General features: G+C 45.9%; 4 protein-coding genes and 1 pseudogene across 4 annotated transcripts; 4 read left to right on the top strand and 1 right to left on the bottom strand.

The window, feature by feature from the left end:
- Nucleotides 1–1914: 1914 nt before the first annotated feature.
- Nucleotides 1915–4344, top strand: LOC117850683 (bidirectional sugar transporter SWEET13). The gene is made up of 5 exons (XM_034732543.2): nucleotides 1915–2174; nucleotides 2839–2875; nucleotides 3001–3373; nucleotides 3479–3598; nucleotides 3711–4344. Exons 1-5 carry the CDS (start codon nucleotides 2123–2125, stop codon nucleotides 4029–4031), a joined length of 903 nt encoding a protein of 300 aa, XP_034588434.1. The 5' UTR covers nucleotides 1915–2122; the 3' UTR covers nucleotides 4032–4344.
- An 8549-nt stretch (nucleotides 4345–12893) lies between these two features.
- On the top strand, nucleotides 12894–15683 carry LOC117847578 (uncharacterized). The gene is made up of 2 exons (XM_034728800.2): nucleotides 12894–13848; nucleotides 14601–15683. The coding sequence occupies exons 1-2, from the start codon at nucleotides 13653–13655 to the stop codon at nucleotides 15494–15496; spliced, it is 1092 nt and encodes a 363-aa protein (XP_034584691.1). The 5' UTR covers nucleotides 12894–13652; the 3' UTR covers nucleotides 15497–15683.
- Nucleotides 15684–37182: 21499 nt separating this feature from the next.
- Nucleotides 37183–40119, bottom strand: LOC117848042 (TPD1 protein homolog 1A). Its single transcript, XM_034729348.2, has 5 exons — nucleotides 39868–40119; nucleotides 39216–39357; nucleotides 38556–38672; nucleotides 38451–38454; nucleotides 37183–38016 (listed from the first exon to the last, which is right to left on the bottom strand). Exons 2-5 carry the CDS (start codon nucleotides 39343–39345, stop codon nucleotides 37590–37592), a joined length of 678 nt encoding a protein of 225 aa, XP_034585239.1. The 5' UTR covers nucleotides 39346–39357; nucleotides 39868–40119; the 3' UTR covers nucleotides 37183–37589.
- A 9491-nt stretch (nucleotides 40120–49610) lies between these two features.
- Nucleotides 49611–50329, top strand: LOC117849276 (protein ALP1-like; annotated as a pseudogene).
- A 10818-nt stretch (nucleotides 50330–61147) lies between these two features.
- On the top strand, nucleotides 61148–67183 carry LOC117847663 (uncharacterized). The gene is made up of 6 exons (XM_034728907.2): nucleotides 61148–61379; nucleotides 62544–62706; nucleotides 64630–64723; nucleotides 65107–65306; nucleotides 66748–66860; nucleotides 66944–67183. The coding sequence occupies exons 1-5, from the start codon at nucleotides 61317–61319 to the stop codon at nucleotides 66843–66845; spliced, it is 618 nt and encodes a 205-aa protein (XP_034584798.1). The 5' UTR covers nucleotides 61148–61316; the 3' UTR covers nucleotides 66846–66860; nucleotides 66944–67183.
- The last annotated feature ends 4129 nt before the right edge of the window (nucleotides 67184–71312 follow it).

Here is a 71312-nt window from a genome sequence, read left to right as displayed (position 1 = left end):
AATCTTCAAAGTTTAAAAGAGGTGCTACCATATCAATTGCTACTAACTAAATTCAGTTATTAATAACAAAAATGGATACCTTAAGCATGGAAAAAACCTCATCCATACTGTGAAATAAAAGCCTGCCACTTCCTCCTTCATTTCACTATATATGGTTATTAGTATCTAACCTAGGGTGTAATATCTTTGCTGTACTACTTTTCATGTTTAGTATAGTTTTCTTGGACGTCTTGTCTGCAGTATTTTGTTACCTATATGTTTTTACCCTAAAAAACTCCCACTAGAATTTATATTCACTTTTGACCCACACAAAATGAATAATTAAGACATGTGCAACTTAAAAAGAACTAATAGCCAAATTAAAGGGTACAGTGTGGAGAGATTACGTGCAAGGTCAATCATTCAAGCTCTTGGTCCCCATTCGTGTCATATGAGAAGCACACGTATGCAAACAACACACATTACCATGATGTATATGTGTGCCAACTGCCAAATAAAGGAGATCAAATTTCAGTGGTTCAGATCACATGAAGTGCTTTGAGAGAGAACCATTTGTTGACGCCATTCTTTGCTACCTCAAGGCCCATTTTTAATCAACCACTTTGGTTTGCCTCCAATATTCGTGATTAGGAGTCAAACACATTGTCTCCCGATGTTCATCAGAGATTACCGTGAAACTACTTGGCAAAACATACTATCTTCAACACTGCTAGGACTTTAAGCTACCACTTTGGCCATACTATCACAATATGTGTGGCTACAATCCACAAAAATTGTATGCATTCTATAAAGTTGTTTTCTTGGATAAACTTGCTTTTTTCTGGTACTTTCTTGTGAGCAATGGACAATTTTATTTGAGATCAATTTTAAGAAAAAAAATGGTGAAGCCAAGAAAACACTTAAGTAGACGCATTTCTATTTACCTAGATTTACAATAGGAGAAAGATGGTGATTTCCTTTGCAAGTAACTGTAAGTAATAATTAGTACGTTGTGTTCTGATCTGATGTTAATTAGGTGCGCACGGAACTCTTAATTTGTTAAGAATGCGTACAAAAGCTGTGCTTAGTGTCCTAATCATTGAGTTGATTGGAAACCAAGCAATATTATAAAAAGAAAAGCTGGTGCAAAGCTATATATGTCCACTAACCGTATAGATGTGAGGAAAGGAGGATTAAAGAAGCGAAGACGACATTCCAAAATTGATGCGTGCCGACACAGGGATCTACGTACTCAAGTTTTGTGTACAATACATATATTACTACAAGATACTTTTACTAACTGAATCAAAACAAACAAGAGTATTTTTTGAAGCTGTACATAATTTCATGGTGGAAAAGTTTGTAGTCACTGAACTTGTTTTGTAGAGTTAATTCATAAACAAAATCTTAATTCGTCAAAATGTTGACCCAGTGGTTAGAATCACTTATTTTTCTTCTTTATATAATTTCCCTAATGAAATAGTATATTAATCATATTTATTAAATTATAGGATATTACTCAGGAGTAGAATCGTAACTGAATTGTGTAGATCTGTGTCCCGAGTCCCGTAGTTGGGAAGACCTCATACGATTTGCCTGTTTTGTGGCGGCTCTTACCACTACAAAGTGAGTCCAAAGCAGGTTGGAGAGATCCCCTGGCAGTGCACAACAATTTGGAGTGTACAACTCTGGCACTGACCCATGTATTATTGAAGAAAGCATGCAAAAAGCTCCTGCTTTTTGGAATGGACAGAATTATCTCCATTGCATATGAAAATTTATATATTCTAGTTATACATGGCTAGAAACATATCCTGTAAAGCTATGGAAAAAAGATCTGACTAGTTTGTTACATATGTGATTGGAGAGCCTGCAAACATACTGAACACCAAGGCATGCATACCACCTTGTGCCTATATAAAGCCCTCCCCAGGCTGCCTCTCATTGCAAGAGTTTCAGCCAACACAGAGAACTCCTCCTCAGAACTCTCCCTTCCCTCCTGCAGGGGCCAAAGGGTTAGAGAGGAAGAGAAGTAGTTCCAAAGCCAAGCTCATCACCTTAATTCCAGCAACTGTTCAATTAGCTGTGTAGCTTGTGTTGGAGCTCTTGCAGACATACTATTTTTAGATCCTCTTGTATCACAATGGCTGGCTTTTCCCTTCAGCATCCCTGGGCATTCACCTTCGGCCTCCTAGGTAAATAATACCCCTTTCACAAAACAAGAGTTGCAAGCCCACGAATCACTCATCCTTTCAATTCTGTTCTACTCGGTTGCACTTTACAAATTGCTATGCCTAGTTGCTAGAGCAGCACATGCAGGCTACTTATTACTAGTGGGAGTTGCACTCCGATCCAGTGATCACTGAACCAATTATACGTAGTCGAGCTTGCGCAGCTTCCAAATATTTTCCAAAAATGAGAAGCTTCATGTGGTCATAAAGTGATTATAGTCACAAGTGCCAGTGGCACCACACATTAAGCATAGATCAATAGATTTTTATCATCTTTGTCATGATTGATCGATGCTTTTGTTAGCCTATACATTTCTTATCATGGACTACCTGTCGAGCTAGCAATCGATCCTTTTGCAGCATCTATCTTGCCGCTTGGGTGACGTACGTAGTCAGGCCACTGCTGCTACTGTGTAGCACAGATGACGTCATAGTGCACCGCAACACAAAAGAGCTCGTTTATCAAAACTAAACTAAAATAAAATAAAGCCTCGGCAACCTTTGCTCGCAAAAGAAGGAAAATTAGACCGCAGATGTAACGTGTCACCTCATCACATCTTATCCCCAGCTTTGGGGTCTTTGCCAACTTTTGCAAACATCTGATCCTTGGCGCCCTTTTGTGCTGCAGGCAACGTCATCTCCTTCATGACCTTCCTGGCCCCAATGTAAGTACCTCATTAAATTCTAATTTCGTGTGTATATATATATATATTAGCTTAACATTGCTACGCGTTTGAAATTGATGTTTTGAAATTAACCATATTTGCATTCTTTGTATTTGTATGTGCAGCCCGACGTTCTACCGCATCTACAAGAGCAAGTCGACGGAGGGTTTCCAGTCGGTTCCCTACGTGGTGGCTCTGTTCAGCGCGATGCTGTGGATCTTCTACGCGCTGATCAAATCCAACGAGGTCCTGCTCATCACCATCAACGTCGCCGGCTTCGTCATCGAGAGCATCTACGTCATCTTGTACTTCGTCTACGCGGACAAGAAAGCCAGGTGGTTCACTGCCAAGATCATGCTTGGCCTCAACGTCGGCTTCTTCGGGGCCATCCTCCTCTTCACCCTCCTCGTCTTCCATGGTGACAAGCGCATCGTCACCCTCGGATGGATCTGCGTCGCCTTCTCCGTCGGCGTCTTCGTCGCGCCGCTCAGCATTATCGTGAGTACTGAGCACTCCGATCGTCGATCCTTTACTTGGTATCCTGTTGTGCCATGGTGAGCTCGTGCTAATGGCCATCGATCGCATGCGTTTGTGTTCGTGCAGAAGCGCGTGATCCAGACGAGGAGCGTGGAGTACATGCCCTTCTCCCTCTCCCTCACGCTCACCCTCAGCGCCGTCGTCTGGTTCCTCTACGGCCTCCTCATCAAGGACAAATACGTCGCGGTAACTAATTGCTTCTCACATCACATACCTTTTTTAGTCGCTTAATTTGGTGAGTTAACGTACGATGCGTCTTACTGATACTGATCGATAAAAAATTATGTGATCTCTGCAGCTTCCGAACATCCTTGGATTCACCTTCGGCGTGGTGCAGATGGTCCTGTACGTGTTCTACATGAACAAGACACCGGTGGTCGCCGACGGCAAGGAAGCGGGCAAGCTACCGACAGCCGCCGACGAGCACGTCCTCGTCAACATCGCCAAGCTCAGCCCGGCCCTCCCCGAGCGGAGCTCCGGCGTGCACCCGGTGCGCGAGATGGGGCTTCCCACCAGGACCTGCGCTGCTGAAGTGGCGGCGGCGACGAGGGCGGCGCCGAACAGGGACGTGGTCGACGTCCTCGTGAGCCGCCAAAGCCCCGCCGTCGGGGTGGCCTAGACGACTCAAGCGTGCATGGCCCATGCATAATACGCTTATATATTCGCACGCGACTTGCAGCTGGTCATGAGCAACGATGGCGAGTAATTATAAGTACTAATTACCAGTAATTAACTGCTCATGGAAGCTGCTAATGAAGGAGAGATGAGAGCCATGGAGATGGGAAGAGATATATATATATATATATACATGTATATGAAGTGTGTGTAGTAGTCTTCGTCTATTCTGCTATTGTTATGTCTATTTCCGTCGATCTATTATTCCTTTGTACGTGTAACGTGCTCTAATAATAAACTGTATAATCGATATCCCACTGCTCGCTCCATTTCAAATTGTAGATTGTTTTATCTTTTTTAGATTCATCTAGATATATATTGTATCTAGGTGCATAGTAAAAATTATTTCTTTGATAAGAATGGCTCTCATGTGTATTTCATGAGAATGGTTTATGTTGTCTGAACTCGCGTGAAAACGTGTACATTCATATACCACAACCAGCAAAGAAAATTGCATGGCGCACATATGCTGCGTCATCCTTGGACACGTGTTCCTCGTGTGGTCAAATCATGTCCACGCGTGTTCAAATGTAATATGTTGTCATTATTGCATAGATTGCGTCCCTTTATGCAAAGTGATGTGGTACCGGTCGTGTGTGTAGGTTCATTTGCTTTTCCTTTATTTAATTTTTTTTATGAACCAACGGGGGCAAGGAGCCCACCTGAAATTTGTGTTCCAACTTCCAGCGGCCATTTTCGAGCTTGGCGCGGCGCCCATGAGAAGAATACAGGGGAGAGAAGAAGAAGAAGAAACGTCGTAGGCTAATATACATCCAAAAGAGACTGACACCAGGATAGCAGGGGCTCGACGTCAAGCCGACGGGGGGCGCGACATGCCCAGAGAGCAACATGGGTGAGTAGATGGCGCACCATTTCATCGGTCGGTTGGCAGACGTTGTCGAAGATCTTCTTGTTCCGTGCCTTCCACAACATCCAGGCCACCGCTAGCGCCCCAGTGTGAGCGACCGTCGGCGGCAGTCCGGAGAGGAGCCCGCTGACTGACTCAGCGGCCTCTCTAGCCGATGATGGGGGACTCGACCGGGGAGGAGCCGCGCCCAGAAGGGGACCAGGCGCGTACAGGTGGCGAAGAGATAATCTTCCGTTTCAGCAGAAAGGGCAGTCAGGGGCATCAAGCGCGCCATGGCGATGGAGCAGCGCCCGCGTACGAGTGCATGCGGCCGTGACGAAGGACCCAGAAGAAAATCTCAACTTTCTTGGGGGCGTAGCAATCCCAATTGATGTCAGACATTGGCGGGCCACCTACCGGCGTGTGGAGCAGCGCAAAGTTCCCGGCGCGAGCGGAATTGGAGCTTGCTCCCCGGAGCCAGCGCCCATCCAGCCGCTGTGTGAGGGAGACGGCGGCGATGGCACCGTCGAGCAGCTCGATGTCCGCCCGTGCAGCAGATGAGAGGTGGGCTTGCAGGTTGGAAGGGACAATGCCCCCGCGGCCACCACTTCCGCCACTGCACCATGACCTCGACGTCGACGCAGTGGGAGAAGAGCGCCGGCCGGTGGGCCGGCAGCGCCTCTGGAGCTCCTTCCTCGGCCGGAGGCCTCCCCGGCACTGCGGGCCACTTAGGGGACGCGCAAGGGTGCACTCGCGCCGTGGCCGTCGAGGATGGCGACGTCGTCCTCCACGGCGACGAGACGGGGGCCTCTCACCCTGAGCGTGGGTTGGCCGCCCTCGCATGGTCCTCCTGCGTCAACTTCCCCCGCCCAGAGGACGTCCAAGTCTTTATTTAAAATTAGAGCGTTTCGTTGTAGTCAGAGGCGTAGCTCCCCATATAGCAGGGTGAGGCGGCTGCCCCAGCTATCTGGCGATGTACGTTAAACCCCTCATCCCCTTCTTCCCATGGAGTCCAGAACCCTAGCGGCTGCAGCAATCGACATCGCAGCGCCAGTCTGGAGCAACGGGAGGAAGAAGAGAGCTAGCTGAAGAGATATGGGCCTTTGGGCCGCGTGGCTCACTCATTAGTCGGCCGAATGGCCCCTAATGCTAACAGCCTAACATGTCACAACTCAATGCGTGTTAATCAGTATTGTGATCTCGCACATGCTGACGGGATACGTCGCAGCAGCCGTAAAATCCTAGCGGGAGACAGAAGGAGCGGAGGCGGCAAACTTAATTCTAGTTCCAAAGTTAGCGTTCCAAATTTCCAACTTTATGGATAGAACGAGTGGAAGAAAGGAACGGTGCTGTAGCAGGTCTGCACCGCCGTCGCTGCTGCGGCAGGGTGCACACGGCCACGGCCGCAGCCGTCAGCCGTGGTTGCAGTGGCCGATTAGCCGTAGTAGGCGTCGCCGCGTCGGGCGAGGTGAGGAGCCATCGATGTAACTATACTTGTGGCCACTTCTGCTTATTCTGAAATTCGACTGTTTCTCTACCTGCCATGAACAAAGCAGGGAGGAAAGCAAGATGACACGCTTGATGGATCACTGATCATGAGTTGGTTTCAGCGGCCAGCACGCAAGTAAATTGTGCCCAGCTAAAAAGTTGGGCGAGCTCCGCCACTAACTTATACTCACTCCATCCCAAATTACTATTCGTTTTGGCTTTTCTACATACATAGCATTTGACATGTACCTAGATATATATTATGTATAGATACGTAGCAAAAATTATGTATCTAGGAAAGCCAAAACGAATAGTAATTTGAGATGGAGGGAGTAGTATTCTAATTAATAGTAAATGGGGTTTGTTCATAAGGTTATACAAATCTCTGTTACACGCAAGAAGAATTTTTTGAAAAAAAAAACAATTCAGGAACAAAGTTCCACAACTGTGACAATTGTATATATAGCTTTCCAACTTCTCACATGAGCCGTCTAACTTGATGTCTTGATCTAGGGGTTTGGTTTTATATATAGCATTTTTTGCAGGGAAAATATATGGCATGTTATGCAACTCTGAACTAGCTGTTAAGTTTTGTAGTTTGCTAATTGCCACATGAATACATACTGTTAGAATCTTAGGGTGTGTTTGGTTTGGGGTCACTTGTAGAGAATTGGCCTTTAGTCGTGGTTGGTAAGATGCAAATCTTCCGAAAATCCATCCAGGACAAAAGGGGGGGTCTTTGATCCCGGGTCACTCAACCGGGACTAAAATAGGTCACCATGCCAGGCGCTGCAAAAAAAAAAGAATCCCGGGAGGGCAACTTAACTTCTAACTAGACCTCCCAATGAAGAATGTGAGGGTTGCAACCATATTGTTATATCTCAATTATGCGTTGTTGTATTGGTACTTACCACGCCAATCTGGCAATGTTATGATTTATCTCTGCACAATAGAGTATGAAGGATGCATCTGAGCACTGAATCATCTTAATCATGATTTTTGTTGCCTTTTGTTGGCCTTCCTGTGAAAAACATGCGCATAAGTTGACTCCACTGACGCATGGGGCCAACGGCTGAGAACAACATTCTCTTTTTTACGAGAGATTGAAATAGTATTTGATAAGGCACTAGTAGAGAATTGGCCTTTAATCCCGGTTGGTAAGATGCAAATCTCCCGAAAATCCATCCGGGATAAAATGGGTCACCACGGCAGGCGCTGCAAAAAAAAAAAAGAAATCCCAGGTTCCCAAGAGGCCCCCCACACGCCCACGTCACAAGTTACGCGATTTTTCACGCGAAATATGCGCGTCCGCGTTGCGTGGGATTCAAACCCACAACCTCCAGCCTCACGCGTAGCTTCCTTGCCATCCCACCTACACAGCACATCTGACTATATAGGGGATGCAATCCTTTTGTATTAACTCGTGGGGGACCGTTTTATCCCGGTTGGTGACCGGTTGGAAACACCAACCGGGATAAAAGACCCCCTTTTATCCCGGTCGGTATTACAAACCGGGATAAAAGGGTTCGAGGGATTTAGTCCTCTTTCAGCCACCCCGTTGGGGATAAAAGGTCCCGGTTGGTGAGCCCCCCACCAGTGACCGAGCTTTAGTCCCGGTTGGTGAACCTTTTGTCCCGGGTCAACTTTAAACCGGGACAAAATGGGACGCATGGAAGGTGAATTCTCTACTAGTGGGTCAATGTGGGTTGGAATGGGTTCGACCCCCATCGACCTCCGTTTGGTTGGAAATGTAGTGGGTTGGATTCGTCCCCCATAGGAAATATTCCCTGTAGATGTGGGTCGAATGCATCCGCCCAAAACGAGCGGACGCACTCGACCCGCACGGACACCGTGTGCTCCGTCCACTCCCTGCCCCCGCGTCCGCCTCGCCTGATGCCGCCTCCTCCCACCACCCGCCCGCCGCCCCTCCCCCCCTCCCCTCCGCCCGCCGCCCCTCCCCCCTCCCCTCCGCCCGCCCCCTCCCGTAGGCCCTGCCGCCGCCCTTCGCTCGGCCCCTCCCGCCGCCACCCCCATCGGGGAGAAGGGAGGGGTGGGCTAGCGCCGGGGAGAAGGGAGAAGGGAGCAGCCGGGCGGCGCCGTGGAGGCCGGCGCCCAAGGGAGCTCCGTCGCCAGCTGGGCGAGCTCGAGCTCCGCCCAGGGAGCTTCGGCGGCCGGCGCGGGAGGTATTGGAGGAGGCTGACAGGTGGGATTCAATGTAACGGTGTTAAAATGACATCCATCCCAACCTTCTCAACTCCTCCAATCAAACAAAAACTGGATCCAACCCATCCCTACAATCAAACAAGAGATGGATCGAACCCAACTTAGAAAAAGTGAGTCTGCTCCGACCCAACCCACATCCCCAACCCACGTCGTTCCTAAACCAAACAATCACATGCTTAGTGGCATACGAAATAGTGCGGCTTGTAATAACGAGGATTACAGTCTTTGGCACTAACCCAATTTGCTGGGCAGCGCTTCATTAAGGCCAGATGTCGCACGCTGCCTGAATTCAGGTTTTGGGCCTCCAGCAGTCCATCCTATAGGCCCACGATCTCATGACAGACATTGCCAGTTGGGCCTCCCTTGGCTAGCGAGCTTGTTAACGAAACAAGATAATATAAATAGTTTAGCTTGGCTTGTTAAAAGCTAAATAGAGCCAAGCCAAATACTATCTTAGCTCCTTGTGCTATGAGTTTTCATCAAACTTGTCTCTTAGCTATAATCTTAGAATCCAACCACCTCAAAGATGACAGCAACTCAATGAGTGTTGGATGAAAGAGACCAAAAAAATGTCCGAACTAATACATTATTAGAGCCAACATGTTAGTTGGAGTGGTTTTATTCTTAAAGTGACTGAGGTTTTTTTTAGGTGGCATGGCAAATACTAGAAGCAAGAGCTCATAGAGTTCTAGCAGATGCATACCATATCAGTAGGATTTGATGGGAGAAATAGCGTAAACAAAATGTAGGGACTCTTTAGTTTATATCCCTAACTTGTCAAGCTATGTCAAGGGTTCTTTCATTTTTTTTTTAGAAAATGGTATTGTTTCCGACCTCTGCGATTGCACAAAGTAACGCTCCTACAGCAAGTATCAGCCTTAATATACTACAATACAACTTTCACATGTAGAGACACTACTTTTATCATCTAGAGATATTTTTTGTTATCTCTACACAGTCATAGAATCATTTTCCAATATGTCATAATTGGATAAATGTTCCACTAAAGTAAATGTTTCCTTTGGATGAAGAGACACTTTTCTAAATATCCTTATGTTCTCTAAGACAACTTATAATGGCACCATATTAGTCTCTATCCTCTACGCGCACTAAAAATATATTGAAAAGATATGTTAAGTTTTTTTAGTGATGGATCTTCGAACTCAAGACCTTGTACTATATTACATAATACTCAACCTACTAGCCAACTCAACCATACCTCACACCAATTGTTGCATATTTACTTAGTATAATTCTTATAACTAGTTCATTATAGTGCCTCAATAGTCTAAATAGTGTCTCAAGATATTAAATTAAATGACTCAAACTATGTCCTATAAGGTCAAAATTTAAGGTGTATCAAAAATATCCCTAGTAATATATATTGGCATTTTACAAAATGTCTTAACAAAATATCTCTATGGTTGAAAATGCCTCAAGTAGTGTCTCAATACGATGTGACGCTTTCTAAATTGCTACAAAAGTATCTTTATAATACATTGTGACATATTTATAAAGATAAATCATAAAATGTCTATACAAAAGTGTATCTACATGAGGTTTTTGTTGTAGTGATGGTGATCACAAGGGAAAAAAAGATCACCAATATAAAGGAATAATCATAAACAAATTCTATTATTGCTATTACATCTGTTCTTGATAAAGATATCGGAAGCGACAACTTCCAACGCTTCGCTTACCACACGCATCGATTCCCTTGTGTCTTTAGGCTGCAACGCGGACCAGAACATTGACCAATAAGCTCCCCTGCATAAATGAGGTGAACTTTCTTTCTCAAAAGTTACATCGTTATATTACGAGTATACCAAATAGCCCATGTAAGAGCAACAACCCCCACAAAGATCGTGTTTTGTGTCTTGTTTCCTATGCCGGTTAGCCAATTCCGTATAGCATATGATTAATTGACTTAGGTGGGGTTAACCAAGAGTGATATAAAAAATTCTCCTAATAGCTTTTTCACTATGACAATCAAAAAGATGTCCTTCATTGTCTCATTCTATCAAAAAACAACTTTTTAACTACCAGTTCAGTTTCTTTTTGCCGAATTATTCTTTGTTAATATAACACCCTTCTGGAGGAACCAAAGGAAAACTTTTCAAAGGTATTTTGAGCTTCCAAATAATTTTTTTGGCCAAAAGGATATCCTAGTTTATCAAATATTAATACATAGATCGGACCGAAAATATGCCATGTTTACGTAGCTCCCAAGTGAATTTGTTCTCTCAATGCACAACTGGTAGTTAGCTGCAATTGCCGTTATTTCAAGCAATCAGTTTATCCCAACTAGCACTCTTCTCGAAAGGAAATATTTGATGACATTTGGTTCAAAACATGAGCCACCGTCTTATGAGGATAATAGATAATATTATACGAGCTCGGGAATTGCTCCTTAGAGCTTTTTGCCCTACCTAAGTGTTGTTTCAGAACTCCGCTAACTTATGGTGAAACAAAAACGGCACCACAAACTGATATGGAAGTATTTAAGTACTAGCGATGTATTTGAATAATATATTTTAGAGTTCTTTACTTGTTTCTTTGTGTATATGACTGTTAACTGATTATATCATTCGACAAATGGCGATCGACTACATCATGCTGTATTCGTATGTAGAGAGTATGTAAGAATTGAAATACTCTAACCAGACCCTAGGGTTCAAAATTTCTACAAAAGTTCACCTAATTTTTACGAATTTTGCACTTTTCAAAGGTTAATGAAAGAATAAGAATTTCGGTCAAAAATATTGAATTCAAATGCTAGTATATTTACTCTGAATAAGGTTGAATTACCACCTAGCACCATGTTGCGTATAGATTTTGCACTCCTGTGAGCTAGAAATATGACCTCTCATCCCGAGACTTTGAACCGGTTCAATTTGGATCCAGTACTACATATAGCATTAGTACCGGATCCAAATTTGAGGTCCCCCAAAGACCCTCTAGTACCGATTGGGGGCTCCAACCGGTACTAAAGGTCGGCTCTTCCCCTCCACCTCTCCCTCCTTATCTTCTCTGCCCACCAGTGCCTTCCTCCTTATTCTGAGCTCCCTCTCCCCTCCACCGGCTCCCTCCGCCTCCACCAATTGGCCTCCTCCCTCTCCCTCCCCCTTTCTCCCTCGAGCTCTCCCTCCCTCCCTCCCTCCCTCCCCGACCTCCCCTCTCCTCCCCACTCCACCCGCCCATCACCTCGTTCCTGAGGCGAGGAGCGGCGATGGGGCGAGGCGCGGCGGTGGCGGCTCGGTGTGCTGTTAACATTGTGTGGTTTGTGTTGTGTGTTGTGCGGTTTGTAGGGCTGTGGTGGTGGCGGGGGGGGGCCAGGTGGGAGCGGCGGGGGCCAGGTGGGAGCGGCAGGAGCCTGGCAGGAGCAGCGGCGGTGGCGGAAGGGCGGGATCCGGTACCGGGTGGGGGTGGAGGGGGTGGAAAAGGGGAAGGTGGTGGGGGTGGATGGGGCCGGCGGGGAGGGGCGGAGGAGGAGGGGCGGCGGGGGTGGAGGGGACGGAAGAGGAGGAGGCGGTGGGGGTGGAGGGAGCCGACGGGGAGTGGCGGAGGAGGAGGGGGGCGGGGGCAAGGGTGGAGGGGCGGCGGTGGCGGAGGGGCTGGCAGGTGCCGATGGCAGCAGAGGGGCCGGTGGGGGCCGGTGGCGGCGGAGGGGCTGACCAGGAGGGGCGGCGAGGGTGGGAGGATTTTCTTTTATTTAATTTTTTAACACCCTCTAGTACCGGTTATTTCAACCGGTACTAGAGGACCCCCTAGTACCAGATGGCTAGTACCGGTTGTACAACCAGTACTAGAGGAGGGTTGGGAACCAGTACCAGAGACAATTTTTCTAGTAGTGGCCGAGGGGGTCGATACTCACTTTCAAACCCAAACTATTTCAATGGGCAAAAGTGGCGTAACAATTGCGCTCCTTCTAAAATAACTTTGTGAATACTATGTGCGTATAACTTTTAATAACCGTTAAATATATATAAAATTTCCAAATTTCAGCAATTTTTTGGGGGGAAATCAGAAATTAATGATTTTGAAGAGGACCGGAAAAATTGAAAACCAAAATTGGAAATGACTGTCTGTGTCTGGTATTCTGGTATGCTACCCAGGTTAGCTGAAACTGTGGGCGACCTTTACTGAATGCAAGTACAGCCCCACCGTTTCCCTACATCTGACGCCATGGATCCTGCAGGCTACGGACGATCCAGCCTCTCCTGGTTTTACAGCCACAAGCGGCAATGTCACGGATGACCAGTGTGGTTCACAGCAGGAGGAGACCGCATGCGCTCGCTGCCATCCCCACAATCTTCTCGCCCAGCATCTTCCTCCCGCTGCCCAATCGCAACTCCACAGCTCTCCATCTGCAAGGTCCGCAAGAACTGAAGCCGTCCTTGGACGACTTCCTTTCCAACTCTTCTTGCTACCAAGCGTAGGTACGCTCCAAAACCGTGATGCTTCCAGAACACCAGAATCGAGCCCGTGACCCCGAGATGCCTGCGAAAATCAAAGTTTGCGCCCATTGTTAAATGCTTCGAGGTCACAGGAGGGTCCAAATGCCACTCACATGCCCTTGTTTCATGTGAGTTAGAGGGATGTGTCCTGGCATCCCTTTCAGGCCACAGCAATTCAGCATGCCCTACTCAGCTGCACACTTTGTTCCTTGTTCATCTCCCAACCACTAGATGAGTGCTTTGATTTTCATAAAATACAGATAGAGCCGAGTTATACTGGATGACATGTGGGGCTCGACGGCGTTAGTGAAGTTCAAAGGACCCACCTGTCAGTGGGTGTTTTAATTTTTTATTTGAGATGTGTCATGACATTTGGCATATGCCACCAGACACCTCAGCTAAAGAGGCTGAAATGGACGTGCTGCTGCACTTGACAGAATGGGGTATAAAGGATTTGAAGCCTATCACCCTCTTCTCAGCTCTCACAGAAGCTCACACATGAGCTCTGCTCCGTGTGAAGAGCGAATACTAGGGAGGTCCTGCCTACGCCATGAAGAAGCCAAGAGCATCTCTTGCGTTGGAGATACTGGTGGTGTTTGCCGCTCTTCTTTGCGGAGCGCAATGCCAGAGCTTTCAGGGCGGCTCCGGAGGGGGCGGCACCGCCGCGAACCTCACGGTGGTCGGCGCCGTGTTCTGTGACGCCTGCTCCTCCAGCTCCTTCTCCAAAAACAGCTACTTCTTGCCAGGTACCATTCGCATATGTCAATTGCATTGTAAATTATGCACGAGTTATTTACCTCCTATGGCCTCCTTAATCTTGGGAGAATGAAGCATCTTTGACCTGTCATTTACCTCCTTTCTTGTTTGGAATTGCTTATGGTGTTATTTCAGATGAAGCACTATTATAATTGTTTCTGCACATACTCTGTTTTAATTGCTGCCACCACTTAATGGTTTGTTTCTCTTTGCCTTCAGAAGGGTTTCACTGCCGGTTTGAGCATTGGAACTCTGTTTTTGGAATTTAATTTGTATCTTTCCAATAATTGTGTAAGAACCATGCGCAAAATAACTTGCAAGCCCTGGCCTGTCCTCCTCTGCATTATCATGCCACTACAACTACCCAACAAGAGAATACAGTTAGCATGCAGGATTTGCTTAATTCATTGATGCTGTCATGTTTCTTTGACTAGTAGAAACTAAAAAAGCACTCATTTCCTAACATCAACATATTGGTAACATTTCTTGAAAGGATAAAAAGTCCATAGCACAAGGAAATTTAGTCCAAAGCCAAACGGTGAGTAAACACAAGTCACATGAGACAGCAATGCCAAACTGGCCCTTCATTCGATGACCTGACTATATCAGAGATGATCAGATGAAGTACAAGCCTTGGATACTTAGCAAATTCTCTTGGCTTTAAAAGTGAATTTTTTATGAGAATTGATCATTTCATCCGGTTAAACTTCAATTTCATTTTCTTTTACTTTCTCCTCTTCAGGCGTGAAAGTCAGGCTGGACTGCATGATCAAAGTGAACTCTAATTCAAAGGAGGAGATCAAGATCACGGCGGAGAAGGTCACCAACAGCTACGGCACCTACCAACTTGACATCCCGGCGATCGACGGCTTCGAGTGCGCCGCCCCCGGCGCCACCGCCGCCGAGTCCTTCTGCCGGGCGGCCGTGCTGGACAACCCCTCCGCGCTCTGCAACGTGCCGGCCGTCACCACCACCGTCGGCCACATCTCCTTCCCGAGCCAGGAGCCCAACGCCTGCTTCTACAGCCTCAACTCCCTCTACTACCGCCCCGGCAAGCCGGGCCCCGCCCAGTGCGGCGGCGGCGGCGGCGGCGTGTCCCCCGCCGCGCCGCTGAACACGTCCCTGTTCTACTGCCCACCGTGGCCGTGGCCGCCCATCCCGTTCTGCACGCCGCGGCCGTGGTTCCCGCCCATACCGTTCTTCACGCCGCCGCCGCCGGCGTTCCCGTTCCCGCTGCCGCCGATACCGTTCCTCACCCCGCCATCGCCTCCGCCACCGGCGTTCCCTTTCCCTCTGCCGCCATGGCCATGGACGCCGCCATCGCCCCCGCCACCGCCGTCGTTCCCGTTTCCTCATTTGCCGCCGATCTTCACGACACCGTCTCCCCCACCGCCGCCGCCGCCATCGTTATCTTTTCCGCCGCTTCCACACCTGCCTCCATTGCCACACTTGCCACCATTGCCATCGCTGTATCCACCGCCTCCTCCGCCGCCGCCGCCACCTCCACCGCCATCGTTTCCTTGGCCTTTCCCCCCATTGCCTTTCCTCCCTCCACGTTCTTCGGGACCATCTCCTCCGCCGGCGAAGTATTCTCGGAAAGATCCAAGCACTTGGTCTCTTTCCGCTAGTCAACCATAAATAAATAAAGTAAATATAATAGTTTTGGCTCATGCTGGGAAGGATAATATGCAAACTGAAAAAGGACTGCTTGGCATATGAATTTTTTTTTCTTTTTTATATCCACTGAGCTGTATGAACACGAATGTACATTTGTGCTTGCGCCCTATGCATATAAAAGCAGAATTTCTAGGTTCTAAACTCTAAACACAGGACTTATGTGGCCTTTATGCAATGCAAAGTTATCATATCTGTTGGCGCGTTTTCTAACCAACATACGAGCGCGCTAGTTAGCGCGTAGACCAGAAGATCACCTCGACGGGACTTCTGCACCTAGCCGGTCAGACTGGTCAGCCCGGTCCTCGCAGAGGCACCGCGAAAGCCTACGTTCACCACCTCGGGAGGGACTCCGTCGGAGATGGCGAGCCTAGGGTTGCTCTGAGATCGGTCAGGCCACTGAGAACGTCCTAAAACGCCGACGAGACACACAGGAGGAAAACGAGAGGGTTGGAAAAGCTAGGGTTTGGAGATAAAAAGATAGATAAAAGTGTTTGTCGATTGGGTGATGATCCTCAATCGGCCAGGGCCCTTTATATTTATAGGGTGGGAGGTATTTTTCCGTAAGGAAGTCCTGTTTCAACTCCAATTCAGCCAGGACTCTAAGACGCGTGGGGGTCGTAGTGCGCGCGGATGCGTTCCCACCCGGGACTTCGACGACGTACGCGCTTGCGCTAGGGATTGCACCGGGCCCGCCTGGAACTCCTCCAATCGAGCCAACCGCGCCAGTGACCGCCCGACCGCACTAGCGATCACCCGGACCGCACCAGCGACCCCGCCGACCGCATCAACGACCGCTCCGACTGCACCAGCGACCGCACCAGTGATCGCCCGATTGCGCCGGCATCCACGACGACCGATCGCGACCGCCCGACTACTCCAGCGACCACGCCGACCGCACCAGCGACCGCTCCGACTCCTCAGACCACCCATTAAGACCGATCTGACCAGCTGGTCCAGCCTGATCGGCATTGCTGCCACTTTTGGGTTCCAGCACATGCCCCCATGTCTTTGGTAAAGTTTGTGTACCAAGAAATAAAATAAGACTAAGGCAATGATTTTCCAACGGTCATTTGTTCTAAGGGTGATATTTCAAAATATCGGCCATATTGCTTCAAGCACCTTGCCAAATACTTGGATGATACTTTTTCAAGTACCTCCCATTCAGAGCTCTAGGTAGCTGAAATCCATGCAATGTCTCCACCATATAGGAATTCCCACGAAGCACACTTGTAATTTTATATTGCCCTTCCCAACTCGGAGACCACTTTCCAAACTTATTGCTCTTGGTTCCTATAGGTAGAATTGTCTTCCAAACCATATCTCCCACCTGAAATGTCTTGGCCTTGACCTTTTTATTGTATGCTCTAGCTACTTGAATTTTATGCTTTTCAATTTCAACTAATGCCTCCATTCGCTTGTCGATCACCTCATTAATATTATCCATCATTAAACCATAATAGGTGTCAAAATTAAGATCATTTTGCCTAGCCAACCTATATGCACCCAGATTTACCTTAACGGGTAAAATAGCTTCTTGACCATAGACAAGCTCAAAAGGAGTAACTTTAGTGGCGCCATGTCTAAAAACACGATGAGCTCATAAAGTTTCAGATAATACCTAATGCCATCTTTTAGGATTGTCCTCTATCTTTTTCTTGATGAGCTTAATTAAAATCTTGTTGCTAGACTCGGCTTGACCATTAGCTTGAGCATAATAAGGAGATGAATTGAGCAATTTAATACCATAACACTCAACAAACCCACGTACTTCCTTGGATATGAATGAAGTTTTTTAATCCGTCATTAAGTTGTGAGATACCAAATCTATATATAATATGCTCCTTAATGAACTCAATCACCTCTCGATGTGTCATATCCTTAAGGGGAATTGCTTCAGTCCACTTGGTGAAATAATCAGTAGCCACAATCACAAAACAATATCTCTTCGATGAAGAAGAATGAATCTTGCCAACAAAATCCGATCCCTATCCTCTAAACAGCAATGGTTTGATAATCGGGTGCATCAATGAAGTAGGCACTAACTGAATATTCCCAAATTTTTGACACTCCTCACAACCTTTGTAGTAACGGAAGCAATCGGCTATCATCTTAGACCAATAAAAGCAAGCCCGACTAAGAAGCCATTTCATCACGCAAGCCGATTGATGTGTACGACAAATTCCTCCATGCACCTCCACCATGGCCACTTTAGCGTAATCAGAATCCAAGCATTTTAAAAGTAACCCATCGATCGTCTGACGATACAACTCACCATCAACCAAAGTGAACTTGAGTGCCCACTGTCGGACTTTTCTGTCACCTGAACACTTAGGATTCTGTAAATAATCAATCAGATGTTTTCTCCAATCATCCACTTCGTCCTTAACAAATTTAGAACATTCCATGGCCGAAGTGGGAATTTCATCAGACAGATCGATCAGACCGGCAGTCTGGGCTATCAGACCGGTTGGACCGGTTGGACCGGTCAGACCGGCTTTGAAGGCCGGTTGTACCAGTTTATCCAAGACATAACCCTCGGCCTCGTAAAGCGTCGGCTTTCTTTCATGAAAATTTCTTTTCTAAATATTATAGCCAAACGCTTGTTGTGCTAGAGCATTAGCCCTTGGATTTTCTTTCCTTGGTACATGGTAAATAGTAAATTCATCCATGCAAGATATGATGTCTAAACATTTATCAAGATAGGTATTCAAAAACCTGTCCAAACATTGGCATACCTTGGATACTTGCTGTACCACCAGTAAAAAATCTCCATAAGCTTCAACATGTTTCACCCCCATCTCTTGTAAAATCTCCAAAGCGAATAATAAACCCTCGTACTCGGTTTGATTATTAGTACACTTGTGATTCAATCGGCAAAGAAACTCAAAAGTAGCTCTGTTTAGTGAAATAAGGACCACACCAATACCGCAGCCACTCTTGCAAATCGATCCATCAAAGTGCATTTTCCAAGGGGTAATAGGGATATAACCGACATTTAAATTAAGTTGCTCATCAATTCTACGCTCGACGATAACATCGGCTACAATTTGACCTTTCATTGATTTCAACGGTTCACAAACCAAATCACATTCAATGAGAGCATAAGCCCATTTGCCGATTCTATTACTCAAAATAGGTTTTTGCAATATGTATTTAATTATGTTAGTTTGACAAGCCACTATGCAAGTATTTGATAATAAATAATGCCTCAACTTGGTGCAAGCATGATATAACGATAAGCACAACTTCTCAATAAAAGTGCACCTTGTCTCGGCATCCAATAATCTTCTACTCACATAGGTGACAATATGCTCCTTCCCTTCGGTTTCTTGAACCCAAACAGCCCCAATAACACTTTCCTCAGCTCCACATACAATTTGAAGGGGATAGCATGTCTTGGCGCCTGAAGCACGGGCGAAGAAGACAAATAATTTTTGATTTCCTCAAATGCTTCTTGCTATTTTGCCCCTCAAGTAAAATCAACTTCGTTCTTCAACCGAAGTAAAGGAGTAAAAGCGTTCACCTTCCCGGACAAATTGCAAATAAATCTCCTTAAATAATTCACCTTGCCCAAGAACTTTTGCAACTCTCTTTTGCAAATAGGAGCTTGTAGTTTTCTAATAGATTCAATCTTTTTAGGGTCAATCTCAACACCTTTCTTGTGCACTACAAAGCCCAAGAACTTCCCAGCCGATACACCAAAAGCTATTTGAGTGGATTCATGTTTAAACCATATCAACGCATTTTTTCAAACGCAAGCCTTAAATCAGCCAAATGGGATTCTAGCCCAGCTGATTTAACCACAATATCATCGATATAAACTTCTAGCACTACCCTAAGCAAGTCATGACAAATCAAATTCATAGCTCTTTGATATGTAGCACCAGCATTTTTCAAACCGAAAGTCATGACAACCCACTCAAATAAACCAACAAACTTTGGACAAATAAAAGTTGTTTTGGATATATCCTCTTCGGCCATAAAGATTTGATTGTACCTAGCATTGTCATCAAGAAAGCTTATCATTCTATGTCCAGATGCAGCATTAATAAGCACATCAGCTATAGGCATAGGATATTCATCTTTTGGGGAAGCTCTATTAAGATCTCTAAAATTAATGCAGACTCAGAGCTTACCCGTGCCTTTCTTCTCAACAGGCACAATATTAGAAACCCAATCAGCATATTGACAAGGCCTAATAAACTTAGCATTAAGGAACCGATTGATTTCTTCTTTCACTCGATCATAAATAATGGGATTAAAGAATCTAACAGGTTGTTTATGAGGCTTAAAACCGAGCTTAATGGGCAGCCAATGCTCAACTAGCTCACAGCTTAAACCAGGCATTTCAGTATAATTCCATGCAAAACAATCGGGATACTCTTTTAATAACTTTATTAAATCGGCCTTAAAGACAGGCTCAAGATTTTTATTTACAAACGTCGGTCTTGGTACAATACCATCACCAATATCTACCTCCTCTAAAGGATCGGCCAACGTAAACCCTTGTCCTAATTTACTTATATCATCAAGGTCCTCATGGCCTCACACATATCGTTCCTCTGCGACCGATAGTGTTCTAGCCTCTGCTACAACCACTCTAGATTTACATTCATAACATCATATGTGATAAGTTAGCCGATCCTCAACCGGCTTTACTACAGCAGCGACAAAACCATCCTTTGTACAACTAATGAACTCATAATTAGAAAGATCTAAACTAGATAAGCCCTTGACATTATCATGCACACTTATGATGGAACTATTGGCTACAGCAACACAAGCCGATGTATCACCATGCACAACCTCTACTTCATCGCCGACCCATTGGATTAAGAATTGATGCAAAGTAGAAGGGACACATTGATTCGCATGTATCCAATCATGACCCAAACTTAAACTGAAATTACCTTGGGTTTCGGCGACAAAGAAAGCGGTAGCCAACGTCTTGCTCCCAACGGTGAGGTCCATAGAGATAACGCCTTTAGCACCCATAGGCTCGCCTCCTCCCACACCGCTGATAGTTATGCTGGTATTGATCAGCTCCTCATCTGAACCTCCCAATTTCTTGAACAAAGAATATGGCATTAAGTTGACAATCGCTCCTCCATCAACTAGCATTCGAGAAATTGGTTTCCCATTGATATGGCCTTTCATGTACAGCGTCTTCAAATGACTTTCAGTAGCTTTAGGCTTCTGGAACACAGCTTCCCTAGGCCCAAAGTCAAGGTGAGCCAGTTCCTCCTCCGACATGACATAACCATCCATCGACATGCGAATCACATTTATGTCCAGGTTCATGCACTCAGGTGAAAAATTGTAATCAACAAGCTGCTCATCATCCTCTGATCCATGGACTAATGCCAACTCATTGTCACAAGTCATAGGGACAGAAGAGGCAAAACCGGGCAGCGACTCTAGCTCAACCGGTCCGACCGATTCAGGCGCTAGTGCTGACGCCTCAACCGGTCTGATCGGTTCCTCAGCCGGTCTAACTGGTGGAGCTGGGACATCTGCCTTGACTCTCCACTCCTTTTTCTGAGGGACCATGGGCCTATACTTGCTGAATGCTTCGTCCCTTTGTTTCTCTAGCTCCTATTCCCTCTTTTCTTGTAACCTTATATAACATTTGTAACTTCCTCCTTTGGCGCGAGTCAATTCGGGAGGACACCACCTTGGTAAGAACTACTTGGAGCTGGAACCACTGCTACTAACCTCATGATCATTAGCAGCAGGAGCCTTTTGAACAGATGACATGACTAGATTGCCTACACCAACCGGTCCTTTAGCACTATTCTCAACGGGGACATCCATAGACCCAATCTATAAAACAGCTTTCTCTGTACCTTTTCCTGAGTCTATTTTCATCTTCTGAACATCCCCCTCCTTCTTATTAGGACGATACACTTGCTTTGGAGGAGGCGTTCTGGGCATCGGGATAGGTCGGTCCGACCGGTTGGGGTAGATCGGTCAGACCAGTCGGGTCTGTGCACCCTAACCAGATGAACGGGGTGCCTAACAACCTTGCACGGGGCGTGAAATTCTATCCAAAGCCGACTTCCTTGGTTCTCCCCATCCAGGATGGAAAGACGGCTGCTGCACGGACTGGTAAGACACCCACATTACCCCATTGTCATCCGACATCGGGCATAGGGGATTTAATGCCGGAGGAGCCCAAGATGTGGAGGGGCACTATTTCGGTTGGTATTGGTCACTTCTCTATCTTGCAACCACTGTTGGCGGTGAATCTTGCCTCCCTTGATGAGTAGGTGACCTTATTCTCTATTTCAATAGCCGATCACTTGTAATGGCCTTTTGCTTGGAATACTTATCTAGAAGCATACCAAAGGTGACTTTTTCCCTGGGACTACTCCCCTAATCTTTTGCAGCACTAAGCTTCCAAGTGCCAATCTCTGGATGCTTCGGTTTCAGCATCCGGGGGCGACCCTGGGGCTGACCGGTCTGACCGGTCCCCTACATCGGTATGACTGGCTCGGTCTGCCCAGCAGACTTGAACAGCTTTTGAGCAGATGCTGTGGACACTGCTTGCCCCCATGTCCAGAAACTTTTACAGTAATTTTAAATGACTCTCTGCCATATGGAGTCTTTTCATACACCACCTCCCTTGTCAACTCTTTTCCCCTCAAATCGGACTTCTCTTCCCCGATCACGACATTCTTGCCTTTAGCAGCTTCGGCTTGATGCGGCCGAACTAGTACCTTAGGTTGTTGTATGTCCATAGTGTTGACAGGAAACGGTATCTTGTCCCCTTGCATTTCATAGAATGTCAAACGGCCTTCATTTATAGCTGATTGAACCTGTCGATAAAACACATTGCAATCATTAGTTGCATGAGAAAAAGTATTATGAAACTTGCAACATGCTCTGCTCTTCAGCTCTCAAGTGGAGGAATAGTATGAGATATTTTCTAATGTCCAAGTTTAAGCAACTCATCAAAAATGCGATTGCACTTGGAAACATCAAAAGTAAATTTCACTTCTTGCCGACTCTAATGAGCCGACTTAAGGGACACACAAGAATATGATTTAGCTTTAGAGGGCCAAACAAATTTAGTAACATAAACCTCATTGTCATCATCGTTCGAGCTATCGAAATCATATTCAATAGCATGCATGCTACACCGACGAGACTTGAAGCTATATTTTTCCTTAGCAATCCTAAGTTCCATTATCGAAGCCCTCATAAGTACGTGTGCAATGGTATAAAGCACAAAATCTTCTAGCCGATCCCTAATAGACGATTTTAAACCTTTAAGAGCAAGATCGGCCAAATCATCGTCAAAAAGTGATAGATTAAAGCATCGGTTTTTAGTTTCTTTGAATCATCTTATATAATTAGAAATAGATTCCTATTTGCCTTGCCTAACCGATGTTAAATCCATCAACTTTAATTGGAAATTTCTGTTGTAAAAGTGATCATGAAATTTCTGCTCTAACTGATCCCATGAATCAATAGAGCCAAGAGCCAAGGAAGAATACCAAGCGAAAGCGATCCTAGTCAATGACAAAGAAAACAAATGAACTCTTAAAGTATTATAATAACCGGCTTCGCCTAGTTGAGCAAGATACTAACTAATGTGTTCCCAAGTAGTTCGGTTATCTTCGCCACTGAATTTAACAAAATCGGGCATGCTCCAACCGACAAGATAGGGAACATAGTCAAAGTCAGCATGGTAGGGTTTTTGATACAACTTTGAACTGCCTACGTCCATGCCAAACTTGTTCTGAATCATAGCCAAAATTTCCACTTTAACTTTTCTGACTTCACTATACGGATTTGGCTCTTGTAGTGCTAGGGCTGATGTATTCGCAACATTCACGTAGGGTGGATTGCCATTCTGAATACGATGCAAATTAGAAAATACGTCATTTGAAATACCCCTAGAAGCAATAATGGTGTTAGGGATCGGGGGCGACGTGTATGCTGTTGTGCTAACCGAGGGTGTATTCACTCCAAGCTCGCTAGTACGGTTAGGAACAACCGAACCATGTACAGCAGCAAGTGGCACAGGCGCTTCAGGGACAATCACTAACTGGCCGCCCTGAGAGGCCTGACTGGTTAGACCGCCTGCCTGAACCGATCTAACTGCTTCAGCCGTGTTCAGCTTTGGCGATTGGGCCTGGAGCGGTGTCGGTCCTGTGTAAAAGTTTAACAGCATGCCATACTTAGGGTTCTCGGGAGTGACCCCTATATCTGCCGATGGATTTGCATGTACAACCCCATGCAAATCAACTTGAGAGGAATCGTTTTTATTACATCCAATAGATTTACCTCCTACAAGTTGGTCTAAGTGATCTATCAAAGAAGTAGCAATCTGATTTTGAACTTTAAAAGCCCTTTTGAACTCATCGTTGATAGCGGATTGATCTGGGGGGAAGCTACTTACATTGTGTACTTCCTCGATCATGTTATCCTTCATCTTGATCGCAGGCATCTCGAAGTCTTGCGCTCTCATCGCCTTGCCCATGCGATCTTTCTTGACGCCCAATAGATATTGCATCTTGACGTATTTTTGGAGCGCCGCGATGTTCCGCTGCTCCTCCTCGCTGAGATCTTCCACGGAAGCCATGATGATGTTATCCTTGTCAATCTCCATGTTAGATCCCATCTTGCTAGGGTTTTTCGGAACGGTTGTAAAAACCAGATCTTTTCCCCTAGCGGAGTCACCAAAAATGTTGGCGCTTTTTCTAGCCAACACACGAGCATGCTAGTTCACGCGTAGATCAGAAGCTCACCTCGTTGGGACTTCTGCACTTGGCCGGTCAGACAGGTCAGGGGGTCCGGTCAGGCCGGTCCTCGCAAAGGCACCGCGAAAGCCTACGTTCACCACCTTGGGAGGGACCTCATCGGAGATGGCAAGCCAAGGGTTGCTCTGAGATCGGTCAGGCCACTCAGAACATCCTCAAACGCCGCTGGGATGCAGGAGGAAAACAAGGGGGTTGGAAAAGCTAGGGTTTGGAGATAAAAAGATAGATAAAAGTGTTTGTCGATTGGGTGATGATTCTCAATCGGCCAGGGCCATTTATATTTATAGGGTGGGAGGTTTTTTCACGTAAGGAAGTCCCATTTCAACTCCAATTCGTCTCGGACTCTAAGATTCGTCTCGGACTCCTAGTTTGACGCGTGGGGGCCGTAGCACGCGCGGATGCGTTCCTACCCGGGACTTCGATGACGTACGCGCCTGCGCGAGGTATTGCACCGGGCCCGCCTGGGACTCCTCCGATCGAGCCGACCGCGCCAGCGACCGCCCGACCATGCTAGCAACCGTTCCGACTCCTCAGACTGCCTATAGAGACCAGTCTGACTGGCTGATCCTGCCTGATCGGCATTGCTACTAGTTTGGGCTCGAACACTATCTTTTTGAGTTACTTTGGCAGTGTGCAATCAGGGCTCCAACCTCAAGTCAGACTGTCAGGCCTCAACTAGCGAAACGTCATTCAGAAAGAAAAACAGTTTTAAACTTGCTATTTGGATTCTTTGCGAAAAGAAATACATGTAGATCCTGTGTTTTCAATGCAAATATGAACCAGAGTTTAACATGCCATTTTATAAAAGTTTTTGGGCTTGGCCGGTTCATTGGGCTCTGGTTGATCCTACGAGGCCCAAGGCTTTAGACTATTTTCACAATCTTTTTATCTGAGCTTTTTCTGACAACCATAGGAAAGAAGCTAGAATTCCTTTGCATCTTTTACTAGGTTTGAGCTTACACGCACCTTGCGGAGATGAGTAAAGCAGAACCCTCATATATGGACAATTTGGTTCGAGAGGATGGGGGGTTGTTAATTGTTTGAATCTCAAACTTGAAATACGTTTTCTCTCTCAATTATGAGTTCATTTTTTAAAACCATTTCAACTAATATATTGTCTCGAATAACAGCAAAACAAATTATCAAATATATATTTCTTATTTTGTTTTTATATAAAAACCCAACATGTCCAATGTGCTATTCAAAATTTAAAGCTATATGTTCAACATTTACAAAAGAATTGTTGAAAAATTATTCTAAATATATTTTTGCAACAATTATTTTGTAAATGTTGAACATATATCCATTATTTTTTTAATATTAAATTATTTACTACAAAGTTTGAATCAAGTGTTAGAAAATATTTATTTGAAAATACCCAAAGGATTAGAAAATTGAAAGCCATATGGTCGGCTGCGTGCTGGATACCTGAACCGCTTGCTGCCTTGCTGGGCTATCCTATTGGGCCATGTTAGACTGTGCGAGAGTTGCTAGACAGACCCTCCCATTATGGCCTATGGGCTAGTCTTACTGATCCGGTTAAAGGCTGAAAAAGTTTTTAAAAAATGCTATTTTATCCCAAAAAAGTAATTACGATTAATTTTAAATATTTCTTAAATTCCAAACCATCATGGGCAATACAAATTCCTTGCCGTACCCCCTGGTAATTAAGGATGGCAATCTCCAGAATTCACCCTTTTTTTCCATCAATACGTCAATGAACCAACATGCTCTAGAGCCATATCCGCATATGCAACTATATTCCTTTCCGAAGCAAAAGACACAAGTTTCATCTCTAGTACGTTTCTCATAGGAAGTTGTACTGCCTAGCATCTTCTCCTTGAAACAAAATTTGCACACACGTAGCTTCTCCTTCTCCACAATTTAACCCGATCCTCTTTATTTTTAACTTAAAATTATATATTATTATAGTTCGATCCTTGTTAAGTCCGATTTATACTAGACTAAATTAGAGGATCCTCTGTCACTCCTGCATGCCTAGTCGCGTGCGTTTGGCCAGCTGAGTTTGCCGTAGGGCCAAGTGGCCAACCGACATGCAGTGATGCTGGTGCACAAGCACAACTATACAAGTTCGCAAAGTTGGATTGCACAGGCCCAACAATTCGCATATTTTGGACTTTGCGAATGTCCGTCCCACGCACACGTTCGCGTGCGTGCCACACACCCGCATGGCTCGTTGCACCTTTAGTCCATGTCGATCCCCTGCCCTTTTCTGCCTCGTGTGGAAAGGAGAGTCGAGTCCATGTCAAACCCTCACCTCTAACATTTGTCAATCCTAGCGGCTGTTGACACTGAACAGGCCCCAGCTTGTTTCTGTTCATCGATCAGAGGGGGACACGTTGTGTACTAGTACTGCTACTGCGTAAGCTCCAAAATGTGTACATTGTACTTTTAACAATGAACAGAAATAGCATATTTGCAACTCTTTGGAAGCCCTAGCTCGACAGCAAATTTGCTATAGAGAAATAAAATCAAGCAACAAATTTTCCATTCAACTGTCGAGAGAGATCAATAACCATTGACTGGCGACGATACAGAGGAGAGGACGAGTCCAAGCATCAGAAACAGCTCTTCTCCATGTCATCCTTTACCCCTGTGGCTCGTGCATGCTGCTGTTTGTGCGGACAAATTCAGCTTTTCCTAGCTGGCCAGGCTGACACGCGTGCTGACTAGATTCGCCCGCCGCTTTACGGCATCGTTTTTGCACTGGCACTGCAGTGAGAAAGATCGATCGATGGTAAGTGATTGATTAGGCTGCCTGTATCAGATGATCAGATCACACTATCAGCTTAACGTCATCGGGTGATAAAGACAGGGTTACTTTAGTGCCCTAGGTAGGATAATAAAAAGATAAGACAGCCCGGGTTTTCTTAAAAAAAAAACCTGTGCCCTACTTTAGACAGAGTCCGTAACCTTATGGGACTACCACTAAGTTGACGACCACTGCAATCACCTAGGATGGTCCAAACCAACCACAGCTACAATCTGGATCGGGTCTTAACCTATACTTGATTATGGCGATAAATGAGGGGATTTTTTAATCCAGCTTAAAATTCAATTCCACGGGGAGTTGAACACAGGACCCGATGAGTGCTAGAAACCCTTTCTGACCCGACCAGATACGTGCTAGAAACTCTTTCGCCCTAGGTAGGATAATAGCCGTACCGTATCGTATTTTTTAATTTTTAGGACCATCATCGTGCATCTCCTTTGCTAATTTAATTTAATACGACTCCATCCGGTCGTAAAATAGTGTTTGCGTGCATGTCGTTGACTGATCAAACTTGGCCGCTGTTGCCTCTTTGACTATCGTGATCGGACGTTTGGAAATGGCCATATCACATTCCTCGTTTGATCCGGCCAAAACATCTATGCATGCATTTCACAAATTTGCATGACCAGATTTACTTTTCCTGGAACAACGCCCCTCAAAATTACCACTAGCAATTTTGGGCGGACACCTTTTGGGTTTTGGGCTCACACTACTCGAGGACGTCTTGCCACGCGTCAGTTTGGACAAGGCAGGTGCCGGCGAGCGTAGTGGAACATTTTGTTCCACCAAGGGAAAATAAAAATCAGTTGGTGCGTGCCTACACTGGGACGACTCTTCATTCCTGGAAACCAATTTTTCTGACGAAAACTAGTGGTGGTCTCGTCAGATTTCGTGTTTTCCCGTTACTGAGAAACCGATTCGAAAGTACACGGGGACTGCACCTGGAAGACCAGCTACAGATACTCCTGCGACACGCATCTGCCCCCCGGCTCTCAGATCCCCTGCATCTGCCTGCGCAAGATCTCGAGCAGATCCCTTGAGCAGATACTCCGCTCATGCTACTCCAGACTCCGGTGGCATGGCACTGCAGGAGAGACTACCGCAACTCGCAAAGCGATGCAAGAACGATGAGCTAGCCGATGCGATGGACTGAAGTGATTGAGTGCAATCCTGCTCATCTTTTGCTCTCGTGCTGGTCTCGCTGCACGAGCACGAAGCCCAACTGCTTCCTGCTGTGGTAGGAGTATTGGAGCATTTATGTTTTTCACACACGGCAGCAGGAAAGCGGTGCCTCTTTTTCTGTACTTGGACCAAAGCTTGCAACGCAACAGTAGAGCCTGTCTCGCACCTTTTCGTGCCGTGCGTACGTCCCCGGCTTGTCAACAGTGGTGTCGGGTGTCTCCCTGTCCAAGCTTGCTTGAATTTCTGCTTGACGCTCGGTTTCGGGGATGCTTGAAATTTCGCTCGATTTCGGTGACAAAGCAGTTGTTAGTCCATGCCAATTCCTCTCGTATTTTGGTGACATTTTTACGTGCCAGTCCTTTCGGAAGATGTTTTTGGGTGTTTGGGTAACGTCTACTAAAGTTTAAGTACCCGTCATATCGGATGTTTGATACTAATTAGGAGATTATTTACAAAACTAATTGCACAGATGGAGTCTAATTCGCGAGACGAATCTATTAAGCCTAATTACTCCATGATTTGACAATATGCTACTGCAGTAAACATGTGCTAATCATGGATTAATTAGGCTCAATAGATTCGTCTCGCGAATTAGTATAGGAGTTCTGCAATTAGTTTTATAATTAGCTCATGTTTAGTCCTTCTAATTATTAGCAATCGAATATTCGATGTGACACTCCTAAAATTTAGTACCTCGTATCAAACACCTCATTTGAACCTTTGTCCAAATGGATCGCCGTGGAACACATGTTTGGAAAATGGAATGTTTTCCATGGTGGGGTACAGTGGTTCAATTGCAGACCGCCGCATACTTGCGGCCACGTAGTAAGACTACGCGATCCAGCACACATCCTTCGGCATGTACCATCGTGTGTTAGAACTACGAAAGGATCAAACTGTAAAAAGGTGTTTTCGAACTGTACCCTCAAAGATCAAACTGAAAAAAGGTGTTTTGGAAAGGGATTACATTGTAAAAGTTGCACTATACAATGCGAAATAAATATAGTTCCAGATGGATTCTGATCACCGAATCTTTCTCTAGGATATACTCACTCACTCCCTTTTTATCTGGACAGGCGACTCCCTAGTTGCGCATTTCTTATCCGAATTCCTCTCAAATCAGCCCAACTTACGGAGTACTCCCTCTATCCTGCAAAGAATATCCCTATCGTTCTGTTCTAAGTCTAAGTCATCCTATCTTTAACTAAGTTTATATAAAATATAGCAATATTTTTTTTTATGTCTAGCAAGTTCCATTAGATTCGTTATGAAAATATATATCTATTTAGTGTTATAAATATTGATACTCTTTATTTTAAATTTGGTCAAACTTAAAACAGTTTGACTTAGAACAAATTTAAAAGGACACTCTTTGCAGAATGAGGGACTAGTGTGTACTTATGTTTTCAACGGGGAAAAAAAATCTGAGTACGATGGAGATGCCCAACATATGTACGATTGTTGGTTCTCTTTATACAAAACTCGGTTAAATTTGTGAATCTTTTTCCTATCATTAAATTTCAAAATATCAAGCTTAAAACGTGAAAACAAATGTCTTAGAAAGTAATGATATAGATTAAAATTTAATGGATTTTATATAAAAAATTTTGTACAGGATAGTGGGTAAAGATTTCTAACATACTAATGATACTATCATCACATCCCTCAATATTATCAATAAATTAAATTTCATCTCTCGCCTATAAGGCTCAATTAGGAACTTAAGGGAACAAAATGGGTAGGCCGAATACAATATCATTGTAGTGAACCAACCAGCTCAAAAGTGAAATCATCGAGCCTGTTCGCTTCAGCTTATTCAGCCGGTTTATCAGCCACCAAATAGTGTTTTCCTCTCACAACAAATCAGCCGTTTCAGCTTTTCGGCCGGCTTATAAGCTGAAACGAACAGGCCCGAAGATCTTTCCGGCGGCGAGTCAGACATTGCAGTTGATCAATTCCTCCACATGGACAAGCCTTATCCGGAATTATGGGTTTGTTTGGCTTCCGGCGAAGTCTGCCACGCCGAAGATTGGGCTTTGGCGAGAAAGCGCAAAGAGGTGCACTGAAGGGGCGCCGCACTTTCTTCGCCGCGTCACAACTCAGGCCGAATCAAACAACAGCGAATGTTAGGCGTGGCGTGCTGCGGCAAGCTTTGTCGTGAACCAAACAGAGCCTATGGCCGTGCCGTGCTTGACTTGCAGCCACAGCTTGCCATGCCACATCTTGACGGCGCCACAAAAACGCATGTGCTTGGTTGGCTTGTAGGTAGCGGCGGCCATAGCTTTTCTACTTTTCTGTACAACTGTACAACTTGCAGTATATTTTCTCGCCACATCTGTGCCGTCGATTTTCAGCGCCAAAGGTTCGGCTGCGGCGTAGGGATCGATGGCGGGCGACCAAACAGACCCTACGTACACAAGTTCCCCACCATTTCCTTTGTTCTCTTTTTTTTCCATGTATTTAGAGTATATGCAATCTGACTAGGTCCATGGCAGTGGGAGCCTCGCGTGATTGAATTATCACCCTTTTTGTTGTAGTATTGAATTTTGACCACCCTTTGCTAAAAGAAAAAAATGTGTCTTTTTTCTCAAGTTTGATGACTTGCACATAAACAGGGCAACAAACAAAAGTAATGTCGAACGCAGTCGCGTGTTCATTCCGTTTGCGGGTGCACCCGACGACAAGGACACAAGGGTTAAAACACCAGCACGACTAGTTGTCAGGTCTCATGCGCACGAACGCTAAGCTAAACCCCACCTGTGGCGCGCATCTATTACGGTCTAGTACCCCGACCCATTTTCAGCTCAGATCAAGGTCACCATGGGCATGGCAGGCAGAGCCACATAGCGGGGATCGGAGGTGCCATTCCGGGAACGCAGCAGCACAGGGTGACACGACGAAGCAGCCGAGCAGGAGGCACATGATGACACCGTTCGCTCCTCCATGCATCCATCCGCATGTGGCAAGGCAAACGTCGCTGCACGGCCAAAGATGGCAAGTGAAGGTAGGGATGGAAAGTGGTAGATGGTTATCTGAATTATTCGAATTCGTATCCGCTAAAAACGTGCATATGGATATTCGTATTTGTATCCGTTTCTAAATGGAAGCTAAAATGGATGTATCCGAATTTGATTCAAAAATTCGAATTCGGATCCGGATATCCGAAATTCGGACGGATACGGATGTGAAACTGGATGCTATCTGCATCCGCAAGCACGCGCAGACGCGCGTCTCGACGCCCTGCTGCACCCCTGCCCGGCGCGAAAATTTCACCTCGCGCGGTCGCGCTAGCGCCGCTAGGGATGGAAAGTTGAGGGTAGGCACGAGCTAATCTGAGTACGGCATATATGCAAAACATGGGCTCATGGAATCTTGATCACAAGTTATTTGCATTGACCTTAGATAATGCAGCTGCAAATGATGTTTGTGTGGACACGGTCATTTCGGCTCTTAAGAATCAGGGTTCTTTGCACTGTGGAGGCAAGTTCTTTCATGTACGCTGTGCTGCACATATCATTAACCTAGCTGCTAAGGATGGTGTGAACACAGTTGCAGCTGTTATTGCAAACATTCATGCATTAGTCCTTATTGTCAAGAGCTCACCTTTGCAATAAGAGTATTTTCTGAAGCATGCTGCTGATCTGGAAATAGCAGAAAGAGGTCTTTCTTTAGATGTGTCTACTAGGTGGAATTCAACCTACTTAATGCTAGTTGATGCTCTTCGCTTTAAAAGGGTTTTTCAAAGGCTTATTCTACTACATCCTGAGAAATATAGTAAACATGCTCTTTCACCAGAGGACTGGGAGAATGCTGCTGTCCTGTGCAAGTGCTTAGAGATCTTTTATGATGCTACAAAAGTTTTGTCTGGATCTCTCTATCTGACAACGAATCTGATTTTTTCAGAATTCTGTGAAATTAACAAGCTCATTGAGTGGACCAAAAGCAAGGATAGTTTTGTTGTTTCTATGGAAAAATCTATGAAGGAAAAAATTTGATAAGTATTGGGAGACGAGCAATGTTGCTCTAGCAGTTGCATGTTTCCTAGATCCTAGGTACAAGATGAAGGTGGTTGAATTTTATTACAGTGAGATGTCAGATGCCAATGGATTTGGTGACATGTATGAATTTAAAAAAATTGTCCAGAAGCTTTATGATTCTTATGCCTCGATGTATGCTGCTCCTGAAACAAGGCAAGTACAAAGAACTCAAGCAAGAACTGTCAGAACTTCTCAGTGTTACGTGGACTGAAATGAGGAGCCCAAGAGAAAAAGGTTGAGCTCGTTTCTAAGGGACAACATTGTTGAGTTGGAAAGAAAGTGATCACTTTGACATTTTGAGTTGGTGGAAGACCCATGGAGTGAAGTATCCTGTCCTTGCTCGAATGGCAAGAGATGTTTTGGCTATTCCTGCATCCACGGTAGCTTCTGAGTCTGCTTTTAGTTCTGGAGGAAGAATAGTTCACAAATACCATAGCCGATTGAACCCTCAAGCTGTTGAGGCACTTGTTTGCACAAAGGATTGGATAAAAGCGTCAAGGCAAGGTAATGGTGACAGCTATACTTGTAGTACTGCATTTCATCTATTTATTCCAGATTAGTCACTACTAATTTCGTCATGTTTTTCTGTCTATTTATTTCAGATTAAAGTGGTGTATCTTCAATTCTTGACAATTTAGCTTATGGTAGTACAAATGACAGAGTCGAAGATGATGAAGGTATATGAATTATTTGGCTAGACTGCTTGCTGTTTTAGTTTTGGATGCCCAAATTTACTTGTTTATACATATCGTTGGTTGTGTTGCAGGTGCTCTTGCTGATGCTGAGGACAACAATATGGATATGGAAGAGGAAGAGGAAGACAATTAGGATTACTCTTAGCTTTGCTTCAGGTGACTCCTCCCTTTGCCTTTTGTAATTTTCGATAATGAACCTGTGTGTTTTCAAATGCTGCCAACTTATTCTTTATGTGCGATTTCAATTGTGGCTCTTCTGCTAGTTAAAAATGAAATGTTAGAATGAAAAAAAAGAATTTTGTCAAAACTTATCTGTAGTGTCTAATCTGTGTGACCTACAAAGAATTTCATACATTTCCTTATAATTTATTTTACTTTGAGAAAAAAAATGAGAATTGTAATATGTGTACATTGTAATCTCTATGTTATCATGTCATTTTGTACGATAATGTCGCTGCTAATAAATCTCACCATTTTGTTGTAGGCTAGCAGAGGTGGCTTACTGCTTGTTGTTCGCCTGTTCTCCTGCCTGCTGTTGGGATTGCTACTGCCTGTGCCTACTGCAGAAAATGTTTTGCTTAATTTATGAGTGCACTTCTATGAGCTCAGTGTCATGTATTCTGATTTGCAAGCTCAATGTCATGTGCTTAATCAGGAACTTAGTGTCACTTACTGTTTGGGATTTGTGAGTATTGTAATGTTGATAACTATCCTTACTGTTTGCATTTACCTCATTTATCTAGAACTGTATCAAACGTTATCCCTTATGATTTTAGATCACTTCAATGATCTTGGTCATTATTAGTACTGTACTTCTATTTTAGTTCGCTTTGTTATCGATGAAGGTGGCATTAAAATTTTATTTGTCTTGTTTGAATTTAACGATGTTCATTTCGAGTTGAATTGAGAAAATATCTGAATACGCATACGAATCCGAGGCATTAGTTTTGTATTTGTATTCGAGTGTATTCAGATTCGTATTCGTATTCGAGTTAAAATGTGGTAAAAAGTGCTATCCGGATTCAATTCCATACGGATCCGATCCCAATTCCATCCCTAAGTGAAGGAGAGTGGAGAGGCGCACGGGCAGCTGCCCCTACATGCCACAGCGGTATAGATGTCCATTCGGGCCGCCCAGCCCGGTCCGGCACAAGCCCGGCATGGCCCTTTAATTTTCATGCCGGCCTGGCCCGTCACGACGACTCCGCCGTGCCGTGCAGTGCCGACCCATGGGTCTCACCGGTGGCCCAAGCACGGACCCGCAAGGCCTTTTCCGTGCCGAGCCAGCCCGTCAAGCAGGGCCGACTTCGGGCCACGCGAGGCACGATGGCTCGCCGCTGCTACTGTTCCATCGCGCCGCCGCCGCTGCTGACCTCCTGCGCCGTCGTCGCTCCCGGCCCCGCGCGCTGATGCCACCGCTCCCAGCCCCGCGCGCCGCCTCCGCTCCCGGCCTCTCGCACCGTCGCCGCTCCGGCTCCTCCCGACCCTCACGCCGCCGCCGCCGCTCCCGGCCTCCCGCAGTCGCCACTACTGCCGCTCCCTGGTGCCGACCCCCCGCGCGGAGCTGGGGAAGATGCCGATGCGAGAGACATAGGAAGGCGGCGGTGGGCAGCAGATAGGGAGAGGAAGGGTAACAGGTGAGAGTTAGCAGGCCGGAGTTATGTTGCTGTTGAGCCGAAGAAGGTTAACGGACCATTTCAAGCTGGTGTACTAAAATCGTGCCGGACCGGGCCACCCATCGTGCCAAGATGGCGGCCCACGCCCAGCACGAGCTACCTGGTCGGGTCAGCATGGGTCTGAAGAATTTCGTGCCAAGTCGGGCTAGATTGAGGCGAAAAAAAGGACGGGGGCTGCATGGACATCAATACACAGCGGTATGCAAAGCATGACAGGGGCGTAGCCAGTGGGTATGAATTGGCAGGCGCATGTACCAGCAGTAAAAAGAAAAAATCCCTTGCAGCGGCGAGTCGTGTGCGAGCGCACGCCAGCACGGCAGGAGGAAGCGACGCGAAGAGGTGGCCACTGGCCAGGACGCCAGGGCATAGGGGCGCAGACTCTGCAGCGACACAGCCAGCAGGTCTCCAAGCTAAGGATTATTTTGTTTGATTACTTTGAATTTGGGATATCGCTCTGTAGTTGAGGCTATTGGTCTATTGGAGCAGCTCCTGCTGCTTACTCACAATTCTACGAGCAGCTCTCCACAGATACGTAATCGTTGGTTTGACCATATGAGTGACTTCTGACATTTCTTAAATCTTAAGTTTGCTAATACTATTAGTGTTTCTCTATTTTGCAATTGCAATATTCCTTGATATTGTTTACTTTAACCTGATAAAACCGTTGATTCACAATATATCATTTAGATATCAGGTCACCATTGATGGACAGCCATGAATTCATAATTGACTAGGCTTGATTTTTGGCATTTGCTATTATATTGTTAGCTATGCAAATTTTTAACTTATTTGTTGAACTAAAGATATTATAAGATCCTTTTACTTGCATACCGAAATAAATGAAAATTTTCATTATCGTATACCAAATTGCTCGGTGGATTTTATAGTTGTATACCGAATTGTATATTCGAGTATTGATTCGGCGTACCTATGTTGAAATCCTGGCTCCGCCACTGAAGCACGGGCAGTGGCCAGCGGCAGCCGCGGGTGGGTCCGTCCCGTCATGCTCCGGCCTAGGCGGGGTAGGGGCAGCGTAGCATGATCCCTTGGGCAGCGCGGCGTGCAGAGGGAATTAAACCGGGGGGCCGGCTGGGGGCGCCGTCCCGAGGCCAAGTACAGCAGCAGCGCCGGTGCTGCGGCCGAAGCTGCCTGCGGCAGCGCTAGGCGCCCGGCGGATTGATGGATCGGCATCCGTCAACCCCTGGCTGTCCCTTCCCGGCCTCCCCTCGCTGCCAAGTTCAACCATCGTGCCGCGTGCACGACGCAGATGCTGCCAGGGACATGAGGGAGAGAGGTCAGCTTCCTGGAGCACGGAGCACGGCCGATCGATGCGAGCTGCCGATGCATTGGCGCCGGGCTCGTGTTTGCCGCAGAGAGAGAGGATATGCGGCAGCCAGAGGCCAGAGCCAGCCGATTCGATCGGCAGACCTGTGTGCACTCCTGTGTAGAGAGATACGGCCGGGGGTGGCGCCGTCCCCCGCGGACATCGGTTCGTGCGTCCGAGCGTGGATACTCGCGCCGTGTCGCGCGACCCGCGCGGTGGACCGTGGACGTGACCGGGCCTACTGTTCACCACTCATTGCCGATGGACTGCCCGCCGGCACCGGCCAGCACGTCCGTTCCATTCCGAGCCACGGCCCCGTTGCACACACATTGGTGGTACTGGTACGCCATGCACACTAGCACGATTGAAGCAGCGCCTGCAGTTTCCCGCTACACTCAAATGTTTGCTACTCCCAAATTTTTTTTTGTGACCATGCATGTTTTGTGTTCATTCAAATCTGACGTGCCAGCTTCCACAGCAGCGTCTCGTTATTCATTCCTTCCCCCTCTCAGTTACGTATACAGAAAATACAGAATTCCTTCCTGCTGCTTCTGCTTTCCCTGCTACTGCAACTCCGCACCAAGGTCCTGCAGGCCTTGCAGCCGAAGCCGGAAGCGGCAGCTCCCATGGCGGCAACAGTGAAGGCACAACACGTGTAACCCGGCAAGCAGGCCCCTACACTACGCCAAAAAACCCCCAACCGAGCACAGTCCCCTACACCTGTTTTACCCTTTCCCCTGCCTTCACAGCCATCACACTCCAATTAATGCCAGGCGCAAAGCGAAGCCTAGCCCCACATCAATCGCTCCGGCAGCATGTCTGTCACTCGCACGGTCACTCACCCCCATCCCTCCATCTCTCCCCCCCTCTCCCCAGTCACAGGCAGAAGCAGAGGGGCACAGCCTTGCCCAGAAAAAGCAAGTCGCACAGACAGGACACAGCTGCGCTACCGCACGGACACACGGTGAAGGTGAAGCACATCAATGGAGGGCATGGAGCTCGTAGCATCCACCACACACACCACCCTTGGCAGAATGGCATGGCATGGCAACAACCGGCAGGGGCTCGCACATGAGCTCAGCCAAAAGGAGAAAGCCGCAGGCAATGCCAAACAAGCACGGAAAGCGCTCGCCTTCTTTATCGCAACCGCCGCTGCCCGGCTACTTCCAGCTTGGAAAAGAAGCTTTACCATTTACATTACACCATGCCTGGTCACCCCCAAGAAACAAAGGTCACATTCCATACAAGTGCTCGCATTTCCTCCGGGACACTCTTTCACCGCTCCACGCGAGCACGTGATCTTGGATCTTGGCTAGAACAACTTGGATCTTGGCAAGAACAAGAAACGTCCCCCTCGCTCGCACGCGCGATCCAACACGCTAACAAAATCACAACTACTAGGAGTAGCTACTTACACTTGAACCGTGACTAACTCACTATTACCAAGAACCAAGAACTGCCTGCAAATGTGCTGCTGCTACTGACTGATCGACTGATCGATGCTGCTAACTGTATGATGACTAGTGTGGGTAGTATAGAGTTTATACGTATCGTGGGACGGAGCGGCGGCGGCGGTGGCTACGGGTAGGCGGTGGGGTCGACGCAGGTGGCGACGCGGACGGAGAGGTCGTACTTGAAGGAGTTGGCGTACTCGAAGGAAATGGTCTCGCCGCCGAGCAGCGGCCGGCCGTCGTTGAGGAGGCAGTCGTCGTGGCCCAAGCGACGGAACTTGCTCGGGTCCACCAGGCTCACCGAGCTGAACCATCCGCACCGCACGTGGATGCCGGCGATCGCGCACTCGACGGAGCCGGAGTCGCCGTCCAGGCCGCCCAGGCACCGGTTCACCACGTCCACCTTGTACGCCGGCACCCCGCTCGGCAGCGGCGACGCCTGCCCCTGGTAGATCTCGATGTCCTCCGCGCCCGCGCACCCCTCGTCCATCCGGTTCGGCCGCAACGCCCCGCCTGCTGCTGCTGCTGCTCCCCCTCCGCCGCCGGTGCCCGTGCTGCCGGTGACGTTGCCGGCCGCCGCGGCGTCGACGCCTGCATCATTAATTCATTATTGCCAGGGCCACAGCACAAGCAAACAAAAACGTGAGACGCGGCAGAGTGCTAGTCGTGCAAGATGCAGCAGCAATGCTAAAGAGAGGCTATGGGCCCCGCGTGCACTGTCGAGGCTCACGACAGAACGAATCAATGGAAGCTTGGGGCGAGCAGTTCGCCACCGGCAATGGACGATGGGGTGGGTACTTGGGTACTTTCCTCCGGTCCTCCCCTTCCCCTCTCCTCGAAGAGAATCAGAGGTCGTTTCCGAACGAGCCCCACGACAAAACAGTGCCAGGCATGGGGCCGCACGACCGCCGGGGCGGCGGGGCCCGCGGGGGCAGGGCCCGGTCGGAGAAAGCGTGAGGCTGTGGGGCCCCAGGGGGCGCGGCGCCACAGCCCTGGCCGTCGGACCAGCGGATCGGGCGGCGAGGGATGGGTGGGGAGTGGGAAGGGGGCGCGTCGGTGGGAGGCGGAGGACGGGACGGGGCTTGCGGTTTACCTGGCGGGCGGAGGATCTTCCGGGGCAGGGGCACGGGCGCGGGCAGGGCGGCGGCGACGGCGCGGGGTGCCGGGTGCGGCGGACCCGCAGGTACGGAAGTCGGCGGCGGCGAGAATCCTGCAGCGACACACGGGAGTCGGTTGGAGGGGAAGCATTAGTACAGCGTATAGTCAAGGGCCGGCGCACACCGAAAAAAAAGCCAAAACGAAAAGGCGAAATAATTCCAACCAAAGAGCGAAACAATTCCAACGAAAATTGTCTCGCGTTTGCGGAAATTCAACGAACAGTGCAAGGCACCTTTGGAATCAAAATCAAGCCATGCATTCGGCGAGGACACGAATTTCATCTGAGTTTGGGATTAAAAAATTCCCCCAAAAAATGCAAGCTTAGATTCTTCCAAGATTTCATCGAGTAGAGTTCACGGTAGTAGTTAAAGCTGGAAATGAAAAAAATAATTGGGTTCGCTGGAGCAGATTAATTGGTCAAAATCCCCCAACCGCGAACAGCAAAATTGCTGAAAACCCCCAACAAAACAAGCACCAGAGGCGGCAGATTACGAGCGTTTCAAACTAGTTTCCAGCAACGGAATCAGAGAAAACCAAGGCCACATTGCCGCGGCGGAGAAGTAGCACACGGGGAAGGGCGTAGACGGCAAGGCACCTGCGTCGGAGGGGGAGGCGGTGGCGAGGGCGGCGGAGCCGAGCAACACGATCAACCACGCCGAGGCGGCGAGCGCCCTCGGCAGCCTCGTCGCGCGAGAGGCTGTCAACGACGACGGAGCCGACCTCATCGCGCCGGGACCCTGCAGCGAGCACGAACTCAAGGAGGTGAGTACTATAGTCAGATCAATCACGAGGCACCTCGAGGTCTCCGACGAGGAACAACCCAGAGCACAATGCAACGGCGAGGAAGTAGTACTAGAAGGCAACGAAAGCTGAAAAAAAGCAAGCGAGAGAGCGCGTGCTGCCTGCGAGCACAGCTAGCAATCACTTCCGCTAATGGGGGCCTCGCCCCGGTTCCACCGGCGCGCCTCGACCTCCAGGATGCCGACGCACTTTGTGGAACCTCACCGGCGAGCGGACGCAGGGAGGCCACCGGCACGCGCGTCCCCGGCGAGCGGCCGCGCGCGCAGGCACACGTAGACGACCGCGCCGCCATGGCCCGCGGCGAGGCCTCCCTGGCTGCGCTGTCGCGGAGCGAGCACGGCGCTCACGCCGGCGCTTCGGGGGCGCAAGGCCCAACACACGCGGAACCCGGCGAGACAAGGGGCGGAGAGCGAGAGGAGCACGATGCGGGGGACGGCGTCGCCTACCTGGAGTAGCTGGAGTCGTCGGACTGTCGGAGGCGGTCGCCGGCGACGACGGCCACGCAGCGGCGGCGCGGCCGGCACGCGCGGTAGGGTTTTCCTTCCGTCCCCTCACGGTCGGGTAAGCCCAACTCCCCTCGGCGATGCACGTGCGGGTGCCGCGGCCGGGGACGCGACGGGGCGAGAGGCACGGCGAATGTTTGCGAGGCGTGCGGCGGTGGAGTTGGTGCTGCTGCGGGCGCCCGTACGTGACGCTGGCTTATATAGTATAGGGGCCTCTCGCTGTCGCTGAGATCAGGGCCGCGCCCCTCCTGGGCCTGTACGAGGCCGCAAAGCTCACGGGGCTCTAAACTAGGCATCTTATCGGCCACCGAATAGTATTTATCTCTCACAACAAATTAGACGGTGTTTGGGAGAAGGGGGCTAAATTTTAGCCCCAGTCACATCGAATGTTTGACACTAATTAGGAGTATTAAACCTAGACTAATTACAAAATTAATTACACAACCCCTAGGCTAAATCGCGAGACGAATCTATTAAACCTAATTAGTCCATGATTTGACAATGTGATGCTACAGTAACCATTCACTAATGATGGATTAATTAGGCTTAATAGATTCGTCTCGCGATTTAGCCTAGGGGTTCTGGTATTAGTTTATTAATTAGCTTATATTTAGTTCTCCTAATTAGTATCCGAACATCCGATGTGATAGGGCTAAAGTTTAGCCCCCTCCTCCCAAACACCCCTAGCCGTTTCAACTTTTCAACCGCTTATAAGTCCAATCAAACATAGATGAATTCTCAAAAGAATATAAATAACGAGATTTTTCACAGTATAGGAATAGAGAAACGCAGTATTGGAGTTAAATCTTATAGTAACTGAAAATGCTGGATAGTTTGTATATTGTACAGTAGCCTTTTGGATACGACATAGGAAAAAATATGAAAGAATTTGAGGTGAGATAGACGGAAAGAACAGTTTCTGTGAGGTCCAATTAGTTTTGCAGAGAACGTTCCAAAATGTTGGTCGTTTTAACTTTTTTAGATTCATAGATATTATTATGTATTTAGATATGGGGTATATCTAAGTGTATAATAAAATCTACAAATCTAAAAAAAGGTAAATAACCTATAATTTGGAACGTAGGGAGTAGAATTAGAATCCTTGAAAATTCATTTAATTTTGGCCATGACATGAACGTGCACTTGCTCAGGTTAATTAAGAAATTAAGAAAAAAATTCCATCTTAGTTGCATCACCTCACAAAAATAATGCTAATGGGATTCTTTCCCATGACATGAACGTGCACTTTGCTTAGGTTAATTAAGAAATTCAAGGCGAGCCATGCGTATAGAGGTTCCTAAGAATTGTACGAGTAATTTGCAAAGTACAGTTACCTTCGTTATATAAAAAGGACAGTTATCTTATGGAAAGAGTAAGATTAAATCTTTGATTCAGTCCATTTCAAAAAAAAATCTTTGATTCAGATATTATACATGGCTAACACGGTTTGATGACTACTACTGCCTGATCCGGTTTCTTTTATCCCAATTCATGAGCCACATTACACCTTCCAAGTTCTATTTAATTCAGGTTATATTTCATCTAGTAGTATTTACTAGTTTATACCGATGAGCATACAAGTTCATGGATTAATTTTGGTTCTAATCTCGTTTTAGAGTTTCACATGCCCAACCCGGAGTTTCCAATGACAGCAAGTTTTCCGTTGGCTGGGCTTGAAGGGCCGGTAAGGGAGAGGGGTCTGGGGAGGGAGAGAGCGAGTGGGCCCGACAGGCGGGGGAGCTTTGGTCAGGGGCTCAGGGCTGCGAGACAAAAAAGCGATCCGGTCTGGTCCGGTTCTGGTCAAGGCTGCTGCCTGCTGCGGTGGCGCCGTGGATGAGCGAGCGAACAGTGCGGGAGCCGGAAGGGGAAGGCTGGGCACTGGGCTGGCAGGCTCGACCTTCCTTTTGGCCTTTTCTGAGAAGGATTTTGAAAATATCTTTTCTGCTCTCCCCTTCGACGCTTGTTTGAAAAATTGAAAATCAAGCTTGAGCCCGTGGCTCCGGTGTGTCAGGTGGCCTGATTTTGGTCTGTGATTTTAGTTTTGAGTCCGGTACGCAAAGAATTCGATATGAAAGGTGGCACTCGCCTGGCAGCGCAAGGCGCAGGCCAAAAAGATTCCCGGCCCCGCCAAAGCCAATTCGGAAGGTGCTCTGGCCTCTGCTCACCCGACTAGCTAACTGCTCGCCCGGAGAAAGAGATGGCCGCCGTCGCCGGCGAGCGAGGCGAAATCATGGGCTACTCATGCCGCACGCGCGGTGCGCATCGTGGAGCAGCCAGTTCGGTGGCCTCTGCTCCGCTTGCTCTTGCTCTTTCTGGTCTACTAATGGGGTAATGGGCACCACACGCGACACGGCACGTGCGACTCTGCCTGCTCGTCGTGCGCTGCATTTGCCCGGTTTGCCCTGCATGGAGGTGGAGAGGTATGCTGGGTGCTGATCGCAGAGATTCGGAGTGGCCGTGCTTTTAAACCGGAACCGGAACAACGGCCATCATGGTGCCGGGTGCCATCCTCGGCCACCTCCGCGCGCGTACGTGTGAGGCCGGGTGGTCTAGGTACCAGCAAAAATAAAGAGAGGAAGTGTGTGCTGCTGCCAAGTGGGGCCGGCTCGGTGGCATGATTTGCAGTCGGAGTTTATTAGCGCCGCTGGAATCCCAGCGAGAGCTCAGGGTCATCTCGCCTCATTTCTTACTTACTAGTATAATTACTGTTACTTCCGCGTAACCATGAACGATGCATATTCTTTTTTAAAAAACAAAGAAATGAACGATGTATATTCACTGTTTGATGGCATCGATCATGGTAACTTTACCTCCGTTTTGCTTTCTGCTAGCTATCCTCCGCCCCGCAAAGCTGCGCGCGCTAGGGGACCTGCAGTCTGTCCTCGCTGCCCTTCCGGCTTCTGCACTCTCGCAGTCACAGCGCAGCATGCACAGCCACCTTTTCACTTTCCGTAGGCTGCGTCCACGCGCCGTGCATCGCTGCTGCAGCGAGCCGCACCACCACACCAGCCAGCCAGAAAACGAGTAGGAATCGACGAGGCCACGAGGCATCAGACGGTAGTTTTCTCCCCATGGTGATTCCTAATTTAATCTGGAGATCATTTCGCAGCATTGTTTGTTGACACGGTTTTGACCTTGCCCAAGATTGATGAATTATATTATAATAAAATAATAATGGCAAACTCCATTTAAATATGAAATAAATAAACAAATTTAAATAATCATTTTATAAAATCAATATAGTCTCGGCCACGAGATATAAAAATATATGTATGCCCCTATATATGTACTGCTTTAGCAAGCAAGGGTATTACCAACCAATATACCATCATCAAATATTGTCGGTGTTTAGACCCGGCAACCTATCGAGGGGGTGTCGAGGTAGTGTTTAATACGTGGGGCTCGCCGAGATCAGGAACTTGAAGGTGAACTCGAACACACGATTTAGACAGGTTTGGATCGCTAGATTGCGTAATACCCTATATCCTGTGTGTTGGTTGGATTGAATTGCTTTGGAGGGGGTCTCTGCCTCGCTTTATATTGCCGAGAGCAGTGTTACAGGTTGGTTGTTTACAAGAATACTAGTCGGATTCGACTAGGGGAGTCCTAATCTAATTACTACGAGTAGTTTCCTAATCCTCGACTAGTTCTTGTCTTGCCATGTAGCCTCCATGTCTGACACGTTTCGGTGTCCATTCCTATATTTAGGACTGTCCAAATCTCCCAGTGGGCCCATAGATGTATGTACGATAAGCCCCCAAGTACTTTTTAGTCAAATGCAACAGTTCCGAATACTTTTGTAGGCTTCTCCGACTAGTTTTGGTGCTCTTCGAGTACTCCATCAGGTTGAGTCTTTAAACGTACTCCAGCACTGCCATGCGGCTAGAATGTGCTCAAGCCTCATTTTACTTGGTCTTGAATCTTCAATCTTGAATTTTTATATGAAAGTGCGACGAAAGTCGTATTCCATATGGAGTAGCCCCCGAGCCTTAGGTTGAATTGAAGAATCAGGCTGAGGGTCAATCTGCAATTTGCATCTCTTTTTCCTTAAAATCCAAAGAAAAAACTTTTTAGCCGATGGGCACGTGGCACACAGCTCCCGTACCATTACACGACTAGTTTGGTGGGTATAAGGGTCAACCTTTGGTCAACATGACCGTTTGTCAACAGTAACCTTATCTCTTCCGAAAATAATGGAAAGTGCCAACCAGGTGCGAAATCTTTAGGCCATTAAACCAAAATATTCAGGTTAATCCCGCTACTATTACCACGCTGCGGTTATAAATAATGGAGGAAAATATTCCTTCTATTTTACCTATGCCATGTGCTCTTCAACTTCTGCACTGTAGCCCTAGCGCTGCCGCTGCCCGATCCTCGAGTTCTAGCGCCGCCATCCCCCACCACTTAGCCCCGAGTGTATGCGAAAGAAGACCCTTGTGGCAACAAGGATGGGGAAGAAGGCAACTGCATCCAAGGCGGTGGAAGGTGGGAAGAAAAAGACGGACAAGAAGAAGGAGATCCAACTGTCGGCTCCCAAGTATGAAAAGATTGATCAGACTGCCCCGCCGTTCCCTGCTTGTGCCTGGAAGTGCTCGTCGCTAAAGGAAGAGGACATCAAGCACTAATGGCAGCCAACCTCCTCTATAAGAAAGATGTCATCAACTGGAGCTGTGCATTCAGCAACCCGTGGCCGTTGGAGACATACGTCGATGAGACGGTAATCTTCTCTCATTTTATTGAGCATGGATTAGCTTTGCCTGCCTCTGACTTCTTCCGCAACCTCCTAGACTACTACAACATTGAGCTCGTCCACCTCAACCCCAATAACAATTTGCATGCCGTAATATTTGTGCATCTGTGTGAAGCATTTCTGGGGATTCAGCCACATTTTTAGCTGTTCTGCAAGTTTTTCCATGTCAAGTCTCAGCCCAAGAGAGAGCACACTGAAGTAGTCGGCGGGGCTGGAATCCAAATGAGGGAGAAGGTGAAGGGCTTTTACTTGGACTATGAGTTGATTGACTTGCATTCTAGGTGGAAGGATAAGTAGTGATACATCGGCAACCACGAGCCCAAGCTCCCGAAGTTGACAGGCCACTGCCCGATTGGGAATAATAGGTGGCTGGACGAGCCTTCCCACGGAGATTGCTTGGAGCTACCCGAGCTCCTGGACAGAATTGCCAAGCTCAAGCAACAAGGTCTAACAGGAGTAGGGGTAGCTTTCAACTTCATGAAGAGGCGAGTCCAGCCCTTGCAACTGCGATGTACATGGGGATACGACTACTCTGGCCCCAAAGACCCATCCAGGATGTCACCGGAAGAACTCAGCGTTTATGAGGTCATGACGCAGTTGAGATGCCTTTTCAAAAATGCGAGTAAGATCCCGATGATTGTGCGGGAGTTTTGTGCTGCCAATCCGCTAAGCAGTGTGAATACCTGTTGCCGCAGCCCTCGAGTAATGATTTTGGTAGTTCTTAGCGTACTGACTTGTCTGCCTGTGCAGGAAGATGCACACTTGTACTGCTCCGCTCCTCCCCCTCCTAGATTAGAGGACTCTGAAGCTGCTCCTCGTGTCCATACGACTGCGAGCATGTAGAGTGAAGCCGAGGAGGAGGAGAAATATGAAATTGAGTCCTTTAGCAGCTCCGACTCTAAAGCTGCGGAGGAATTTGTTCTTAAGGCTCGACCATATGACAAGGCTGGGTCGTCCTTCGAGTCATCAAAGTGCGCGACAGAAGATGATCTGGAGGCTGGACTGGCACCACCGCCAAAGAAGAAAAGGACCATCGCTAGGAAGCGTTCGGTGAAGAAGCCTCTCACCATTGAAGACGTGCCTCCACCGGTAATAACCTTCAAAGAAGCTCAAGATCCTGAGGATCGAGTACTAGTAAGTGAATCCCTTATCACCATGTCTACTCAATACAACATTGGTGGATTGTAGGTAGTCGGGGAGGTGACTAAGGTGGAGAGGACGAGTACTGAAGTCGTGCAATAGCAATTGCCAGTAATCGAGGAGGTCATCGAGATCGAAGACGACCCAGAACCCCTCGTTGCTAGGGCGAACCCAGTCAGCACATAGACTACCCGAGAGGCAGAGACGGCAACTAAGGTGGGCGAGGATCGCACTACAATCCAACAAGCCGCGCCAAAGAAGCCGTCTCTAACCATCAAGCCATTGCACTTGTCAGGGGAGCCCTCCCTAAAGCTGAGAAGATCCTTAAAGTAAGTATTGGTACTCCATTCAAGTACTAATTTTAGTTCCTATCGTCTTGTAGTATTTCTGACAACTTGTCTCTTGTAGGAAATCCTCTAGCGTGGAGCTTGGAGGCCCAAGCTTGAAGCCCGTGGCCGATTGCAGTAGCCACTTGGTCCAGGACATCATCCCGGCGCCAACAAGTCTGCCGCTAGAGGAACAACCAACGCCGGCAACAAATCCAGGTGTCGTATCACTTGTAGTTGCATTGATGCAAGACGTGATTTCTTCATTAACTAATGTTGTAGTGCCAACCCTCGAGCAACCAGTGCCCGAAGCCACGGTGGTGACTACCTCTGGTGCCGTGGCTACTCTTGTAGCCCCCGAGCTGGAGGTAGAGCCTGAAGCCGCGGTGGCGACTACCTCTGGTGTCGTGGTTACTCTTGTATCCCCCGAGCTGGAGGTAGAGGCCGAAGCCATGGAGGGGCTAGAAGTTGTGGCGACCATCCCACCATCTGAGCTAGGCCCATCGACTAGTTGTGCCCTGGTTCCACTCGGCACGGCAGATGCTGAAGCGCACGAGGAACCACTAGCAGCAGGGGTGAATCGTGAAGATATTAAATTAATTGACGACCCACTGCTTGGCAAGGAGATGGAGGTCTGGATGATGGAGATGTACTGTCGTGTAGGCAAATATGCAGTGGTAAGATTTTCATACCATTAATCGCTTCATGTTGGGCCAGTAGATGAATCTTCCTTGTGGAGTTGATGTGATTACCACGCTCTGCTACGGACCTGATAAAGGGATCTCCTCGTCCGGGTCTATTTAGTAGTCGGGGTCCTTGATCATATCCGTGTCGGACAGGGTAGCTAGGTAAATAACACCCGTGTTTTAGAGTCCGAACAGGAATCTACTTGGGTCGTAGTCTAATTCGCTCGATGGCTTAAGCGCCAGCTTGTGAAAATCAGTCCGACTAGTGGGAGAAGTCGAGCTGTACTCGGATTCGTCCCCCCAGCCTCTAACTAAGTCAGAAATTGAAAATTCGCTGAATTTCTCGACGAGATCCTCCAGAGCTTGGCGCTGGAGCTTCATGGCGTGCTTCTTCTTCTTTGGGGCTGACGCAATGTGGTGAGGGAAGTTTCCAGCGCCGTCTGCGATGCAAACCCAGGAGCCAAAGATGAACGTTGGGCCTGTTTCGAACACGACGATTGGCTCGATGATGACTTGGGCCATCGAGTTCGCTAGTGGATTCTCAACGAGATCTTCTACCTGGCGTGCCAGCGGTCAGTGTTTAGACCCAGCAACCTACTGAGGAGGGTGCTCGAGGTAGTGTTTAATGCGTGGGGCTCGCCGAGATTAGGAACTTGAAGGTGAACTCGAACACACGATTTAGATAGGTTCGGGCCGCTAGATTGCATAATACCCTACGTCCTATGTGTTGGTTGGATTGAATTGCTTTGGAGGGGTCCCTACCTCGCCTTATATTGCCGGGGGCAGGGTTACAGGTCGGTTGTTTACAAGAATACTAGTCGGATTCGACTGGTGAGTCCTACTCTAATTGCTACGAGTAGTTTCCTAATCCTCGACTAGTTCTTGTTCTGCCACGTAGACTACACCATCCTGCACTGTAGCCTCCATGTCTGACATGTCTTGGTGTCCAGTCCTATATATAGGACTGTCCAAACCTCCCGGTGGGTCCATAGATGTATGTACGACATATGTATAGACGTATGGACATATATACAAACGTGGACCAAAGAGTTCTCCGGCTAATTGGATGATTAGTGGACTAGAGAATTTAACATAAACGCATGAAACTCATTGATCGTTGATCAAGTGAGAATGAAACAAAGCGAACAAATGAAAATGATGTGAGTTGGAAGGATATTAGCCTAACCCACGCCTAAACACATGGACCAATATACTTGTCAGCTAATTGGTTAATTAGCTAAGTAGACAAATAAATCCCAAAGACATACGCTGGGTCATAACCCAAGAAGTTAAATCCCCGTATATATTGCCAACCAAATTAAATGGCACTAGCCATCATGTTTGCATACGTGCAAATACTAAAACGTGATACGACAAAAATACATGTGTCAGCCTATAAGCCTGACGGACGAATGAAGTACGTTAGGCAGTGTTTGGTTTCATACGTGCATCGTTCTATCCTCGATGGCTACGTGGGACCCACCCATCACACTGTTTGGTTGCCAGACTTGAACGATCTCGTCCAGGACCGAACCATCCAGAGGCATCGAATATTCCTTTTAGACCATGTGTCCTCCTGTGCGAGAAAAAACATCGAACAATGCCATCCCAGACAGATCGTCTCACTTGCATCTGCTCGCCTCCACCCCTTATCCCCTCTTCGATCCAACCTTCCCTCACGCAGGAGCTACCAAAGCCGCATGGACTGCTGGTGCTGGCGCTCGTTCTCCCGGCGGCGCGGCGCCCTTTGCGCAGGTAGAGACTTCTCCTCATCGCCCACTCAATCTGGTTGCTAGGTCTGGTTCTGGGTTGAATCAAAGGCCAAGAATGGGTTTGCGCGCTATTCAAATATGATGTTGTGCCAGGGGATTGGCGAACGAATATGTTGATTGGTTGCATTACAGGTTCCAGGTGCTTCTATGGTTTCTTTTGCATCTGATTAGTACAGATGCGATTCAGTCTTGCTAATTTTTTTTATTACAAACTGATTTGCTGTCGTCCAATACAAACTTCACGTGATAGCATGCGTGCAAAACTAATTTGTTCAGTGCAGTAGATTAGCACGGATGTTTAATTTCTCTTATCCCTGAAAATCTTGATACATGTTTTGCACTATTTTGGGTAATGTAGATGGACAACAGGAAGCTCGATAGGAGAAAATTGTTGATGCTTATTACTACAGCAGCAGCATATGCAGCTTCATGTATGGTGGCTTTGTTTGTGACATCTATACTATTAAGCAATAAGAGGCAACGTATTACTTATGGACCAATGGAGGAGAGGGATAAGTCTAGGATTGAGTATCTTAACACAAGGATCTACAGGGATGATATGACCTGCACAAAAATGAAAAGGCTTAAGAGAACCTTATTTTTCCGGTTGTGCCAAGTTTTGAGGGAACGCTCTCTATTATGTGACACTAAACATGTGTGCATTGAGGAACAAGTTGCCATGTTCTTGAATACAGTTGGCCACAACCTATGAAATAGGTTAGTTGGTACTAATTTTAATAGGTTAGGTGAAACAGTTAGCCGGTACTTTGGATTAGTCCTCCATGCCATAGGTGAGCTACGTAATAATCTTATTCGGCCACCTTCATTGGAGACCCCAGCCAAAATTGCAGGGAACCCAAGATGGGATCCATACTTCAAGGTATGACACAAAAAGCCCTAGATTAGGAATATATGGTCATAACTTTTGATTTCTGATTTTTTGGTATGTGAACAATAGAATTGTATTGGTGCTATTGGTGGAACACATATAAGAGTATCTGTTAGTAAGTCTATGGAAGCAGCCTTTCGTGGTAGAAAATAATTTCCTACCCAAAATGTTATGGCAGCGGTAGATTTTGACTTGAAATTCACATATGTGCTGGCTGGTTGGGAAGGGACAGCGCATGATGCTGTGGTTTTAGCCGATGCAATAGAGCGTGAGAATGGACTACGTGTCCCAGAAGGTAACATAATTGTTTCTATATATTTATGCCCATACCAATTGAATTGAATCTTATTTAATCACCATGTTGGTAATATCTTAGGAAAACCCTGTTGGTAATATCTTAGGAAAATTCTACCTGGTTGATGCTGGATATGGAGCCAAACCTGGGTTCATGCCACCATTCCGTGCTGTACGGTATCACTTGAATGAATGGGGGAACAACACTGTACAAAATGCTGAGGAGTTGTTCAATCTTAGGCACTCTTCTCTACGGGTGACCATAGAGCGTGCTTTGGATCACTCAAGAGGAGATTCAAAATTCTTGATGATGCAAACCCATTCTTTCCCTTCCGCACTCAAGTTGATATTGTCCTAGCTTGTTGCATCCTTCACAATTGGGTTATTTCTCAAGGAATAGACTGTTTCATTCTACCAGAGAGCAATTGGACACCTAACCCTCGAAGGACAACTAGGCAGCAAGCAAATGACCATAGGTTTATGGTCACAAGAGGCAATTGATTGCTGAAGCAATGTGGGCATATAGTCAAAATCACTATGGACATTAATAGTGTGCTTTTTATTGTACCAATAAACTATTTTTTATTTTTTCAGGTTTATGTACCAGCTATGTAGTGGACCGTTGTATTGTTTATCTTCTCGAATTTATGTACCGGCTATGAACCATTGTGTTGTGCCTAGTGGGGACCATTGTGATGTTGTAATATGAATCCTTGTACTGTTTTGATAAGAATGCTTGTGCTGTTTTGATATGAATCCTTGCTGATTTAATATGAATAATTTTTCTATATTATGAATTCTTGTGTTTCTTTTGTATGTTGTAGGAGATGGACCAGGAACATCAGGGAGATAACTTGGTTGGATATGGTGGAGGTGCAATTCAATGGACAAGTGCTATATCAAGCTTTATGCTCAACTACTTGTCTCAGCTTGTGGCTAGTGGCACTCTTCAGCCTTCAAGCAAGTTCATTTGGATGCCTGTGCAAGAGCTTTGAATGAGTGTCTGGGTGTTCTTGTCACTGGTACGCAAGTTAGTAACCACCTCAAAAAGTGGAAAAAGATTTATGGAAAGATTGTGAAGCTGAAAAGCTTTAGTGGAGCTAATTGGGACGAAGAAAGCTGCACCATAACCCTTGAGAGAGAGAATTACATTGGTCATATTCGGGTTAGTTTACTTGCCATATGATTGTTATTACTGGACTGAAATTTTTACCATATGTTCTTCTTGGTTTGTTGAAATTGTTACCATATGAGTCTTAATATTTTACTAAAATTCATGGCATCTATGTATTTTGCATGCTAGGACCATCGTGAGGATGCCAACTACTTAAACACTCCAATTGAGCACTACCATGAGATGGCCACTATCTTTAGCAATAGTTTGGCAACTAGGACCATCGTGAGGATGCCAACTACTTAAACACTCCAATTGAGCACTATCATGAGATGGCCACTGTTTTTGGTAATAGTTTGGCAACTGGTGCATATGCCAAGGGAGCAAATGACCCTCTTGCTACAGAGGTTACTGAAACAAAAAAATGCACCAAAAGACACTGAAGATGCTTCACCTACAAATGATCAAGTAGGGGCAATACTTGATGAGCTGACAATGTCTGTCAACAATACTGGTGGAAATCATGAGGTAGTAAACCACCACCACCAAAGAAGGCCAAGGTCACGGTTGAAGATCCTAACATTGCCATGGTGACTATGATTAGCCAGAGCCTTGGGAACTTAGCAGCAGCCATAATAAATGTCACCAATGCCATTACTTCAGATGGTGATATTCTTGAGGGACTTTATGATGCCATGATGAGTATTCTTGGATTTGATGATGCCCATCTTGATCACTACTATGTTTATTTGTGTGACCATCCACCACAAGGAAGGACCTTTTACAAGCTGCCCTTGTCAAGCAAAATGGTATGGGTTGCAAGGTACATCAAGGAGCACTTTTCCGATGTTGATCTATAAGTAGAAATCTAAATATTTTGCTAACCACTAGAACTATAATCTATGGTGGTTTATGATTAGTGACTGTGTGTTGTACCTAGTCCTGAAGTTTGGTGTTGTGGTATTTGTTAGCTTGTTGGTGTTGGTCTAATATTTTGCTAACCACATGAACTGAGACTACGGTGGTTGATGATCTGGTATGTATGAACTACGGTCTGGTATTGTCTGGTATGTATGAACTATGATCTGATATGTATTAACTATTATCTGTGATATTATCTCAGTGTTGGGCTTGTCTCTGTACTCGTTGTTCAATGTTAGGCTTATATCTAGATGCGTTCTTTTTTGTCAATTTATTTATGTAACAAGCTTTATTTGCTTTCTTATTATATTAGAGGTAAAATTACGAAGGTTACCCTACCCTGATTTATTCAAGCAACCAAACAAAACCATGTACCATCCCATTCAAATAACCAAACATCCAACTTGTATTATATCGTTCAGAATCATCCTATTCCTATTCAGATGAACCATCCCATACATATTCCACCTCATTATGAGTAACCAAACACTACCAGACACGTGCGATCGTCCCCGTGTAAAGCTCAACCTAAGGCCAGAATCTTGGTGCGGTAAAACAAATTCAAGCAAATCATCTATCCCGGTTTATCAGCTCGGGTCCACAGCTCAGAAGCTAGAGCCTGGCCATCGCCGGCCGAAAGAAAAAGGCGCGTATACTATGACCGAGTCCGCGCTGCTGGAAACGAAGCATGCCCACGAACCGCGCGTCCCGCGAGTACGTGCACGAGAATTACGAGCCACGCAGGCTGCCGCGGCCTCCCCCTCGAAGCAACTGCTGCTCCTTTGGCTGATTGGCTCTATAAATACAGGGTCATTAGCAGAGGAAAGACCCCCGGCCTCATCGTCCAAGATCGCCGCCAGGCTGCCTCGATCGCCCATCCTCCCAAGCACAAGAGTAACATAGCTAGCATATCTGAATACGCACAAATCGTCAGCAGGCAAAACAAAACATGCGCCAAGCATCCACCCGTCCAAAAATGATGTGGGACGGGAGGAAGTTATCTTTCTACCGCAATAAACGAAGCCATATACTTCAGTTAGGTGCCATATATGCGGCCACACCTAGATAAAGCAGATAAATAGCAAGTCTGTCCCAAGAGGGTACATCAGTATTTGATAGGCACGCTAGTGGTGCATGAAAACAAATGTTAAGTAGATCTAAATGTTCTGCTCGAGTTGTATATATGCAATCAGCAACCCATGTATGCCACATGCATATTGACACAGCTCCTATATTGCACGAAAAGATGTGATCATATTATGTTCAAGCTAAATGTACGTGGTCATCATCCTGCAAGACATCTACATCGACGCCAAAATTGAAGACTTCTTTTATCTTATTAGATTTTGTAATAGTTTGCCACATGCTGTAATTTTTCCTTTTAATGTTGAAATTCTTAATCAGGAGTTTTATGTAATTAACATAATTTTTATGCATATGTAAGAATTATGGGCGTATGGACTCGCAAAACCTGTTTCTTTTATTTGTCCCATTTAAATTAAGTAAAAATATACTTATGTCTGCTGACGTGGAGGCGGGCCGCCCGTTTCCCAACCTTCATCATTCTCTCTTTACATTGGCACCGACAGTTCGACATGGTTTTCGTGCCCTTGCTAGTGTGTGGCTACAAGGTGGGTCTCGTAATTGCATCACAATTCACACGGAAAGAGGAGGAACATCTGGCATCGGCAGCACGACACGTGACGTGCGGCTCTGTTTTCGTGTGCCGCACCTGCTCTCCTTGGACCTTGGAGGAACCTAGGCGATTCAATTCAATCATATCCTTTTGTTGCTTTGGCTAATTTTGTTCCATGCGCAAACATGTTCCTAGCGTTTGTAGCTGATTATAGCTCCCTAGACCAACACCGTGCATGCCCCCTCCCCCCCCCCCCCCCCCCCCCCCCCCCCCCCCTCTCTTTTTTGCCCATTTGAGTCAAAGGCCACAAACACCGCACAATACACAAGATGCTCCACTCCACCCAAATTAGACCAGGCATAAGGCCGGATTTGGCATGCATCAGTTGCCACCGCCCGTCCGCTAGCTGATCGAGCAACGACGAACGGTGAGCTTTGGCGATCGAGGGATCCGGCCGTGGATTTTGTTGCCCTACGCGTGCCATGTTCATTCTTCCAAAAATCATGTCCTACTCGAATGCCACACGCGTGACCGGGCCGGATCCGGCCGTGCATTCGCGCCCTAACCGGAAGTGATCGTGGTGCGTGCATGACTAGAAACCTTGGCGCGGCGTTGCCGCGCCTATCTCTATCGTTTTCGCTTGATAAACCAGCATATAGATATGGTGGGTTATCCAATAGATGGGAGGAAGTTACTATGTCAGAGAGGAACACAGAGAGCAATGAGCAGCAGAAAAGAAAAATAATGAAATTTCCGGTGAATGAAACTCAGAGCTCAACTATCTGCTCGATCAACAGAACAGTACTGGACCATTGGCTGTCTGCTGATTCTCTGCATGAAAGAGTATCTCACAGGTCCCGTTGCCGGGCGGCCCTCGAGCCGCCGCCACCTCCACCTCCCCGTCTTGTCGACGACAGCACCCACGAAGGACCCCGGCTTTGGACGGCACCGTATTGTGCTCCGCGGCAGCGAGCACAGATGCACAGGCAGGGGGCAGCTGCGGCGGTGCAGTAAGCAGGGCGCGGCTGGCTGGCCGCCGTAGCTCGAGGCAGCTGGCGCTGGGAACCTCTCCTCGGCCGCCAGTGGTGGAGCTAGAAAAAAAAATATAGCTGGAACGAATTCTAAAGATGAACTAAATTAAAAGTAAAAATGTGCGGAACATATGCTAATTCATACCACATTCACATATTGCATATCGTATAAATTATAGCCAAAAAAAATAGTGAATGAGCGACACAAGCCAAGTCTCAAGATGTTACCTTAAACTTGAAAAACAAATTAATAGTTCTTGCACCAAACAGTGCAAAATAGGAAAAAAAACTGAAAGTGGATAAACATGTAGATTATATAAAGAACAATTAGTGACTTGTGAGTAATAGTAAAGTGACTAACAATACCATTATACGAACTGGACTCTAGAATTCACAAGTAGGTATGGCCGTATGGGCCTTTCACCCTTGGGCTGCTTCTGGGAGCTTGGGCTGCGCCCTAGGCCACATTAGGCCTAGCTGTGTGTCTCGTATCTGGCTCTCGCTCGTTGGCTTCTTCGTCTCGGTCTTGGCATGCAGCCATGGCGGCGCCTAGACCACAGATGAACGGAGGGGGAGAGAAGCAGGGATTGATGGAGAAGAAGAGGGGAGTCTTGAGCAAGCACGCTTCTAGCTGGGGCGGCCACCCCACCCCGCCGATAGGGTGGCTCCGCCCCGGCCGCCGTGGAGGCAGATGGGGAGGGGAGGAGCCGAAGAGGGCGAGGCGGCGGAGTGCGCAGAGGGAGGCGATGCGGCAGCTGTGATGTGCGTGCGCACGGAGGCGCAACACCTCCCTTACCAACTCACAGACCGTGCCGGCGACGAGCCACGGCGGCAAGCACGGAACGAGGCAGCTCCCGATTGCTCTAGAATCTGTCACAGGAGACGCCGCTGACGGTAAAGGTTCGGCAGAACCTGAATCTAATCGTCAGCTTGGGAACGGACGGTTGAGAAAATTTGGACGATGTGGTTCGATGAATGCCCGAGAAACGCCTAATACCCTGACCAAGATTCGTCTTCTAAAGATGCCGGCCGTCGCCCGGGCCGTATGCAGAGAAGGCGACCGCGCCTGGTGGTGGGCCCAAGCTGCCAGAGACCGACCGTAGTAGACTCCGGGCTCAATTTACCTTCTCAACGCCGCCTCTGGCCTTCCTATGGTGGACCGTGTGTAGCACCAGGCACGAAACGAAGCAACCCACCATCTCAGGCTGTTCTAGACATGGCGTTTGCTCCTAACAAATGTAAAATGTTGATCGGTATGTATAATTCCCTATCTAAGTTGGCTAAAAATTACCTTTAGAAACTCCAAACGGGTGGGCTAAAAAGTGAATTAATTTTTAGTTGCAACTCAATTAAAGTTTAGTTCATTAGATCACTAAAACCATCTGTTCATTAGTTCCTGATCATTTATTTTCAAATTTAGTAGACACTTATTCTTCACTAAAGAATGACGCAAATATCACAAAGAAGTTTACATGAGAAAAATAAGGAAGCACAAGTGTAAACCTGATACAAATCATGGTTGGGAGAAGCTCGGTAATAACATAAAAATAAAAATAAAATATAACTCATATTGAACTTGATGCTCCAACTTTATTTTTTGAGAAAATTCCTTATTTGACACTAGAAGATGACTAAATTCCTTTCTTGACTTTGAAATTTTTCCCATCTCTTATATGACACCGAGTTCTATCTTTTATTCCTTATTCGACATTTTCATCACTTTTTCACCTAAATCAAACAAAACAACCATCAAATCACCTTCAAAATTTATGAAACTTTTTTGAAAATAGAAAAAATGAAGATGAGACCATTTTGCTTAAAATGCACATGTACGTTTGCCATTTTCAAATTAAAAATCACCAAATCTGACTACTTTTGAAGCATATTTGAATTTTTATGGTACCAAAATACTATCCAAAAATTATGGAAAAACAACTAGTATTCCTAACATGAGATGTAATCATTTATAAAATTATTTGCTATCATAAGTTACCTAGAGAATTACAAGGTTCTTTACAATTATCACAAATTTAATACTTTGATGTGAGAAATACTTTATAATTCTCTATGTAAGTTTTGCTAGGAAATAATTTAATAAGTTCCAGCATCTGATGTGAGAAATATTAGTTATTTTCTTATAATTTTTAAAAGTTTTTTGTGCCATAAAAATTTAGATAACTTGTAAAGGTAGCCTAAGTTGGTGAATTTTAATTTTAAAACCGTAAAGGTACATTTATCCTTCTAATAAATATGGGTTCATATTCATTTGTTGTATCACTATAAAAATTTTTATGATTTTTGGAGGTGATTTGGGGATCATTTCACCTGACTTAACTTAGGTCCTGTTTGGTTCATTTAGGGACTAACTAAACTTTAGTCCCCCCTTATTCACTGGACTAAAGTTTAGTCCCCCGTTTGGTTCTAGTGACTAAAGGTCATTAAAGCTGTTGAACAAAGACCCTTTTAACCCTGTTGGTACCCCTGTTCCTCCCAACGCATGCGCCAACACCTGCACCGCCGCCTCCCTGCCACTCCTCGCCCAAGCCCTACCCTTCCCCACCACCGCCCGTGCCCGAGATCCTCCGCCACCCCCGCCGTGAGCAGGCTCCCCCGCCGCTGCTCCCACCTCGCTGAATCGCGGCTCCGCGAGCTCCATGATGCGGCGCCCAAGCCCGGAGCTCCGCCACCCCCTCCCTGAACCTCCGTTGGTGCCACTCTGTCTCCGCCACCCGCATCCGAACCTCCGCCGTCACCTGGACCTCCGCTTAGAGCTTAGGCTCCCCAGCATCACCCTGATCTCGCGCTCCTCTACCTGCTGCCGCCGATCCCAGCGATGAATCGAGGCTGCCCGCATCAAATAGGAGGGAGGCTGACGGCGGGGGCGGCGGAGGGATGCCAGCGACGACGAGCGGGGGTCAGGCGGGAGGGAGGCCAGCGGCAGGGGCGGCGGGCGGGAGGGCGGTGGGGGCCGGGCGGGAGGGAGGGCAGCGATGGTCGGGCGGTGGGGTGAGGCGGGGGTGACGGTGAGGGCTGGGCGGCATTAATGAGGGGCACACCCTGTCCAAAGTCCCTTTCAGTCCCTTTTAGCAACCCCTTGGGAACTAAAGGGCTAAACTTTAGCAACTTTTAGTCACCTTATTTGGCAGTTTAGGGACTAAAAGGGACTCCCTAAAGTTTAGCAGCCCCAAACCAAACATCCCCTTGCACTAGTGACGGAAATGTCAAATAAAGAATGAAAGTTAGAAGTTGGTGTCGTATTAGGAAGTAAAAACTTTTTAGGATCAAAAAAGGAATTAACTCATCTTCCAGTGTCAAATAAGGAATTTTCTCTTCTTTTTTACCCTTTGCACCTAAATAAAGTGAAAAAAGGAAAACAGATAAGCCCATAAATGTAATCTAGAAAGGCTGACATCGTAAGTACCGTGGAAATCAGAAGACAAAATAGCCTGGTTCCTTCAAACTAAACACGGCAATTTTTCAAAGAACCAATCGTACATCGCAACACAATAATCTGAAAGACAAAGTAACACTGCCCCCAAGTCGTTGCTTCAGGCAAAACCTACAGTTTGTCGAAGTACTAACCAATTTTGCATCTGACACATCCTGATTACATTAGTCTTATCCACAATGAGCAGCAACCAAGCATATAAATATGTAACACAATACAATGGCCTAATGACTTTTTCTCGTCCAAGCAAATGGCGTTGCTGATCTGGCCAACCCACAGAACAAGCAATCATACTCCTTATGGTTTTGTAATTGTCGGAACCAACACCAACCACCCAAATCTAGACTACTCAAATCTAAACCTAACATTCAGCTGCAGCAAGACCAAGAACCTCTCCTCATAACATCGATGCGGCTCCAAAATAGTGAATTAACTCAATAAGGAAGCCATATGATGAGATTATACCTGCACGAAGTGGAGCATCCGGGTACCTTTCTTGGCCTTGTCTTTGAGGTAGATCAGCACGTCTAGGAGCAGGTTGAGTCACCAACCGGTCAGGATACCATAGTCTCCTCCTCCACCGCAGCCGCCTAAGCCGTTGTATGTGTCCGCACCTTGCAAGCTGTACCCGAGTTCAAACCCACACAAAATCTGCAATAAGAGCATATCTAGAAAATGTGATCTTGAGGATACTCAAGGGGAGGGGATAGCTGGAGGGGAGGAGTGGATGTGGTGCTCTGACTTGAACCCTAGCTAACTGCTTTTGGGAGAGGAACGAAGCTTCAGACTAAAACTTGAGCATGATGGAGATGTCAGAGGAGGGACAGAAGGTGTTTCCTGCAAAGTGTTCCAAGTGGAGGTGGGGTTAATTGCAAGCTTTGTTTTATTCCTAAGAGGCTAATCTGGAGCAGACATTTCACATTCGACGGACACAATTTGAAATTTTGTTTTTTTAAAAAGGGTGGAAGGGGGATAAATTTCAAATGTAAAGGTTGTTAGGATCTTATGATACTACGATCTTAGAGAATGGAGCCCAAAGATCCCGATCCCACCTGAAATCCTAATTTTGATGGTATCCTAATCCCATATGAGGGTTCTACACAATCCTGCAGGATCTTAGTAGGATCCCAATTCTACAATTACATGAAGTGTTGTTTGTATGCTATGGCATTATTATTGCTCCATTTCCTTGTAAAATAGCAACATATAATTGGTAATACTAAAAATATAATCTTATATTGCAAGCCGCTTTTTTACTTTTCTAAGTATATTATTTTAGATATATATTAAATTTAGATACATATTAAAAAAATTTAGAAAAATTATAATTTGGATCGGGCAGAGCTCTTTGAAACATGCGGAAAATAAAAACTGAAGAAGCCTTCATGGACCACATTTTTGCCATCCTTGTGGATGACCAGCATTCAAATGCTAGATTTAGAATTGCCCCTACATTTTTGCCACCGAAGAGAAATGATTTCTTACATTTGTGTCAATTTTGCCTACATGGTGTGACACGTTGGACCTCCAGCGTGGCCACGTGATGTAAATGACACTTTTGCCCCCGTTAGCCTCCTCCCTACCACCTCCCACAGTCCCTCTCCCTATGACAGCCGGGGCCCACTCGTCATCGCGGCGCACAGGAATGAAGGCCCTGATCCGCTGCGCCACCACGTTGTAGGGATGAAAACGGGATGGGATTTTCCCATCCCGACCGACACCGTATCCCGTGTAAACCGATCGTGCATCGTTTTTCAGGAAAAATAGGAAACAGGAAAAAAATGGGAAAAACCGACGGTAACAGGAGCAGGAACAGTTGAGGACATTTTCCGACCGTATTCCTGGTTACCGTATTTAGCCGGGATAATTCCCATCCGTTTTCCCGTATTAGTTATATACAATCAGCCCACACGTGAAATCAGCCGAAGCCTGCTCTAGCGTCCCCCTCCCCGTCCCCGCGCGCCTTGGAGGCTTGGCCCGCTGGCCACCTCGCCTCTAGCCTCCAACAAAACCGGCCTCAGGTGCCTCCCTAAACCCTAGCTCGCCTCCTTCCACTCCTCTCCTCTCCATTCCACCGCCGCCACTCCGCCACCTATGCGTCTCGATGCCGAGCCCAATCCTGAGCAGCGACAGGCCTCGCGACGTGACGACGCTGTAGTACACCTTCCTGTCGGGCGCGCGAAAGCTGTCGGTGAAGTGGAGGAGGAAGTAGGAGGCGGCGTAAAAGCATGAGGAGGGTGCGGAGCGTCACGGCGTTAGCGGTGGAGCAGGAGCCGGTGTCCCATCGAATGCCGCTGGGAGCACCACCAGCGTGCTCTGGACGCCCCGCGCCTGGCGGCTGCGACACGGAGGGAGTGCGAGGGGTGGAGCGGCCGTGCGGCGAGCCACTGCGGATCTCGACGGGCACGGCGCCGACCGTGGCGTTGGCGTTGCTGATATTCATGGGCATGTTCTTGCCCGGATCGGAGAGCGTGGAACTGTTTTCGCGAATTTCCCAAGAAGTGGAGAGGAAGTAGTTATGCTTGTGCGTGGTTGCCTGGTTGGCCTGTGCCTATGTGATGTACTCCTATCATGATGTGACGTGCCTATGAGATTATAATCTTAAATCTTATGATCTTATAAGTGTTGCTCATTTGTTTGCATATGAATTATGCATGGTTGTAATTATTACATCAATTGCATATGAATTATGCATGGTTGTAATTATTATATCAAGCTAACTTTTTAAAGTAGTTACATGCGTCGATGTTACTGTTTTATTTTGTGTTATCGGTTCCTGATCCGTTCCCGCTCCTGTTCCCGACAAAAAATATGTGAGCGGGGATGATTAAGGGGGTGTTTAGGAACACCCTATTAAAATTTAACACCTGTCACATCGAATATTTGGATGCTAATTAGGAGTACTAAACATAAGCTAATTACAAAACTAATTGCACAGATGGAGTATAATTCGCGAGACGAATCTATTAAGTCTAATTAGTCCATGATTTGACAATGTGGTGCTACAGTAACCATTTGCTAATGATGGATTAATTATGCTTAATAGATTCGTCTCACGAATTAGCACAAGGTTCTGCAATTAGTTTTATAATTAGCTCATATTTAGTCCTCTTAATTAGCATCCGAACATCCAATGTGACACTGTTAAAGTTTAGCACCTTGTATCCAAACAGTGCCTAAGTCGTTTTCCGACCGTTCCCTACCACTTTCATCCCACCTCCCTTGTTCGCGCGAGTGCTCGTCCCTGCGCGCCCAGCCGCCCCCGCGGCCTCGCACCTTGCGCCTCGGGCAGTCGGACTGCTGTCCATCTAGCTGCTCCTTCGCGCTTGTTCAATCGGGTGCCAAACTGTTCGGCTCAGGGGCGCCGCCGCAACGGGTTTCCACAATGGCAGAGGACTCCGGCGCCATCCTCCGCCACATCTCCTCCCTCAAGGACATGCTCGACAAGGTACAGAAACCACGAACCTCCCCTCTTCCGTACGCTCGTGTGCTCCCATTGTTGCTACTCGGTGTAGAACGAATTGATTGGGGCCGTCTCGTCGCTGCGCCGCCCAATCGGCGTCAGCTGGTCTCCACCTGGACGAATCGCCTCGCCTGAGGGCCTCCAGGCATCTCCCGCGGCGAGTTACAACGGCGGTGGGGTTTCGATTTCGACTCGACGCCAGTTGCAGAGAAACGGATTAGGGGTAGATGCGGGGGGCGGTTATTGAACTGGTATTTATTAGAGAAGAGTATATACTTTTGCGTGAGTTCAATTAAGCTAATTTGCTGCTATTTAATTTGTCGTCAATAACTTTGTCACGGCCCATGGTACTTTTGGTGGATGCTACCTGTTACTTTGTCGTTTAAAACTTGAACTAATTTTCAGTATTCTGATGCTGCTATAAGATTCAGTCTTCTGCTCAACATCTGATTAGGCATGTTTGGTCTGCTGAAAAAAAGGTTTCAGGTGGGCATGCTTGGTGTCATTCAGTAGACTTTCATCTGTCCTTGAGGGTCACATTATATTATGCTGGTTATTTACAAGATTGTGTTTCTAAAATGAGAACAATGTGGTTCCACCATTTAGTTTCTATTTATTGACGAACTAACGTAGATCTCAGGGGAGTTGATGATTCAACTATGAACTGCACAGGTCGAAAATTGTATGCGAATGGATGATCAAACTGTTGACTATCTTGTATATGGTGCCCTTTATCGGTTGAGCACCAAATATTGCCTCATTCCTGTACTGTTTAATATGCCTTTCTGGGTGATTATATTTTGCATGATATTTTGCACCAAATATTGCCTCATTCCTGTACTGTTTATTATTCCTGGCTTGGAGGATGGGCCTCTACCTATATGATAAATCATGTGAAGGTTTACACATGCTACAAACATATGAAAGTGGTATGATGTAATAGTGGTCGATGTGATACATGCTGTATTTATTCTATTAAAGCAAGTGTATACCCTTCAGGTTGTGAACTAAATAACTGATGCCATGACTTGGTTGCTAAGAACTGAATTTTCTGTTTACCGAGTCGTGTTAAATAGCATATTTAATTTTGATATTCAACTTCTTGTGACGTTTGCCATGCTTTAGTTTTGATTTTGCTCTTTGAGTTAGGTCAATGAAGAGATTGAACAAAATATACAAAGGACCAGGGAAATAGAATCAGAAATAGTGAAACATTCTGAAACAGAAAAGCACTATCTTGACAGGGAGTCTGAGTTAACCAAAGAAGTATCTGTTGCTGAGTTTGAACTCAATGGCCTTATCCAAGTGGCTGGTAATTATTTTCTATAATTTCCATTTTCAGTATGAACCCTTTTGTTAAACAATTCTGTAAGTTTTATCTTTTCTCATCCTTCATATATCTTTACAAATGGTGTTGCACAGATCTATGTCATGTTTTGAACAAAGCTCGGTCTGAAGTTCCTAAAATGTTACTGTGTTCAATGAGATGTTTTGACACTGACATTTCCAGCATACAACTTTAATTGTTACTTGTTATATGAGTAAAAGTGAATGAGGTTATTTTTCACAACAAATCACATGACTAATCCATGTATCCTTCTTATTACCAGCGGTGAAATGTCATATATATCTGAACACGGGGGGTGTGGGGGGGTGGGGGGGAGGGGGGTGGGGGGTGTTACCTTATAATCCTTACAGACAACATATTAATTTAAGGACCTTTTAAACTGGTTACATTTTTGTTTTTTGGCATCATATCTCTTTTACTCCTGCTTAATATAATGATGGGCTGCTTTAAGGGTAGATCAGCTGGAGGTACTAAAAAAAATAAGGTTTCTCTTTTCAGTGCTGGATAGTCCATTCTCTAACCAATAATAGTGTTATACTCTCTCCGTGTCTTGGTATAGTCTCCAAAACTAGCCTTTGACTCTTAAGTGCTTGTATACTACATTGTTTTGGCAACAAAATCGTAACAATAGGAAAGTACTTCTAAATGACAATCGAATGATATTATTTTTGTAGAACAGAATTAATGTTAAGTGTGGCTAATTGTTGGTCACAGATTGCAAGTTTGATTCTTGAAATGCATGTGTGCCTTATATTGTGGGATGGAGTGAGTCGTTGGCCTGGAAACATTCTCATATCCATGAGACTTTGTTTACTACAATGTATATTAGCTGTGTGGTTTACATCTTTCTTTATAGAAGTAGACATCATTCCTCTATTTAGTGGTTGGTTACAGATGCAGAGTTACATAGTGTTTACTGTATACTGCAAGAACAATCATGAAAATACATGGCTAACTACCTTTTCATCTTTTTTTGGGCATATGTAAATTCTGACATAAATTTTACCTTTTTATTTTGCTTGGAAGAACCACTAGAACCATAAATGTTAGCGCACTTTTGAGATTGTGTTGTGGTATTTACTCTTAACAGAAATGGTGCTGCAGCAAAGAAAAGTAAAAAAGAAAGAGACTTTAGGAATCAATAAATCATTTTGCACAAGAGCGCATGTAAGCATATTGCAATCACCCAGATAAATTATTTTCACATGCCCCAGGTGCGGCCTTCTGAACGCATGGGCCCAAGGTGCTCATGCAAAGAAGGAATACCAACAACAGCTGAAGGCGTACATCAGCTTAAGTTGTCTGTGATCTCATCTACTAGTTATATCTTATTGTTATAGGTACTCCATTAGGGACTGGCCATATAAGCCACACTACTTCTATTCTTTGAAGCCAATCAAAGAAGATGAATTAATCTACTTTGCCATCTTAATTCATTTTTCTTATTTATATCCCCTCATCTGAGAGCAGCCGTCCATTATCTCAGTGGTTTTTACCCTGTGGTGATCAAAAAGGTCAGCACATTCTTGTTACATGTACAAGCTCCCATGTACACGAGAAATCCAAAGCTAATGACATCAACATTTAGATGAATCATGTCTATTCTGAGAAAACTACAGCTGACTGTAAGGATGCCGTACTCGAATCAGCCTCTGCGCCTTTGTATTATAGATAGAAGAGATGACAAAATGGTTCAAGGATCAGCCACTTCTGGTCTAAATCTTTGTGGTTCTCATTTGTTGATAATGAAGTATTTTCCAAATTGTTGTCTTTGATATGCCATTTATCTCTCTGGTGCATATATCTCGTTCTGAATGATATTATTACTAGGCTTTTACAATTCTCTTCGGATTTACATTCAGTAATCTGTTTCAACTTGTCAAACAGCCGCTGAAACAGATTTACTTAAAGTGACAGAGGGAAATTTGGAGTTCCAGAAAGTTGCTCTCAATGAGATTCAACAAAGATTGTCTGATAAGATGTATGGTATACATTTACACTACTACTGGTCTCTAAGGCTTTACTTAACACCAAACCATCTTTGAAATTTGTCCCTAATATGGTAGTATGACACATTTCTTATTTAGCCGAAACCATTTTTGATTCTTCAGTGTGTGAGATAGACAAGTATGAATCTGTCACTTGAAACTAACTACTCTGGGCATTATTGTTGATTGATTGTCACTAAACTGACAGATTCTGAAATTACCTTTAGTTGGAGCTCACTGATCTCAGTAAACATAATCTAAAGAGGGAGAGTAAATATGTTTTTTTCTAGTTTACCTCGGAGCATAGAACTGAGCACTAATCAGTGATATGTTTAGTTGTATGTATTGTCTGACTGTTGATGCTTTATGTTGTCAGGGAAAGGTTCATCAACGAATCTCAGGTATTTCAAGCTAATGTTCTTGGAGGTTCAAATGAAAATTTAGTTCTTCTATTGAAGGAAAAAGGTTCACTGGAGGATGAGAGTGAGAACCTGAAAATGAGGATCAGCACTATACACAGTTCATCAAAGGAATACATTGCAGAGATTCTTGAGGAAGTAAATACAGAAAATTCAGGTAACTGATAACATGAATTTTTTTAACTGAAATTCAAGCTTGCTAATTTTCATTCCTGCTTGTTTTACTATACATTTGTTTTAGTGTCCAATTTTCTTCTATATATTGGCTGTGTTTCTTGCATGCAATTCAACTGTGGTTGCCAGCTTTGTATCTAGTGATCCACCTTTTGGTCATCTAGTAATTTGAGTATATGGTGTTGTGAACTTTTTTGGAATTTCCATGATTTTGTTAGTGCCTTATTCTAAGAAATTTAGGATTAGTACTGCCCTTGAAATGTAAAGCATTGTTGTTATAATAAGCATGTAGATTTATTTTATTTATTGACTATTTTTTGTGAACAAAATTTTTATTGTTGCACATGATCACTTCTCTCATCAATCAATATTTCTCCCTGACAAGAGAAGAGTACACTTGTGTCCTATTCTGCTGGGTACAATGTGCAAATTCAGTTCAGCTCATATACTTTCACTAGTTCATTGATGAAACAGCTGGTTATTTGACCATGAACTATAGCTATCTTTCTTGTGCTCGTAAGAATCGTGATTTAATTTTTGCCGCCAAAGGATTCCCAAATCCAAATTCTACATCTTCCAACTCAAATCCATCCAGCCCACCTGTCTTCTGTCAAGGCTCTCCTGATTTTTGCCATTGTTCTCACACAAAAACACAAAGAATGGGCAAACTCATTGGACTAACATGGGTTTATCAGATTTTCCTTTGGAAGACATGAATGCCCGCTAGTCAGAGATAAATCATCCGAACACTTTGCTTGGATTCTACTAGATCAGGCGAGTCAATGAAACCCGTGCTCCATATTTCAGACAGGAGGCTACAGACTAGTTGCACAGCTGCGAGCCTGCAAGCCATCTGTGTGACTAGATGAGGTGGGTCTGGCAGGCAGCATATCGAGACATGGATGAGAGAGCTTTGTCCATCATTTGGGTGATGTAGCTGCTTGTCAGATGGAAAGATGAACAATGATGCATGCATGCCCTCAGCAACAGGAAGAGACTGGTATGTGTTGGCAATGTCATTGACATGTAATGACATCATATCCAAAGTGACAATCTTAGGAGTGGGAAATTTCGAATTATGTTGGTGAAATGGGCCTATTGACACCTGGACAGGAGACTTATACTGACGGAACTTGGCCAAAATAGCGAACACAATAATACCAAAGGGCAACACAAATGAGAAGTGCAGAACTGTTGAGGCCAAGTGAAGAAAATTAAACTTGCTGTAGTGGCAGAAACAGTATTTTTTTTGACAAAAAAAGATTGTACCCACAGTGCTCCAGAGTTTTTATCTTATTGTTCCGTTCTCAGTTGATTTGTTAATAACTTTTCGTTAAAGTCATTCCTGCAAATTCTTTTCGGACGCACATCTGACTATCATATTCTACCTAAAGCTAAACCTCTCGTGTTCTTGATTGCTGCAGTTCTGGAGTCTGAGCTATGGTACAAGATCGCTGAATACACAGATGTTCTGAAAGATATAAACAACCTGAAGATTCTGTTTAGTTCAAGCAATTTGTAGGCTGTGTAACTGCAGGTATATTTACTCTGGCCCGGCAATTAGTCTTCAAGCAGAGCCCTAATTTGTTGTTTGATTCTGAATTTTCTTGTTGACATTAGGCTGGCTCTTCATGACAAAAATACACACAAGGTTGCTACTGACGTCTGGATGAAGAGAACAAATGACAGATTCTTCAGTAGCTTAATAGAAATTACTTGTACAGTCTTCTTTTGTGAAAAGAGAACGGAAACACAACCTAACCATTATGAGTTTTGAGTACGTATGAGTCTGCCAAGAAACATCAAAAAAGTATTCAGATCACCAATGGTGTTATTTCAAAAAAATGTAAATTTAGTTTACCCCTGGGCACACCAATGCTGTTATTTCACTTTCTGCATCACGATTATGAGGTAGTGAGAATTTGATGGTTGGCATTCAGGCCACAATCTATTGTTGAGTGACGGTGTGATTCTAAAAAAGAGAAATGGCATCATACCTTCTTCCGTAGCCTGAACTATCCAACTGGACTCAGGCTATGCGGATTGCTTTGGGTAATTCGACCGTCCACCTTCCATGCTACCTTATCTGTCTTTATTTCGAGCAGTTTTGGTGTAAAAGAGTAACATGGTTATCTGCTATGGATTGCACACCCCATTTCTACAGGCCAAAGTTTCTGTATTTGTGCACTCGTATGAAGGAAGCGGTCGTTGTTAGTATGAAGATGAAGACAAGTAGGAACCAAATCAACAATCATTGCCCACTACCTAGTACCCTCTGTTCTGTTATAGGAATTAGTAATTCTTTCTTACAATTATGCGGCAATAATATAGCACGCTCATTATTTCCTTTTAGTTGTTCCATTTACATTTTCAAATGTTGCCGTAGTGTTAGCATGACCTTGTACTATGTAAGATAGTGGAAGTGAAAAATCAAAAGAGATGTTTTTAATGGTGTTGTTTCATCAAAAGAACCTTACTATCCAACATGATTTTAATTAGAGGTTTTAATTTTTTTTTGTGTACTTGTAGTTGACCCAAATAAAAGCTAAATTACTTTCAGATTTTTATTTAGTTGTTCACTGATTAGTTAGCAGCAAACTGCATAACTCTCGATGTTCTAAGTTCTGGTTATACTAGAATATCCTTTTATTGCTTTACAGGTTAGAAGCTTTGGCTCTCTAACATCCTGTTGGGATCACAAGCTTCAAGGCAGTACTTATTTCTAAAGAGAAGTCTGAACCAGTAATAAACATGGACGCCTTATTAGGCTCGTTTTAATTATACTCTTTTTAGTTAATAGGGCTGACTGGAAGGTACATTGACTGCACTACCCTTGTTAAATAACCACGTCATAATTTTCCAACGCCGAGTATGGTTCAGGTTCTTAGCAAGGCGGGCTGGAATATCTTGAAGAGGATTAAGAACTAGTCTGGTTCTGCTTTAGTAGCAGAATCTCTATTTCTTTCTCTTTTATCTCAAAGTTGATGTTGGTCTAGCTGCTTAAAAGCGGCAGTTTGTTTCTCTTCGGTTGTAAGTTGTCAAACTTTAATGGCTGAGACCGGACTTTGGTCCTTAATCTAAAAAATGTATATCCAGAGCTTAGCTCTGCTGAGGCAGAAGACCTTCGATTGAGCTCTAGCTGTGGTGGAAATACTTGGAAATTATATTTGTCTGTGTGCGGTGACGGATCCGGTGGGGGTGGGGGGCTGGGGGCCTGCAGCCCCTACAGGCTGCATCCTCCATTGGAGCAAGGGAGCTAGGGGAGGGAGGAAAGTGAGGGGAGAAGAAGGAGAGGAAGAAGAGGTGGGGGGAGAGGAAGGAGAGGAGGTCAGCCCCCCTGGAGCTCTGTCTGTGTGAAAAGTGTCTTTATGAAAATTGTCACATGAATTTCAGATTAAGTGTCTATGGACACAACATATTTGTAGGTCTATGGACTACAGAGTTAGCCGATATTTAATTCTTCTCTCCTTTTGTTACTAGACATGTTTTGGTTATTTGCAATTATAAATCCTCTTTTAGCACAATGTTTTGCTTAGAGTTTTTCTCTTGTGCCCCTAATGAATAAATATTTCTACCTCTGAATAGGGGGCCGGGGATTTGCTCCAATGAAGCCCAAGAATCATCACCGGTGCATTGGCTAGCTAAACTTTTCTTTTGGGAGGAGCAAATTTGGCCTGAATCCAAATGAGAACCAAAATTACCCGGAGTGGCTAATTTTTAGCTTGGCATCCAAGGGCTTCAAATCCAGGTAGAAACGGACGAGACCGATCAAGCCGATAGGTCCACTTAATTAAGAAAATACTACAGGGGTGAATAGCTTTGCGTGGCACACTCACATACGCACTTCAATTGGAGAGACCCTATCATGGTCCCAGCCGGCGGGCCATGAGTGTCACGTATACGTTGCTACCCAGCCATTCAAGCTATGGGTCCCACCAGAATTCCTAAGCATCATTATATTAGATATTTTGCATCTAACCGTCTTGCATTTATTTGTTGTAACTAGAAATTCTCATACTTTGCTACACCCTCCTATTCAGAATATATTCATTAAAACATTATTTTTCACCATCAAGATGTAAAGAGTCGTGTATACATGCTATGTGGAATAGATGTTACTAGATTTGTTATGAAATGTGCGTGTCATTTCTATATAGTTATATTTATTTGTTTTCATAAATTTCTAGCCAAAGTGCCAACTTTTTATTTCGAATCCTAATTAAGGAGTACATAATCAACAAGCTTTTATATAACTAGCTCCACGTGTACAACTATGGATCCTTGCCATATACTTCCTCCGTTCCAAATTGTAGGTCGTTTTAGCTCTTTTAGATTCATAGATATTATTATACATCTATATCTAGATGCATAATAATATCTATGAACCTAGAAAAGCCAAAACGACCTACAATTTGGAACGGAGGGAGTAGGTTGCACCTTTAACTGGTCAACAACCAACTGGAAGGACGAACGCACAATGAGGTAGAGGCACAGATGGCTTCAAGTAGCACCATAGGTTGCCCGCGAAGCTCTCATGGCCTTACACTTTTACAATGGCCTCACGAATATAAATCCCACACATCCTTCTCTCTCAATACACAACACAAACACACATTCACTATCAAGGATCAAGGCTAGCAAAATAACGATGGCCCAGAGCATGACCGTCGCCGCAACCTTCTTCATTGTAGCCTTCATGGCGGCGGCTGCTTCTGTGGCATCAGCTAGTGCGTCAAAGCCTGCAGCCCCTAGAAAGCTGCTGTCTGGCGATGGCATGATCCCAATCACCACCGACGACCTGCTCCCCGCATCAGCGGCAAAGTCCCTAACAACGGGCAGGGCAAGCGTAGTTGCCATCCAGAGGCAGCTACTAGCGGGCGACGACGGCATGATCCCAATCACCACCGACGACCTACTCCCAGCATCAGCTGCAAAATCCCTAACGACAGGCAGGGCTAGTGTAGTCGCCATCCAGAGGCAGCTGCAGTCGAGTGACGGCATGATCCCAATCACCACCGATGACCTGCTCCCAACGTCAGCCGCGAAGTCCCTGACAACAGGCAGGGCTAGCGTAGTCGCCATCCAAAGGCAGCTGCGGGCGAGCGATGGCATGATCCCTATCACCATTGATGACCTGCTCCCTGCGTCTGCTGCGAAGTCCCTAACAACGGGTAGGGCCGCCGGTGTCTCCATCCAGAAGGATCTTACCGGTGGCAAGGTGCTGGCTGCGTGAGCTAGCTGAGCCTCAACAATTCGGTCGTCCAGCATATAGTGAACATAGACATCATACATGCGCGTCACGGGTCGGTTGTTTGTGCTTGTGTCCTCCATGTATTAATTGATGGATCTACATGATTATTTAATGTGTCGGTTTTTCATTCTTCTCTTGGAGTTAAAATCCTGTGGTGGCGGCGGATCGGAGTCACCGCCACAGGATTTAAACTCCAAGGGAAGGTTCGTGTGTGGCTTCCAAATTTAGGATGACTGCTAGGACTACAGCGTTTTACTTCCTGAACAATTCATTTTATTCACGTGGACTTAAAACTCAGCTTTAAATTTACACAACTTAAACCATTTGATGTTACAGAATTCTTTAGTTTCGAAAAAGAGAAGTAAACCATAATTTGTTTGCTGCACATCCAGCAACTTATCATCTCTGGAAAATAAAAACTAATAGGGTGAGTTTCATCGTGAGTATACACAGCACTCAGAAACTTTGTTTTAACAGCATCTGTGTGCTATACAAAAAGTTGATCATAACAGTTCAATGTGCAAAATTTGCAAACCTAACTTAAAATATAATATCGCTGTTGTTGGTTCACAAGTTAGAGACAACACACCGTTTTTTTGATGAAACAGGAGGGGTTGATTATCCCCTGCTGATTATATATATATTAAAGAGAGCAAGAACAGTTTAAATACAGATCAGGAAACAAAGAAGTTAAGAAAGAAAATCATCAAAATTACAATAAGTGCTCTAGCCATTCAA

This window comes from Setaria viridis, chromosome 3 (genome assembly GCF_005286985.2).
Source record: "Setaria viridis chromosome 3, Setaria_viridis_v4.0, whole genome shotgun sequence".
Lineage (NCBI taxonomy): Eukaryota > Viridiplantae > Streptophyta > Magnoliopsida > Poales > Poaceae > Setaria > Setaria viridis.
Note: the sequence above shows the minus strand (reverse complement) of the source record. Positions and strands in the feature narration are given on the sequence as shown.

Bases quoted from the DNA above. Each gene is read 5' to 3' on its own strand.
- LOC117850683 (XM_034732543.2), top strand. From the start codon at position 2,123: ATGGCTGGCTTTTCCCTTCAGCATCCCTGGGCATTCACCTTCGGCCTC. The intron at 2,876-3,000 runs GTAAGTACCTCA...TTGTATGTGCAG, and splicing joins ATGACCTTCCTGGCCCCAAT to CCCGACGTTCTACCGCATCT. The intron at 3,599-3,710 runs GTAACTAATTGC...TGATCTCTGCAG, and splicing joins TCAAGGACAAATACGTCGCG to CTTCCGAACATCCTTGGATT.
- LOC117847578 (XM_034728800.2), top strand. From the start codon at position 13,653: ATGAAGAAGCCAAGAGCATCTCTTGCGTTGGAGATACTGGTGGTGTTT. The intron at 13,849-14,600 runs GTACCATTCGCA...TCTCCTCTTCAG, and splicing joins AAACAGCTACTTCTTGCCAG to GCGTGAAAGTCAGGCTGGAC.
- LOC117848042 (XM_034729348.2), bottom strand. From the start codon at position 39,345: ATGAGGTCGGCTCCGTCGTCGTTGACAGCCTCTCGCGCGACGAGGCTG. The intron at 38,673-39,215 runs GTGCCTTGCCGT...GTGTCGCTGCAG, and splicing joins CGCCTCCCCCTCCGACGCAG to GATTCTCGCCGCCGCCGACT.
- LOC117847663 (XM_034728907.2), top strand. From the start codon at position 61,317: ATGGCAGAGGACTCCGGCGCCATCCTCCGCCACATCTCCTCCCTCAAG. The intron at 64,724-65,106 runs GTATGGTATACA...TTATGTTGTCAG, and splicing joins CAAAGATTGTCTGATAAGAT to GGAAAGGTTCATCAACGAAT. The intron at 65,307-66,747 runs GTAACTGATAAC...TGATTGCTGCAG, and splicing joins AGTAAATACAGAAAATTCAG to TTCTGGAGTCTGAGCTATGG.